Source organism: Saccoglossus kowalevskii, chromosome 8 (assembly GCF_978046115.1).
Source record: "Saccoglossus kowalevskii chromosome 8, keSacKowa6.1, whole genome shotgun sequence".
Taxonomy (NCBI): domain Eukaryota; kingdom Metazoa; phylum Hemichordata; class Enteropneusta; family Harrimaniidae; genus Saccoglossus; species Saccoglossus kowalevskii.
Window position 1 is genome coordinate 27,184,966 of NC_140648.1, and position 53,324 is coordinate 27,238,289.

At 35.7% G+C, this 53,324-nt stretch overlaps 2 protein-coding genes across 2 annotated transcripts in view; both read left to right on the top strand.

Moving 5' to 3' along the window:
- The window catches only part of LOC102807132 (fatty acid synthase-like), a 19,592-nt gene extending 3,575 nt beyond the window's left edge, over positions 1-16,017 (top strand). The window contains exons 5-23 of the mRNA XM_085502823.1: positions 2,168-2,290; positions 2,528-3,230; positions 3,991-4,192; positions 4,565-4,754; positions 4,943-5,172; positions 5,366-5,861; positions 6,570-6,761; positions 7,260-7,520; positions 7,981-8,151; positions 8,736-9,963; positions 10,485-10,849; positions 11,309-11,638; positions 11,721-11,840; positions 12,241-12,363; positions 13,059-13,282; positions 13,888-14,041; positions 14,765-14,961; positions 15,101-15,347; positions 15,572-16,017. Of these exons, the coding sequence (XP_085358949.1) occupies positions 2,168-2,290; positions 2,528-3,230; positions 3,991-4,192; positions 4,565-4,754; positions 4,943-5,172; positions 5,366-5,861; positions 6,570-6,761; positions 7,260-7,520; positions 7,981-8,151; positions 8,736-9,963; positions 10,485-10,849; positions 11,309-11,638; positions 11,721-11,840; positions 12,241-12,363; positions 13,059-13,282; positions 13,888-14,041; positions 14,765-14,961; positions 15,101-15,347; positions 15,572-16,017 (6,002 nt within the window). The remainder of the gene's footprint in view (positions 1-2,167; positions 2,291-2,527; positions 3,231-3,990; positions 4,193-4,564; positions 4,755-4,942; positions 5,173-5,365; positions 5,862-6,569; positions 6,762-7,259; positions 7,521-7,980; positions 8,152-8,735; positions 9,964-10,484; positions 10,850-11,308; positions 11,639-11,720; positions 11,841-12,240; positions 12,364-13,058; positions 13,283-13,887; positions 14,042-14,764; positions 14,962-15,100; positions 15,348-15,571) is intronic.
- A 12,078-nt stretch (positions 16,018-28,095) lies between these two features.
- On the top strand, positions 28,096-52,955 carry LOC146739496 (fatty acid synthase-like). Its single transcript, XM_085502824.1, has 23 exons — positions 28,096-28,234; positions 30,644-30,796; positions 30,897-31,070; positions 31,616-31,816; positions 32,784-32,906; positions 33,163-33,865; positions 34,399-34,600; positions 36,422-36,611; positions 36,781-37,010; positions 37,350-37,845; positions 40,524-40,715; positions 40,861-41,109; positions 41,277-41,456; positions 43,606-44,839; positions 45,609-45,973; positions 46,455-46,784; positions 46,874-46,993; positions 47,275-47,397; positions 48,248-48,471; positions 48,984-49,137; positions 49,837-50,033; positions 50,175-50,421; positions 50,652-52,955. Exons 1-23 carry the CDS (start codon positions 28,096-28,098, stop codon positions 51,095-51,097), a joined length of 6,672 nt encoding a protein of 2,223 aa, XP_085358950.1. The 3' UTR covers positions 51,098-52,955.
- The last annotated feature ends 369 nt before the right edge of the window (positions 52,956-53,324 follow it).

Genomic DNA, 53,324 nt, shown 5'->3' on the forward strand with positions numbered 1-53,324 from the left:
GGCAAAGCGTTATACTCCGCCATCTTAATTTTAATATCAGATGCAACCATTATTTTATAAGGGACAACGGGTCATAACTTGGAGGGAGTTAACACCCATGATTTTAAAAATGCCTTGATCAACAAAAGTCTAAGTTACAGGGAACATTTTTCAGTGGACCAATAAATGCATTTGACAGGAAAATATAAAAACTCTACCACAACAGCAATTAAAACAGCTTGCTGCATTATAAGTATCACTTCCCTGTCAAATTAGTGGTTCATACTTATTTCAATCTGAACATAACAGGCAAATTATATCATACCTTGCTAGGCTCGAATTTCCATCCAATAAGAGCATTCCAATAAACATGATTCCCCACAAATACTTGAGGGCACTCTGACCAACAAATTGCCATTATCTAAATAAAAAAAAAACTGAATGTCCATATTAATGTCTGTAGGTGTACCTTGGCTGCATACACAATTAGTCCAAGTCCAAGATTGGTTGAACGATTACGGAAGAAACCGATGTGAATTCGGACCCATTTTAACATGTAGCCGAGGTGATGAAATTAAATGTTACCCACCCAAAAATGAACAGAGCTCAACCATGTTTTGCATTCACAATTAAAGTCCAAGATTAGTCAAACAATTACGTAAGAAACCAAAGTGAATCCAGACCCATTTTAATACGTAGTCACTGTGATGAACTAATGCATTGCCTGATATTAAAAGTTCAGTAACTAACTTCTTAGAACATAAGTATAAACATTCAGTAATTTTAATATAAAAAAAGTACATTTTTCTTAGTAATAGTGACACCTGTTGTTTAGTTTGATGGATCCCTACAGTTGGGTGCAGGAGCATAGAAGTTTATAATTAAAACCATTTTTCATAAAAAACATGAAACCATCATAAATGGCTTTATAAACAGCCTTTCACTTCATAGTGGGGTGAATGGAGCAAACCTGTGATTATTTTTATTACTTTCTGACCATCTAGTTTGCCGTTCACCATGTCCATTTCCATATAAACAAAAGCTCCAGCCAATATCAGGTTTGACTACTTGTTTGAAACTGTGGCACTTGGAAATGAGTGTTGTGACATGTGGCAAATGTCCAACTATCTTGGTTAATAGGATTGGCCAAATTTCAACTAGAAACAGGTAAACCAATATACCTGTAAGCACGAAGCCAGTGAATGTTATTCAAGCCAAAGAAATTGCATCTATTTATATAAATACACATGGACAGAGAATATTTTCTTGGAGCACTAAATGTGACAAATGCTCTACTGTCCTTGATAAATATACCACACCAGCTACATCGTGCCCGACGAGGAAATGTGTAGGTGGTGAAGAAAAACATTGACTGAAGCCTTGCAAAGGACTGAATTGTTGTCAATAGCAACAAACATACCGGGAAAGTCAAAGACAGTGAACAAACAAAAAAAACAAAAACACACAGGCATATAAATACTAACTTTCTAGAATCTCTATTGACTCCAAGTAATCCAGAGTAGAACGAGATGAATCAACGCTATACTCCACCTTCTTTACTTTAATATTGGATGCAACCATAATTTTATAGGGGACAACAGGTCATAAATTGAGGGAAGTTAAAATCCATGATTTTAAAAATGCCTTGATCAACAAGAGTCTAAGTTACAGGGAACATTATTTTGAATTTTCAGTGGACCAATAAATGCATTTGACACAAAAGTATAAAACCTCTACCACAACAGCAATTAAAACAGCTTGCTGCATTATAAGTGTCACTTCCCTGTCAAATTAGTGGTTCATACTTATTTGAATCTGAACATAACAGGCCAATTCTATCATACCTTGCTAGACTCGAACTTCCATCCAATCAGAGCATTCCAATAAACATGATTCCCCACAAAAAGTTTAGGGCGCTCTGACCAACAAATTACCATTATCTAAATAAAAAGAACTGATATATATATCCAAGAAGACAATGACAAACGACACATGTACTAGTAACTTGATGATAGATACACTGAACTCTTACTAGAAACTTGAGTTACCGGATCAATTTAATTTTAAAATGAGGCTGTGTTTACTGTTATGATCTCTTGTGTAAAGGAGAATCAATATTTTGTCTAGGTTCGTGGTTGGGGTAAAGTTAATTTTGTCGTTTTATGATATGTTTACAATTTTTCTTCAGGTAATGGCTATTGTAGATCTGAAGGCTGTGTTGCAATCCTAATGATGAGGTCCTCTAATGCTAAGAGAGTATATTCCACTGTAATTCATGGTGGAACTAACACTGACGGGTATAAAAAACAAGGTGAGTTTGTATACATTCAATATGTATGTGTTCACCTGTTATGTTTTAAATTGTGACCAAATACAACCCAAATATATAGACTGTAGGTAGCCACTGACATTTGAGCAATAACAATTTAAACATATGACAAATCACTCTTGAATAAAGCAGTTGTACATCACACAAACTGATATGATAATATGCCTGGCATAGCAACATGAACATGACTATTAGAAGAATACATTACATTTTTTTCAGGTATTACGTTTCCGTCTGGAAATGAACAGAAAAAACTCATACACAGAGTTTACAAAGAAGCAGGCATTGATCCCAAAGATGTTGTTTACGTTGAAGCTCATGGAACTGGTACAAAGGTCGGTGACCTACAAGAAATCAATGCTATATTTGAGGCCATTGGTAAAAATAGAAACAAAGACAACCCTTTACTTGTTGGTTCCGTGAAATCAAATATGGGTCACCCGGAACCCGCTGCTGGACTTGCTGCTGTTGCCAAAATAATTCTAGCCATGGAAAAAGGAGTCATTCCAGCAAATCTGCATTTCAATAATGCCAGCCTTGATATTCCAGGACTGCATGATGGTAGACTAAAAGTAGTGGATAAATCTATGGAATTACCAGATGGTTTGGTTGGGATTAATTCATTCGGTTTTGGTGGTTCCAATGTTCATATGATTCTCAAACCACACAGCATAAGATTTGTACACATTCCAAAAAGCGATGTTAGACTCCTCCACTGTTGTGCCCGAACTCAGGAGGGTTTGGATAAATTGCTATCCCAAGTTGAGGAGTATGCGAAAATGCCTGATTTTGTATCATTGATGAATAATGTTTGCAACCAACCAGCAACTGGATTTCCATATAGGGGATACAAGATTGTAAACAGTGAGAATAAAATACAAGAAACCCAGCAGATAATAAACTATGAGACTAGACCGATATGGTAAGATAAATTTAGTGTATTATGAACACGCAACAGGGGATTCAGCTATCGACCCTAAAAGACGATTTTAACTTGTGTGTAATGGACACGAATATATAGTGACTTGAAGTAATATATATTATATATGGACATATAAATACAAAATATACTAAGCCATATATGAATATTCTGTTAGGAGTTATCAAACTTTCGGTTTAGACTTCTAGAAATGGCCGCTAATTCCCATTACGTAAGGGTATGATAGCGACGTTATGCCACAAGTTTGATGAGTTTTAAGTGATTAACTGAAGCCCTGTTGCGGTTATAGAGTTTTTCCAGCAATGTGAATCATGTAAGCTTTTCTGTATAATGAGACAATACACTGATGAAACACTAGTCTAGTGCTAGTTATATTACGTGAGCCTTTTATGACGATGAACATTTGTTTTGTAAAACTAGTCTTCCCATTTTCCCGCACTTCCGGTGGTCAGGTGAGCAATGTAAAATCTCCTTTGTTTTCAGATAGCTGCATTCTGATGTAGGACATGGCTCCCGTGTTACTGTAAGGTTGATTTCTTAATCAAAAAGCAGGATTTAACACATCTCCGATTTCTATTCCCTTTGTACGAATGTGAGAAAAGATGGCCAGAGGGAATTACGGAAATATACTTTTTATTTGTATTCAGTCATATTACTAGTATTGGAAGTGTTATTCTTCTGTGTGTGGCATTTCCATTGGAGTTGAAATATTATTAGTACGTTTTATATATTAATTTATTAGGTACATATTTTCTGGCATGGGTACGCAGTGGCAAGGCATGGGTAAAGACTTGATGAAACTAAACACTTTTAAGAAATCTATCTTGAAATGTACAGAGGCATTAAAAGACACAGACATCAATGTGTACGATATGATAATGAACAGTGATGAAAATACCTATGAAAACGTGATCAAGTCCTTTGTAGGACTTGTATCAATTCAGGTAAGAAATGAATATTTCATCTTTTTCACAATAAAAGTTTCGTACATTTTGTATTATTTTGGTTAATTAAAATAATTAGAAATAGAGTGTTATTTTAATTACTCTTTCAAACAAATGGCATGTACCACTTATATCGTGTTTGGTTATGTAACTAAATTGTATGCGCTGTTTGGTATACTTTTAGTCCCCTAGTGATGAAGCTTAAATTACATCCTCAAATTACATTATAAATGATTTGTTTGAAGTTTTCATAGTTGACAAATTAAACTGAAACTCACAACCGTAATTCGTGCTTGTACTCCATTGAGTAAGTGTGTTGAAGGAAACTTATTTTTCAATCAAAGTGACATGAGCATTTGTTACTTTATTCAGGTTGGTTTAGTAGACCTCTTAAAGTTCATAGGTGTGGAACCTGATGGTATTATTGGACATTCAGTTGGTGAGTTAGGTTGTGGTTATGCTGATGGCTGCCTTACAGCTGAAGAGGCTGTTCTTGCTGCTTACTGGAGAGGCAAGTGTGTGATTGATGCTGAGCTACCAGCTGGTGGCATGGCTGCTGTTGGTAAGTTGTATGTGCGGGCCTTTTGTTCCAGAGTCGGACAAACAACCCATGACCCATGTTTGTTTTTCATTGTTGTTTTGCAAATACCGTTGATAAGCATTACATGCGTTTCTGTTTTTCTGTTTTAGTTATGACTTTTTTAACTTGTCTTGGAACATATAAAACTTGTACCTGTATTTGTTTTTTAGGATTGTCATGGGAAGAAGCTAAATTGATGTGTCCTGATGACGTGGTTGCTGCATGTCATAATGCAGAAGACACTGTCACAATATCAGGACCAAAATCTAAAGTTGCTGACTTTGTTAGTGATCTGAAACAGCAAGGCATATTTGCTAAAGAACTGAACAGTTCAAATGTTGCCTTCCACTCCCACTACATGGCCCAGATTGCACCAAATCTGAGAAATGCTCTAACAAAGGTAATAATAATTCCAGACGTGAATGTGAATCTCAATCAAAGAGCAGTTGTCGTCGCAATCAAGATACAATCCATATCCAACACGGATGGCATGTTATGTCCTAACTATCCTGTAAATGCCATGACAGAATGATTGCCACACAACATTGTTACATTAAGTTCTTCATATTGTGATTTTGTATATTTTATTGCAGGTTATCAAATATTCTCGTCAGAGATCACCACGATGGATCAGTTCCTCCATTCCACAAGACAACTGGAACACCAAACTAGCCAAGTATAGCTCTGCTGACTACCATGTAAATAATCTGGTCAATCCTGTGCTATTTCAAGAAGCCTTGTCTCATGTACCATCTAATGCTATCACAATTGAAGTCTCTCCTCATTGCCTGCTGCAAGCCATTCTGAAACGCTCTCTCAGTTCAAACTGTGCCTTTATTGGACTAATGAAACGCAACTACCCAAACAATCTTGAATTCTTTTTGTCTAACATTGGGAAATGTTATCTCAATGGAATGACATTAAAAATCAACAAACTATTCCCAGAAGTGCAGTATCCAGTAATGAGAAATACACCATCCATCGCTCCATTGATCCATTGGGATCACTCACAGCAATGGCATGTCCCAAAAGCCAGAGATTTCTCCACAGGAAGTGGGCAAAGTAATGCAATGGTCTCGCACATAATTGGTATGTTTCTATATATATCACTATGAAACACAATCATGTAATATATAGTCAATGCCAGAAAGCTTAAAAAGTCATGGAACATCTTTTTCTTTTTACAATCATTCCTATGGTGAAATTATTTCTTATTTTTTCATGACAGTTTGCTCAGTGACACGTGATGGAAAAGTTAAATTATTGTTGATATGACTTTTAAATTGTTAATTTTCTAGCACTACGAGACTTCCGGTATTACGTGAAATGCGTTTCATTTTGAATTAATATATAAAATCAAATTCATATTTCCATTTCATAGTTAAATGTCGAAATGAGGATTTGAAGAGAAGAATATTGCGTTGATACCCTTTCTTTATCTAAATACAAAGCGTGTAAATACTCCATAAAACAAAAAACAGCACAGGGCACATCACTCACTAACCCTTAACCACCAGTTTCATCCTCTCGGGAGTTCGTCGGTGGACGCACATTTGCAATTATGACCGCCAATGTTTTTATAAAAATCGCCAGAAATATTTCTTTTTTGGCGATATATGCTCAAACCAAACTTTCATGATTATGTGATATGCCCCATGCGTGGAACCCGTATCGCAGCTATACAAACAGTACAATCGAACAATTTGGTTTTCCCCAAATACTCGCAGGCAGACAACGTTTAGCGTGCATATCTCCACGTTTAGTGAAATAAACATAATATATTTTCCTTTCCATTAGATGTATCACCATCATCAGAAGACCATTATCTGCGTGATCACTGCATTGATGGCAGAGTGTTATACCCAGCCACAGGACACCTTCTTCTTGCATGGAAAACTCTGGCTAAAATACGTGGGTTACCATACCAAAAGATTCCAGTGGTCTTTGAAGATTTCACAATACATAGAGCTACAGTTTTGCCTAGTCAAGGTAAGTTTATAATTCGTTCAAGTTCAAAGTTCAAAGGTGAGTTTTATGTTGACATCGTTTTATGAATCTCATAGTTATTTAAAATTACCTTGTGGTACCAAATAAATATATATTGGGTAAAATGCTAAGATGTTTGCAATATGCAAATATTGCTTTCAAAAAAAGATGCATGTTTACATGGTGCTTTTCAGTTTAAGGAATGAAACAGTGTTACAGCCTGGTTACATCCATGATAACTGATTTAAACCACATTTGCCCATCTTTATAAATATTCGTGTATTTACTAGATGGATTATATTGTAACTTATAAATTAATGTGTTGCTTGTCATATTGGTAAATCAGCTTAGTATGCCACACTATACTATAAGCTGATATTTTGTTTCCAATCTATGAAAGTAAATAAGGAAGACATAATATCTATATATATTAACGCTCCTTAGCTGATGCTGGTAAGAAAAATTCCCGATCTCAACAGTTACGCATTGTTTAAATTATAGGGGATGTGACTCTAGAAGTGTGTCTAGCACCAACTACAGGAATATTTGAAGTTTCTGAAAGTAATCAGTTATGTGCATCCGGCAAAGTAGAAATCCCTGATGAACCATTGCAACTCCTTGATGTCTTGGAGGACGAGGAAGACACTACAGTAGATACTGAATTATTGGAGTTGTCTGCTAGTGATGTATACAAAGAACTCAGACTTCGAGGATATGATTATGGAGCAACTTTTCAAGGAATAGTCCGGGCGGACAATTCTGGTAAGCACATCTGCTTCACATATTTGCTATTTTTCTGAAAGAAGACCTCAGTACCAAATTAACCAGCTAACTAATTAAGCATTACAATTATTTGTAAGTGTTGTTTTAAGAAACAGTTCTGCAAAGGATAAATACACCACGTGAATTGAACATGCATGCATTTCCAAGCCTTTATAACCATTATCATTATCATTAACCATAACTGTTTTATATGAGTCAATCTGAGAAAAAATACTATGCAGTCTTGTAGTGCAGTTTATAACTGGTGAAGAGAGTCTGCAGAACATTAACCCACTTTATCAAACAAATTTCCATTCATATTATCCTTGTACAGTTTAATCTACAAGGGGGAGTCATTTATAAAGTGTTAAGACAAACTTTACATTATGTTTCCTGGTCACATGTATGTTTCCAATTACCTTGCATTCCCGTATATGCTGATTACTTGTAATGCTTACAGGTAACCATGGATGGCTTACATGGAATGGTAACTGGGTATCTTTTATTGACACAATGATACAAATAAAGATGTTACGACTTAGCCTTAGATTGCCAACAAGAATTAGATCAATCCGAATAGATCCTGTTGAACATCTCAAGAGGGTGATCTGCGAGCAGGGTGGACAGACTGGTAGGTCAATCTAATGTACTGTTCACTAGACAATGTTTTAAAAGGTGCATGCAAGTCCCAGGAACAGTACCGTAGTGCTACAATTGTTTATACAATCAGTGTGTCTCTTCGTAATTTTAATCCAATGAGTACATTGGCTGCAAGGTTGTGCCAGTGATACACTTGACAAGCATGAATCAATTTTTCATTGAACCAGTAATGTACTTGACTAGAATGGCTTTACTCTATTGTAACAGTGATATACTGGACAAGCATGGATTGACTCAATATTGCAGTACGAGCAGTATGGTCGACTATTTTGGATTGACTCCAACTTGTAGATCAGTGATTTGCTGGACTAGCATGAATTCAATATTGCGCCAGTGCTATGCTGGAATAGCTTGGATCGACTCCACATTGTAATAGTGTTATACAGGACTGGACTGGAATAGAATTGAATCTTTGTTGTTCTGTCATATTGTTCTCAGTATTGAACAGGCAGCTAACGTATGAAAAATAGAATCAGATATTACTGTATATGTCAGTTGTCATGCATGTCTTTTTAAAGTTTTCTCATTTGATGGAATATATAATTTCATTTACAGAAGTGAAGGTGACTGTTGGTACATACACTGATAGATGTATTGCTGGTGGCATAGAGATATATGGTCTACATACTACTGTGGCCCCAAGACGTCAATTACAGCAAACTCTGTCAAACTGTGAACGTTATATATTCGTACCATATGATGAAAAACGAATTGTGAGCGATGATCTGCAACTGGTGAATTACCAACAGGTCTGTGAAAAATACGCCCTAGATCTCTTATGTCAGGTCAGGAAAACGCGTCATTATCAAAAGAATATGTTAAACACTGAAAAGTCTAGAATGGTAGTCATTGACGATGTAAAGAAATACATGAATGATCCAGAGTGTGGTCTGATCAAAATCATTCTTACAATCTACAATCTGGAGATAAGTGAATCATTCACTAAAGACGTACAGGATGTATTGAGTCTCAACTCTGATCTGATGCAGAATGATAAGTTACTGAGCATTCTAACTAGTGGGAGATATCTAAAATATTGTCTTGATGTGGTAACGGAGAACATGCCAAGCATGCAGATGAAGATTGTGGAAGTTAGGGGAAGTGGCTTGTACAGCAAAGTGATTCCAATATTAAATTCTTCACAACCAATGCTACAGCTAAAATATATCTTATGTAATCAATCTGAAAAAGTCATGTCGTTGAAAGGGGAGGAGTTTGCTTACACAATGACAAAATGGGATCTTTCCGAATTACCACCTGGTGATGTCAATTCATCAGATCTTGTTATTGCAGAGGGCCTTGCCAGGGTGTCAAACATTCCCTCAGCTCTGAGTAGCATATTATCGGCTTTGATAGAGGGTGGGTTTCTGCTGTTACATGAAAGAACCATAAACTTCACAGCACCTGCAGTATTGGAGTTCATATCACAAGATATGTCTAACGACAATTACTTGGAGCAACAGTATGAAATGTTTCTCAGTGAAGACCAATGGGCGACAGTTTTAGAGTCAGCCAACTTTGAAATTGTTTCTCAAAAGTCTGATGGTTTGCAGTCAACACTGTTTCTGTGTCGAAAACGTGTTTCATTTAATGAGAAGTCCTTCATTTTGTCACTGAATGGTGCTAACTTTGAATGGGTAGATACTTTGAACAAGGCAATCTCAAATTATCAAGGGAAGCCTATGAAAGAGAAAATCTGGTTGCTGGTGAATGGTGCCGTGGATTCTGGCATTGTTGGTTTGTTGAACTGTTTAAAGCAGGAACCAGGTGGAAATAGAATTAGGTAATTCTATTGATTTGATTTGTTTTCCACATTGTATTGCACCACTTGTCTTATTTTGTAAATGTATAACCTTAGCCATCTATGCATTCCGTCATGTAACAGTTCCTGACCTGTTCTAGCGATTGGCTACTACAGTATATTGTATATAGACGACGTACATTTTGTTTGCAAAGAAAAAATCATCAACAAATGAATATTCATGAAGTAGCACTAAATAATACACATTTGTGTATACTATTGATGTTGATTGGTGTTGATTATGAGTTTGAACCAAACGTCTTGTGGTTCCACTCTCGGGCATTGTGTAAATTGCTAAAAAGAAACAAATGTAAATGTTCTAAACAAAGCACATTGTCTATATGGATAACATGCGCCTTTTTTAGTTATTTCAGAACCAGTGTAGCTGTATATTAAATATTAATGTGTTATTTATGCTTTCATCGTTGCTTAACTAATGTTTGCCATGTGTTACTACACAGTTCATGAATTGTAATGTAGTATAATTTATCACATCTTCACAGATGCATATTCAATGCTAGTCTGGAGAATGACGCCAAACTACTAGACCTGGGGGACAAAACATTGAAAAAGATAATGCATCAAGACTTAGTGATGAATATTTACCGTGATGGCGAATGGGGATCATTTCGTCATGTACCATTCAGCACTTCCACTAAATCCAGCACTATCCTGACACCACATGCATATGTTAACGTATTGACACGTGGGGATCTCAGTTCACTGAAATGGATCGAATCACCTATGAAATATGCAACCCCAGAATTCATTGGTCAGAGCAAGGAGATTTGTAATGTTTATTACGCATCTCTTAATTTCCGAGACATCATGTTGGCCACCGGTAAACTACCTCCTGATGCTCTACCAGGTATGGTGAACAACTATAATCAATATGTGCACAATTAATATTATTTGTATGGGTATTTTCTGCTGTGTGATCAACATTCACAGTAATTGTACATTTCTTTATACATGACAGTGCAATTTTCATCCACATCTCGATACAAACACAAACTCACAATATTTAAATAATAACTTAATATTAAGCTTAATGTTGTTTATCTAGTGGACTGAATATAAGTAAAGAAAAATTAAATATATTTGATATGTGTAAATCTTAATTTATAAAAACCACATCATCCATATGCAGAGATTTCAATCAAAGACTAATCAGATCTGCATATTATCTGAGAGCACATAGGCATCCGATTTCATTTACATCTGACATTGTTTCTTTAGCAGTGAAACAGTACATCTCCAAACACAACTACAAATTATCGACTGTGCTTCTATGTTTACGAATGCATATTTTGTTTTGCACTTTTAGCTAATATTGCTTCTTACGATTGTGTATTGGGAATGGAATTCTCTGGTCGTAACACTGCAGGCCAGCGTGTGATGGGACTGGTAACTGCTAAAGGTCTAGCAACCACAGTGAGTGTTGATAAAGACTTCACCTGGGCTATACCGCAGTCATGGACTATGGAGGAGGCTGCCTCAGTTCCTGTTGTCTATGCGACCGTATACTATGCACTGATTGTCCGAGGGCAGCTGAAAAAGGGAGAGAGTGTTCTAATACATTGTGGATCAGGTGGTGTTGGACAGGCTGCCATTTCCGTGGCCCTACATCAGGGGTGTCAAGTATTCACAACAGTTGGTAAGACTCTTTTTCTTACGCAATGACATAACAGGTTGCACAAGATAAAATATGTTTATGTGTTCGAGATTTATTTCCTCAGGTTCCCAGGAAAAGAAGGATTACATAATGAAAAGATTCCCAGAAATGAATGAAGAACATTTCGGTAATTCAAGGGATTCCACTTTTGAGCAGAAGATACTGATAGCCACTAAGGGAAAGGGTAGGTGTATGCCAACTTATGTAACTCTTTTTATTTTATTTATACATTACCATATATATAAATACATAAACCTATCCCATCAAAAGAGTACAATTTCTACACAAAAACCATGGTAACGAGATATTTATAAGAATACGACTTGTGTAACTCTGAAAAAGACATTTGACTCATTGAAGAATGTGCAAAGCATTCAGTATAACACCGAATTTAACACAGATGTTTATTTATTTTGCATAGTATATACTGTGTTTATTCTACTCATATCGCATGACAAAGTCGTGTACTATTTTGAGTGCTATGTGCTATTAGAGATGCGCTTCCAATAGAGCAAATACGTCGATTCACCGTATAACAATCTTGTTTTGTATGCTGTAAACTTGCATGTTCCTTTGTTTTGTAGGTGTTAACGTTGTTTTAAACTCCTTGGCTGGACAGAAGTTACAGGCAAGCACCAGAATACTGGCACGTCATGGTCGATTCCTGGAAATTGGCAAATATGATCTTTCCAATAATTCACCACTGGGTAAAATTAACAATGTATTATGTTTGGATCACTATTATTTACATCAATATTTGAAAATCACTATGAGTGATATGACACAGCCAGTGTTGAATTTCCAAATTGTATGTCTGTGTCAAATTCTCGCCATTGAATACTAGCGTTGTCACTCCTGCCGTGGATACAAGATGACGGTACATGAACAGATCTCGCTGCAAAGACAATCGAGCCCAGGAGTCGATGGTTGCTTTGACCGCCAGATCCAATCTCAATCACACTCTCAATGGTTACAAAAAAACATTTATTCACTCACTGGTTGCAGGTCGAAAGGTTTAGCTCCTGATTGAACTCGGGTGCATCGATCGACGCAATCATGGTCGGTGTAGAACGAATATGATAAACATCTAATATAAACATAATTCGATATCATTCACGATTAAAATTGATATGTTGAAAATATGTGCTATAAACAATAGATCACATTACGGAATATCAATGGAAACAGCGCATATATACAAGGTAGAATTTGGTACATTCAAACAAATGACAAAAAACAGGCCAACTAAAGAGGATTCTGTTTGAGTGTTAGGTGTTATGGTTGGGTAGCCAATCAGGCACAATCTTGTAAGTAGCTTCACATTTGACTCTGATTCAACTGTACGTGTTCGAATGAGTGTCTTAATCACATATACTCTGAATGTATATTCTGTTTACTTTAGGTATGTCTCTGTTTTTGCGTAATGTAACATTCCATGGTATCTTGCTGGATGCCCTGTTCGAAGGTGACAACCCAGACTGGCAGTTGGTTTATGATTTAGTCTCTCAGGGAATTGAATCCGGAGCTGTACAGCCACTGAAAACAACAGTATTTACACATGATAATGTTGAGGGCGCTTTTCGATTTATGGCACAAGGCAAACATATTGGTAAAGTGCTAATCCAGGTTGGTATTCGATTTATGCACGATATGGATTAAACATTTTCAGTAATTCTAAATGAACTACTGCATTATTCCTTCATGTTAGTTGAAATTTGCTATATAGTTTCTTTTGAAAACAGACATTGTTTGTAACAGACTGTTAAACTGTCAGATAATTGTTCTGTACAATATTAATAATAGTAATTTAAATGGAGATTCTGGTATGTTGTATTTGTTCCGACTGTGCATGACACGAACCTGTCATCTCTATAACAACGAACTTAAGAAAAACAAACATTTGTGTCAGTTTAATCTTTTTGTTTTTATTTGTAAGAGTGCACACCAACATAATTAAAAATACAAAAACATGATTTAAGGTAATTCTGAAATAAAAATGCAATACATTGTACATTAAAACAAATATTGCAATAAGAAACACTGTAGACAGATGCGCTACTAACCACACCACAGTCGCCCCACCGAAAAACAAAATTACATCTACACCGCCACACAACTGGATGGTAATTAAATAATCGAATCTTCTTAAGAGGTCAGAACTACATGTAATACTTCACCATTTTCAGTTTTCATAATTATCTTCTTCACCGACATTAAATAATTGTTCACAGGTTTGCAGGGAAGAATCGGGTTGTGTAACTGTGTCCAGCCCTGTACAAATCCCTGCAATATCACGTAGTGTGTGTCATCCCAAGAAAACGTACATTATAACTGGTGGTCTTGGAGGGTTTGGTTTGGAGTTAGCTAACTGGCTAGTTGAGAGAGGTAGGTGATTTTATTTGTTGATAATGTACATCAGGTTACAAATAAGAATATCTTTTCAGATTATAATATTGAAACAAAGAAATGGAAATGGATATCAAGTGTGATAAGTATGAATGGTCAGGGTATGCCAGATATATGGTCAGTCGTTCAGTTTTGATTTGAGAGGTTGCAATTCGGCCATCCCGAATTGGATCATCAATGAAATGTGTGCATATGTGCAACATTATATACGATACATGATCGTTCAAAAGCAACATTCAATGAAACAAAATGACTTAAAGTCAGTCTTATTAAGGGGTCAGTCATTCCTTCCAAAATCTGTATGAATTTATTCTCTTCTAGATATTTCAAACTAATTTTTCTAGCTACCCCATGGAAATAAAATGATGTATATTTAATGTACAATCTATGTAGCAAGTTTTGACAAAATTAGTTTATACAGACGCATAGACATCATTCTCGTTTTCGGATTGCTTCCTAATGGTGACTTGGGCACGCTTGGCTAGAGAAAACCTTCCATCTACAAAAATACAATTCAAATCATAATTTGGTGTTATTCATTTAAGAAAATAAAACTAAATAATTCAAATTACAATTGTTGGGTGGGTAGGTGAAACACTGCCAATTATTTCAGACAGTATTCACAGCATATATTGCTCAGTCAGTATCAAACCCATTAGACTTTTTCTAGTCAATAACAAATATCAACCTATAATTTTGTAGGAGCACTTCACCTTGTTCTGACGTCTAGATCAGGTATTCGCAATGGCTATCAGAGTCGGCGTGTGAAACAATGGCGCGACCTTGGAGTCCAGGTCACCATCTTGTCTGTAGACATAACTGAAAGTGATGGAGCTGAGAAATTAATAAAAGACTCCAGCCGAATTGCACCCGTTGGAGGATTATTTCATCTTGCAATGGTAAATATTGTAAAATTAATGAAATATTTATGCCATTATACAAATTCCATACTGTATTCAGGATATTGGACGCACCTATTTCATTGATATAGTATGTGTATATGTGGAAATTACAACAACACTTTTTTGATTGATTCAGGTTTTGAAAGATGGCTTATTTGAAAACCAGACCCCTCAGACATTCCAATCAGTCTGTGCTGCCAAGTATGTTGGTGCATACAATCTGGACCAAGCTACTCGTAAGCTCTGTGCTGAAAGTATGGACTGGTTTGTTGTGTATTCTTCCATTGTGAGTGGACGTGGCAACGCTGGACAGACTAATTATGGATTTGCAAACTCCGCCATGGAAAGAATATGTGAAAAGAGATATTATGATGGATATCCAGGTTAGTGACAAAAAATCACAAATTTTTACAAATTTTAATTTCTAAAGATCTAATATAATGAAGTAACTATTTTTCATAGACACTACTAATGAATTATCAATTTAGAAAGTACAAACGAATTGGAGGTATAAATTGTCATCGATCATACTCATGAAAAGTGTATAGATCAGATATTAAATAATGCAATATGTAATTTTCATCTTAATCTGTGATTTTCTCATCAGCATTGGCCATACAATGGGGTGCTATCCAAGATGTTGGTATTGTGCCAGAAACAATGGGCTACAATATTTCAGTAGTAGGGGGTACAGTGCCTCAGAAAGTTGCCTCCTATCTGTCTACTTTAGATACTTTCCTTGCTCAACAACACCCAGTGGTGTCTAGCTATGTACTGCCAGATGCATCAAATTATGTCATGTCTGAAGAGGCGCCTACCAAACGCCGCACATTGGTAGATTCTATTGGACATATTTTAGGTGTCGATGATCCATCCACTTTGAATCCTACTACAACTCTGGGTGATCTGGGACTGGATTCGTTGATGGGTGTTGAAATTCGGCAGACTTTGGAACGAGACTACAATATTGTCATGACAATGCATGACATCAGACAACTCACAATGAATAAATTAAAATCGAGCTGCAAAGATAACTGTTTAGATAAAAGATAAATCAGTTTAATCGTGTAAATATGTTATCAGGTACTACTGTTGGGTGTCTAGCATGATTGACTGACTAACTAAAAATTTGATGGGAATGTGTTTCACCACAGACTATTACCTCAATTCTAAAATCTTCGAGATCGTCAAGGTGACCTGTTTAAAAAAAACATACATGAGTAAAAATGCTTCTATTTTAAGTTGTTTCACATGTGGACACAATCAAAATGTTTTACATACCAATTTAATGTGTTCAACCAATAGTACACAGTCACTCTATGTGTTACCAGACAGTAAAGAACACGCACATAATAGCATTATATTATATTCCTATGGTTCCTCTTGTATCTCTGCAGCTATGGTGTATCAGTCGTCTGATATATGTGATCGGATGACCAAGGAGACGGTAATATTTCCTGTATTAAATTGTATGACCAAGCTAATATAATATTTATTGATATAATATGATATCATTTATTCAGATTGTTCACAGGTTAGTTAAATGTGTTTAACGAGAAGTACAGACATGTGATTAATAGTATTACAAGTGTATGTATTTTTTTTAATTAATGTATTTTTATTTCTAGTTTTATTAAATTGACATTTTACTGGAAATTAGATGTGCGCCTAAATAGTGACGTTTATAATCAGCTAACAATTTGTTCAAATCTTTTCATTTTTAAAGACAATTCCAAATTAGTAGTAAATGCATATCTGTAATGTATCTTCCAGAATTATACTTGATGAGGGCATGTATTAAGTATTAATTATTAATATAGCATTATTCATGTACACAATATTCAGGTATTCGCAAATGTGTATGTAAAGTTTTATCTCTGGGAATTATATATTGCCATAACTAATGAAGCAACATGACCAGCTGGAAGAATATTAAAATTGGCGATCCGCTCCGTCAGGATTATGTATATGGGGCCCGGTTTTAGTTGTAAACCTACGTTAGCTTCACGTTCACGTCCTGCCATGCCAACAGCCAAAGACATGTTTCTTTTTTGAGCGCGTGTACTGTTAATGAATCGGATGACCAGCTAATAGATATGTGAAACATTATGTATTTTGCTCTTTTATACGGTTAGATGTAATGTATATGTAAATGCTAGACACTATTTCGATCATAATTCCCAGTGGGTTTGTGCCGAGTAGAACTGCGAGTGCCGCAAATCATGATGGAGCCTCTCTAAGAAGGGAAAAAGCTAAGATAGTGACCTGATTGGATCTCCTTATTGTTGACATCAATGATTTTTGTGACGTCACATTCATGTGTGCGCCGCCATATTGAATTTTCTGTTGACAGTTATTGTGTCCTGGTGAGCTGTTCGAAAGCCGAGAGCAAGACTGATGTAAGACCGTTAGTTAGATGACTTTATATTGCGTAGGCAATATAATATTTTCTTTCCGAAATAAATCCCAGTAATAGCATTCACAACAATTTTAGGATTTGATTTCATTGAACAACAGAGGCATAGATTGGATTATTGTATTTTATCACTTTGTTCACCCTGTTCATAATTCATAACATTATATGACTGTACTTAGTGTTAAATTACTGATGTTTTAAATTCATAGTGAATGAGATACAGCAATTTAGTTGCATATTTATAATTATAGTTACAGTGTTTAGATTACAAGTATCGTTACATAAATGATTATAGCTACTACATAGTTTTATGACGATTACATACATGCGATTACTTTTATGAATATTAGTTAATGAGAATATGTATACAGTTGAGTCATTACACGTGTGATTAGTTACGGGGTTACTAGTTAGCCGGCGATACGAATATGATAGCAACAACAGATAAGTAATTAAGTAGTTAACGTTATCCTGTAGTATATTAACGCATTATTGATGTAACGCATAATTGAGTTCGATCATGAGTATTAAATGTAGTTATATTGAATGATTACTGCTGTGTTGCGTCATAATTATTATTTCCGACGCTCTTCATTGGGAATCCCTAGGAATTACATTTTATAGCAAAGTCTCCTTTTTCGTTACGAATCGCATTTAAGTTTTGACCTCTAAATACTGGATCCGCACGCAACCCAGATCGATCTTTTGTATAACTAAAACTGGCGATATCTTCTGTCGCCATTTATGTGCAAACCATATGCAAACCTGTTCCAAATCTGGGCCATTTATGCCTATAACTTCAACCATCTTTCTGTGAGACTTGTATGAACTGCTCTGCAATCTGCTGCTTTCAGCGGTGCCTACAGTATAAAAGCGTTCCTCTGCAAGCAAGACTCGAGATATTAAAGCCAGGAGCTTTTACTTGATATTTTGATGTATGTTCATTTTATTTCCAGTACTATTGTCTTGTCTACCCCATTCTAGCAGTGAAAGAACCCCCTGCCCTGTGTGAGTTATGTGGTGCCACTCTCAATAGCAATCAGTTGGTCCACTGCTTCTTATCAGGTAGTGTGCAAAGTTGGCAAAAGCCAATTTCATCTAGCTGTTCTTTTCTCTGGAATGATCTCTGCAATTAAAAACAAGTTTTTAAACGTTAATATATCGAAAACATTTAAAGTTACATTCCTACTTTACATTATATGCAGGTGATTATTGGGGTCACTCAATCTAATTAAAATCTGATGTATTGTAAGAAGTGAATTTTACTTTATGTTTTTATTATTTTGTAATTGTTTTTATTATTACTCCTTAATCTTATTTTGTATTGTTTTAACTATCCCCACATACATCTGCGACAACCAACCACAGACCAATATTAGTAGTGACGCTTCTGGTGACGTCACCGGTCAGATATAGGTCAAAACTAAACTCAAATAAAATGACGGATTGTACCGATGTTAGCCATGAAAAGTATTGAGAAAAATACGTTATTTGTTAAGTTTATCATTGTTAAATGCAAAAAACATCAATCTATGATTCTTGTGATTATATTATAGCTTTTAGGGTTTTCGAGTAGTTATTTGTGTGTGGTTATTCAAGGATAGACCAGTTTTATCCACCAGTCGAACCGCATATGGGTAACTTTGTCGTTTGCACTGGAAACGGGTTAATCATCTAACAAAATCATATATGGCTTTAAGTTCCATTCCTTCGTTAAAATTTAACAACATAATATACGGCAACTCTTAATCTTGAAGAGCTGGAATAAAGTGAGGCGATGGCTGAATAAACAAACCTTGGTTGGCGAAGATGCAGCAGAATTTTTGATGATTTTCCAATTAATCATAGTTACTACTGTAACAACCTTTCCATTTACATCATAGCAACATAGTTGTCGTTATAATGATTGGATATATGCCAAACCATTTATGCTCTTTTGTTACAGCATTTTATTTTGTTAATGACAGTTACTACAACATGCGCGGAATGTATCAAAGTTATATACACCACACGTACTGATAAACACGTGAATTACAATATGTTGCAAAAGCGTGAAACAAACGAAATAGAGGATTAATTGAACATTTATTAACTCGTCACTAAACCGCGTAACCAACAAGAAATTAGTAAGACCTTGCAGCTCATTTCCAACAACCAAAAGAGGGGGTAATATTGTGACAAAATCACCTTTACATCAACTCTTTCTTTCTAACTTGAACGCTGGAACGATAACTAAAACAACTATCTGGTTTATGTAAATAATTGACTGTCTAAACAGGTTAAAAAATATGAAAAAAATACTGCCCATACTCCTGGAAGCGTATACTATATATAACGTCCGACTAACCGTTGTCCACAAATAACAGCTGGAAGACAAAAAAACATGGTCACATGGGGCCGAATTCCAAAGATGCGCTTGGGCCCGTTATTTGCAACATGCATAACGTCGGCAATTCACATTTTATTGCCCTCGCTTCTGGGCTATAAATAGTTTTGAAATAAACGGTGACATCACGTACGCAAGTTTAGTGCACACGACGACAACCTGCAATATTATAAACATATACTACAGAAATGTTATAAATACATTGGTTTGCTAATTATGTTCAGTAATGGCAATTTCAAAATCCTTGAACTTTTGTAACACATCCCTGGAAATTACATGATCATGACAATGGCTACAGTTTTATTGGAAAGTAAGAACGAATTTGGGACGGGTGAGCACTGAGCAGCGAGGCGTTATCTCAGATGAACTCATGCCTATTAGTTTGTGTCGAACCTAGTGTCTCTACAGTGTGAGTGTTATCTGCCAAGCGAGTCAAAGTTACCCTCACACTCTGCTCAGTTCATAATATATTCATCAGATCAGATATGTATGTATGCTTATAACAGCTTGTACTCAGTGCATTGGACGAGTGGGTATACGTGTGGAATATTGTTGGTTCTGAATTTGAAGACTGGTTTACAGTAAAGATTTCTTGTGGAATTTCATCTGGGGGCTCCGGTCCTTTCGCCAACAACAATTTGTGAGTAGAATTTAATCTGTATTTTATTTCTGTATGCGAGAATAAGCAGTAGTACGGGCGATTTTGTTTTGGGTCGACATCATTGGTTGGACATCTCGGTTAGTCCTTGTTTTCCAACTACTAGCCTAGCTGAGAGGCTGTCACATAGCAAACAAATTATGTCATATTTATATATATACATATTTATTGTACTGTATCTCACCATACAAATACTCCTGCCACGTGCCGACTAGCAAATACCAAAATCCTCGTCTGCACGCTTTGCCACGATCCGCTAAATTGACCATATAAATGCATATAAACATAACAGAAAATTACCACACTTTTAGAGTTTTATTACAGAATTTATTTTAGCTAGGGCTAAGCACCCTTGACACCATTGTATTTAATATTATATTTAAAACTATTCATTCCGGTACGCCATTTCAAACATAAGAATCAATGAGAACACATCTAGGGACATTGTTCTCCAAAAAACAATGAACTAATTTAAAGATGAGTAATACTTCTTGTTATTCTGCAATCTATATTTTATGATTTTGCTTTGGTATTGTTTTATAACCATAGAACTATTATACATACCTCCCTGGTTACTGTACTGAGTAAACATAGTTGAAAGGACTGAAGATTTCTATATTCTTAACAAGTTTGGTCATTTTTAGCCCGTGATAAGCATTGTTTTCTCCCGTACGCGAATTTAATCTTAAATCTTAGCCCATACTTGGTGCACCCATACCAATGTGTGGATGGCAAGCTGTTGGTTGCGATTAATTTGTGTTGTAAAACAGCTGTTCTGAATCCAACTTTTGTTTATACGGGATAAGATATTATGCCATGTAACGTAATTAAATTGGTGAGGATACTTTACTGATGAAACATTGTATATAAATGTGATGTAATCATTTGAAATTTAACAGCAGAAAAAGCACCCTCATATACATATATGTGTGTTTATGGGTGACAATACAAAAGAGATGAGATACAATACAAAAACTGCATTTCTGCAAAACTGCTTGGGTAAAATCGAAAATCTAGACTAGACCATGGTTTGTATCGATGGAAACTCCATTTTTACCAAACATAAACAAACACCGTACCACCACAAGAGACTTATTGTGCGTTTCAACACAGACAAGCCACAACGAATTCTGTATTGAGGCATTTTTAATACTTAATAATGCTACCCTATACTTTGACAAATACGTGGAAGGAAATGTTACTAATTTATCACCTATAGTTTCTACAAAAAAGAACAACTCATAGCTGATAAACAAAGGACAAACATCACGTCTAAAAACATAACAAAACTAATAATTATCATAATAAAACTTTGACTGAAAAGTTAGGAAAGTAATGTACTTGTTGTGATATTTTGGCATTTAGGGATGAGAAAGATTATGTTTTTGAACTGTTTTTTTGTGTTTAAACAATTATTTTGTTTTTAGTCTAATCGTATTAAATAATAGGCTCTTTTTCAACAGACTATTTGTGTGTGTCTACGTTATGAGCAGTTTAGTGTTTGAGTATTTATAGAAATTAATTAATAAAACTACATAGTCATTAGAAGGAAGAACGAATTTTACGTGGTATATTGCACTTATTACAGAATAAATAAATAAATAAATAAATAAATAAATAAATTAATTAATTAATTAATTAATTAATTAATTAATTAATTAATTAATTAATTAATTAATTAATAAAATACAAATAATAACGAACATCTTATCTACCTAAGATCTGAGAAATGGTGTTGTGATATAGTTTGCTACACATAGAAAGCGTGGAGATGACAATTAGTGCGTCACAAAATATGACAACTCTTTTTAACTTCAAAGGGTTCAACGGATGTAGCCTAATCCAGTTATAAAAAAAATATTATGCAACATTCTGGTTGTCAGGTAATAAAGAATTTACCAAGTAATATTATTATATGTGTTACATTATGCAGATAACATCGATATATCTTCTGGTCATATGCGGCTTGACAAAATTCAAGTTGTCATGAATTCAACACTTGTATTTCATGTTTATGTCTTTGTATTTGTGTTTGAAATTTATAATAATTAAGTACAATTAATATTTGTTGTCAATAAAAACATAACTTGTGTAAAAAGATTTCCATTTATATCCAACATAATATACTTGTCGTTAAAATTATCGCATCGAGGGAGCATTTACTCGCCCATATATTTGTTACAGCGTTTTATTTTGTTAATGGTAGTAACTACAAAGAGCGCCGAATGTTTCAACATTATTTATATCACACGTACTGATAAGCACGTACAATTAGTCTGAAATATGTTTAGAAACCGTGAAACCAACAAAATATCAGATTAATTGAAAAATTATTAACCTGCTGTCACAGAGCCGCCAAACCAGCAAAACAATAAATAAAAACATGCAGCTCAATTCCATCAACCAAAAAAGGGTGTAATAATATGCAATAAGTGATGGAGCACTGAGCGAACAACGGGTGATTGACATTATTGCCCTCATCGTCGGGCTATAAAAATGTATGTACATTTTGAAATAAACGGTGCAACTGTTATAATAAGGACATCACGCATGCATGGTTGGTTTTCACGACATTACAATATTATGGAGGATCAACAACCTGCAATATTATATACATATATTACAGGAATGTTATAAAAACATTGGGTACTTTTAAGACACACCCAGTTGTGAGCCTTTGATCGATCGCATGTTTACTCTGTCACGCTCAGAGTTCTATTGCAGAGTGAGCAGCGATGCGTAATTTCACCTGTCTGTTTCGGGGAATAAAGCTGGACTATCTGTGATGAATTAACGTGAATTCTTTTTAGTCGAACCGGGTATCTCTACAGTGCAAGTGTCATCTGCCAAGTAAGTCGAAAGTCCCTGCACACTATGTTAGATTCATAGCAAAATCATCGGATCGGAAGACGTGTATGTATACTTGTGATACCTTATACTCAGTGTATTGGACGAGTGTGCAGACTGGTTTACAGTGAGCATTTTTTGCGGAACGTTATTTGGTATCTCAGATCATTTTCGAAATGCGAAACTCTTTTAGGGAGTATAAATTGATCTGAATTAGAAGTCCTAGCTGTAGTCACTGTATCACCATCATTAAACATGTGTGCTTGCTTATGTCATGAATTTGTTTTCGCGTATCTGTTAACCGACTTAATTAGTTGATTATTAGCTGAATTGCTGTGTTATGTCTGTCATCGTGTAGGCCTATTTGAAGTTTTGGACGGAACTTGGCTCAGTGGTTTAGAACTAATTACAAGATACCGTCGCTATTCTGACATCCGTAGTTATTAATGTAGTGAACGATTAATCAAAAGATATGACGTATTCAGTACTTAGTGTGATTGGCTTTATGATTGAAGGTTACGCCCTAGAGTCTTTTTACTGCATTGGAATTGGTTAGAGTTTTGAAAATGAATAAAGAGAGTTTGAGTTGGTCTTGACGAACACAGCACGATAGACGCAGTAGAGAGAGAGACGGCAGTCCAGTCGAGTCGAGTCCGAGAGAGTCTTGGGGCGAGCCTTGACGCAGTCCAGTCTTGGGCTAGTCTTGGGTCAGCCTTAAGAGAGTCTTGGGGACTTTTCCCCAGGGCGCTGTGTCTTATAGAGTGCTCCAAAAGATCGACTAAGACGAGAGCTGAAACGTATTTCGTTGTGTGTGTCTTATTTGACTGTAAAGTTAAAGTGACTTTCCCGATCCCGTACCTCAAGGGGACGATATAGAGACGAGACGAGATTCCCCCTGACAGTGTGGAGAACCCCGAGAGAGAGATTTTACCCCGTGATACTTATATGAATCGAATAATGCATTCCGGGTGTCTAAGTATGGAATGCGATAATAAACGTAAGGGACGTCTTTTTGAATACATATTTTAGTGTTTTACTCACGACATGGTATATCTTTAGCACATCCCATGCCACTAATGCTCGTGTAACAATCCGGCAGGCTGATGTGCGATCTGCTCTGCGATCTGCTCTGCTAAAAAATATGGTTGCCATGGTAGGACATGAATGTGAAGCTATCGTCGGTTTATAAATTAAAACATTCAGAAAATTCAGTTTTCTGAAGTCACCCCAATTATTACTAACCTGTATTTTCTGTTATTATTATATTCACTCAAGTTGACTTTTTGACCTAGATTTGGATAAGATGTCAAGAGGTGTCTGGATCGTGTTATAAGAATCGAAATATGTATTGTTTAAAAGAGACATTTAATTATTGTAATGTATTACGCGTTAAACACAAGAGATGTCATTATGTATTCCTTGTCATAGTATTAATTGATAATAGCCCACAGAAGTATACACTGCACGTACAAAAGGTACGTCGTGTTATGTGAGCCAAACGTCACCCCTGGACAAAACTGCACGAGTATCCGTGTAATGAATAAACAGATGTCCTGAGCCAATTTACGAGTGGCACAGTTATCTCGGTGACGTTTGGTATTTAAAAACTGGGACAGCGTGGTCCTGTTGGCTAGATACCAGCATTTCTACACACACACAATAGTTAGTCCTAGGCTTTGAGTTATTATATTATGTTGTTAATTTATAACATTGTTATTTTCATGGCCAGTTTATTTATGTAATAGATTATAGGTGTATATCATTGGTATATGTGACGAGTAGAAAATGTCGTTACTCCCTTTTGATATGGTGCCTGCAGTGCATAATTGTGCAACCAGCGACTCTTATCAACCGGATATTTGCGTTGATGAGTGGTAGGCTACGTTTAATGATGAACCATTGCAGAAGCTGGCGATCATACTGGAGGCGAAATCTATACAAACATATCATTATTATGAACTATACCGTCTATCAATCTAAATTATTCCGGTTAAATACGAATTGTGTATTTTCTTCTTGGTTAAGAATTCGCACAATAACAATATGGTAACAATATTGAATATTATTTTGTGTTTTGGGTTAATATCTGACCCGTCCATATGACCTCGTAACAATGAAATACTTTTTATTTCCGCAATATTCCGAGTTAGCATTGTGGAATATGAAACTATTTCCTTTTTTTACCATGACACGGTTACTAAATTTACCGTGCCGTCCATCTCCGCTATGTTGCGCCTAGTTTTTTCTATTATAATTATCCACGGGTCGCGTCTATTGCATGACATTGATCATCCATCATACACCATGCACTCTGTCGACAGTTCTATTAAGTTCCACGTATTTTTCTTGAAATATTTCTGCCGGAAGCTCGGTATTATCGTTCAAGTTTGAGGCAGCTAAAGCTGTTCTCATCACGTAGTGCCTGGAGTGCTTGTCATGAAAAATGTTGCGAGTGTTTTTGAACTTTCTACTTGACTTGTATCTATAAAATAGAGAACAACGAAATAAATCGAGTAAATTTCCTGACACAGTGCTCGTGACAACTAGTTTGTTTAAGTTTCTGTGCAGATATGACTATTTATATATTTGTCAATTATGTTGTCAGATACATTGACAGATGAAACTTGGCACATGGATGCGATGAACTAATGCGTAGATTTGATTAGTTTTGGTAAAAACCATGAATATTAATTACCTAATTCACATGATAATTAGCTGATTTTAATCTGTTCCATAACTTCCACTGATATCTGAAGAACCACTCATTTGATTTTAATGAAACTTGGCTAGTTTTGGGTAAAAATCTGTTTTTATTAATTACCTAATTTGCATAATTTTTCACAGATATCTCAAGTACTAATCATAACATTTCAATAAAACTTGGTACATAGATGTAATATGATACTGCACAGACCTGATAGTTTTTAGGGTAATATCAGTATATATTAATTACCTAATTTGCATAATTAATTAATTTTCAGTTTTTGATATTTCAAGTAGTAGTGATAACATTTCAATGAAACTTGGTACATAGTTACTTGAGGACTGTGCAGAGACCTAATTAGTTTTTCGGGTAAATATTTGTAAATATTATTCACCTTATCAGCATAATTAGTTAATTTTCACCTGATATCTCAACTACGAATCATCACAGTTCAATAAGACTTGTGACATATATTTTCTAGGACTATGCAGAGACCTGATTAATTTTGTAAATAATTGTGCATATTAGTTACTTAATTTGCATAATTAGTTAATTTTTTTCTGTTCCATGACTGTTCTTCTGATATCTAAAGAACCACTCATTGGATTTTAATGAAACTTTTAAAGAGTACTCATCATCACATTTCAATGAACCTAGGACTATACACCATATTAGTTTGGGTAAAATATTTATTTATTAACATAATTGATTAACACTGATATCTCAAGTACTGATCATCACATTTGAATACAACATGGCACATAAATGCTCTAGGACAATAGACGGCCTGATTAATTTTGTGTTAAATCTGTTCATATTTATTCTCTAATTAGCATAATAATTCATAATTTTAATAACATTTCAATGAAACTTGGTACATAGATATTACATTACGTAGATAATATTACTTTTACATTGTGCAAACCTTATTAGTTTTACACTTAAATCTGTTCATATTAGTTACCTTATTTGCATCATTAGTTTTCAGCTTTTCCCTCAATATCTCAAGCTCAAGTAACTTTGAATTAATTTGTAATGTGTCTCCAATACTCTCAGCACACGGGACTTCTTTCTAAGCTTTCTATGATTGAATAATTTTGTTTCAGTTTCTTGTAAATTATATGCTGATTAGATTGTCGTTACTTATTATTTTCTAAATAGTGCAACATATTTTCATACCAATTAAGTGTCCCTTTACCGACCATCTCCAAGCCGAGTCTGTATGCTTCATTGACCAGTGTTTTCATTCTTTGTTTTTATTTTCTAGCCAACATTTTAAAATCTGTTTCATACTAGTAAGTAAAATAGAGTGTCTACCTAAAATACATGTCAAGTTACTGGCTTTAGAGTTTACTTGTAAAATGTATTTACAAAATGTGTTAGGGAGTATGAAATATCGGGTCTAGTTGCAATCATTAAACTTCCAACAATCACCCTGTAAAATTTATCATTCGATAATAGAGCCGACTACTCATGTATAGCTTTACAAGCTCTCATAGCACATGGTGTGGGCTTGAGATTACAATGACCCATGTCAAATTTGTCTAGCAAATGTTTCACTTATTTTGTTTGTTTCATCTTTATGGTGTCCTCACAGTAATCAAATTAAATACCAAGAAACCGAGACAAAACAACTAAATCCTTTGTTTTAAACTTTTGGAGACAGATTTATATTCACTAGGACAGTCTTACTGTTGACGTACAACAAGTGTACAACAACTCATTAAATATGCATGACTGTCTCAGCCAATCAGAAAACACATCACTTCTGAATGTGATGTTAAACATTGTGTTCGGCCATGGTACTACGAGCCTTAGGTTGATATGTATACGTGACACAATTACAAATAGCATTACAATATGTATGATAAATAAAACGTGTTAGGTAATATAAATTGCATATCTATAGATTATATTTTTTGTTGTCTTAAATAGAATTGCATATATGACCTTGGTCATTCAAACCACCAGATTTTGCTGCTATGGTATAGTAATTATATTTAAAAAACTGTGTTATTGGCAAGTCATCTCAAAATTTATGCAGCTTTTTTTATAATTGTATTCAATTTTGTTTTAGTTTGTCAACCTGACCGATATTTTAACGAAGCTATTTCCCAATAATGGAAACAGTTGTGGACGACGTTGTCATTAGCGGTATAGGATGCAGGTTGCCAGAATCTGATAATTTGGAGGAATTCTGGCAACATCTCATCAACAAAGATGACATGGTAACTGAAGATAACAGAAGATGGGAACCAGGTATTTTATTTATACACATCTCATACGCAAAATAGCAATAGACTTTAAATTTATTTTTTTAATAACAACCTCCAACTCAGGCGATATTTGAAGGGAATGGGCGACATTATAGACCCGCCATACTCTCGGCATAATATCGACTCGACTTCGTTTAGTGTAATTTTCGATATAATGCCTCAAAATTACACTCCGTTGGTACTTTCATGATATCATCCCGTGGCGAAGCCGAGATATGATATCACGACCTACCTCCGAATAAATTACACAAACAGGTTAAAAGTTTGTTGCACATTTATTGTTTTCAATCAAATATTATGTTGACACATTATACTGCTATAATTGGTCAGATATTTCCGGTAATAGTAAACACGCAATTGTTGTAAACAATTCTAGCTCCAGCGTCTTGCTTGTTTATAGTTTATGGATTCCAACATCCGCAGGAGATGACGTGTCGGAAGATTCATCAAGGTCGACGTTTACTTGCTTGGAGGTTGTAGCAGCTGCGGTACCATTCAAAATATCGCTTACCTTCTCCTCCTGGTTCTGTGTTGTGCGTTTATAAATAAGAACACCTGTAGATTAAAAAAACAACATTGTCAAGATAATTTAAACTTAATTAAGTTTTTCATGTGATCATGCATTCATTTAAAATTCTTTGAAAAATCAATCAGTAATAACATGATTTGCTACTTTTTTTAGTTAAGTCAGTTTACAGTGATATCAATATATTAATAATGTTCAAGTTTGATTACCTGCTACTGAGCGGTGTCCTCGGGTGGGCAGAGTGATGTGTACTTCTTGTACATTCTATTATGGCATTGGTGGGGGTTTTCAGCATTTGAATAATGCATTACCTACTTTCATCTTACTCCACCTTAATTGCTTTTCGACACGTCTTCCACATACTTCAAATATGGCGTTTCATCTAATAACTCGTGTAAAGTGATTTGGGGTGGGTCAAAACGTAGAGCTCGATGTTCCATTCCGCTTCTGAGGGCAAAGTGTTTGCCATTTAGAAATACCATAGCGATAACAAGAACCCGGAGAGAATAGTCTCCTAGCAGCTTCATTTTCCACAGTCACGCGGTTTGGTAATCACCTCAGCTTTGTTTTTGATCCCAATCCCAAACTGGACAATATTTTCATTTCTGAATCGACAAAAACCTTGGAATTCTTTATCACTTAGACCATTTAGAGGCGTTTGCAGCTCAGAACAAATGTAGCTTTGCCATGATCAAAAATAACAATGTTTTTGGAGGATAACAATTTCCATCCACTCTGCGCACCCCCAGAACGAATTTACTTAACCAATGAGTCAAGTCCACGACGGGCATTACTTCGATACAGTCACAAATTTTCACCTATTCATCAGTCGTTAATTCCAGTCGGGTGTTATTTCGTATCATGCCCATTCATTAAAAGTACGCATAGCCCACACGTTAAGTCGCCTTGTGTTTTTTGGAATTGAATTCTTAGCGACGGCCCGTACAGCAGAATCCGACACTGGGTCGCGAAAGCATCCACTCTGGATTTCCTGCAATACGATAAAACAAGTTGCATGTAAAGTCAAGTTTGCTTTTTTTAATACAAAGATATGATAAATCAGTAAAGTGTAGTCACTGAAGTGAGAAAATACTTCCTTGTGGACCAGGACCTGGTTCAATATCGACATTATCAAACCCGAGCTGATTCAAATATTCAGCTGCCTGCGTTGCTTCTATTAGTTTACGTAGCCAATCAAAGAACTTCAATATTGTGATTACCAAATGTTCGTGGCTTGATTGGTTGTATAAAACTAAGATGAACCCAGGTGCGGATGACGAATTCCACAAAATCTACGTATCAGTGTGTGTGTGTGTGTGGGGGGGCTATACCATTTTAAAACTCAGTGCTGTTATCGCCCACTTGCTTCATTACACAGGTTTTGGAAGGTTCTATTGTGTTGTAAGAGTTATTTCTCTATAACAGCAGGACACCCTCTCGTTGCGTATGTGTATTCCTACCGCGGTAGTCATGCGATATCTCACACACATTCTTTCTATTGTAAACTTATTTAGTTTTGATTTAGCGAGGAATTAGATCACTTTCTGGCTTAAAGTTTCTATAAAATATGATGCGGTACTTTGTGAAGTGTTTTATTTTTGTGTTTTTTTTTTCAAATACGCTCAAAACTAATTATATATATATGTAATTTATTTTGGCAGACTATTATCCAAGGAAGTGTGTGTGATACTAGTACTGAATTTATGTGTCTGGATTTTTCATCAGTCGTCGATATTCAAAAAGAAAGCTACACCAAGATCCGAAATGAACTGATCATAAAATGTCCATCGCAATGTTCGGGGTTCGCTGTAAACAATATGAAGTATAAGTAAGGTAATGAGTGATGATTTCTGTGTTACATTTCAGGTATCCATGGATTACCAAGGAAAAGTGGCAAAATTAAAGATCTAAGCAGATTTGATGCTTCCTTTTTTGGTGTTCATCCAAAACAAGCAAACACCATGGACCCGCAGCTGAGAATACTCATGGAGTTAACTTACGAAGCAATAGTGGATGCAGGTATGTTTACTACCCTCACAGACAATCAACCATATTCATTTGTCTTTTGGACGTAATACATTTGATTCCTAATGACAAAGTTTTGTTTTATTTGTGTCAGGTATTGATCCCCAGATATTGAGAGGCACCAATACTGGTGTATTTGTTGGTTCTAACGGCTCGGAAACATTTGAAGCACTCACCAGTGACGCCGAGGCATCACTTGGATACAGCATGACTGGTTGTTGTCCCGCTATGTTTGCTAATAGAATATCTTATTTCTTTGACTTCAAGGGTGAATATTAAATCAATACATATTTCTGATAACAAAGATATCTCATTTATATCACAGGATGTAAACGTTTTTCTTTAGAGTAACAAATGTTACTGTCATATGACTTGCATGCAAATTTAATTCAAATGTAGAATATGTCCCTGATCAGATTTCAACAAGCAGCACACAGACGTTGCTTTCAGACGCTAAATACTTTGGTAGTTTACTAGTTAATTTAACATTTTTTGTGAGCATAAGCGGAATAGCTGCAAGAGATTATATATTTCTGAAAATAGATGTATTCTTTGACTCTAGCCTAACATATTTCAAGTTAATTTCTGGAAATTATTGTGTGTTGATTTCTTGCACTCATTCAGTCTTCAGTCATATGAGAGCGGGTGACGCAAGTGTATCCCTTCATATTCCTGCTACCATCAATGTACATTACACGCAATGGCGGTAGAAAATAAATCATTTTGCTGCCTTGCTCATAATATGATAGCGGCGACCATTTGTGAATGAACTCTGTTAGTCAATATTTTGATCTATGCAGTTTTCTTGTACAGGGCCAAGTTATCTGCTAAATACAGCATGCTCATCCAGTTTACTTGCAATGGAACATGCATTGAGAGCTATCCGCAGTGGTCAGTGTGATGCCGCCATTGTAGCTGGTGTTAATATAAATGTCAAACCCAATACATCAGTGCAGTTTATGAAGCTTGGTATGCTGTCCCCCGAGGGACAGTGCAAGTCATTTGACGAACAAGGTGATTGTTATACAATACAATACGATACTAAAATAACAATAAAAACATTTTGGAACTGAACGCACGCACTACTACCTACATGCACCACTCAGCTACTGAAAAAAAGAACTACTTGCACGTCTCGTTAAACACGAACACACTGGTCTTGCCACGTGTGATGTCTCTAACTTTGTTTCAATTAGAGAAAAATAATGGCAATACAAATGCGATATTTTATCTCAGACGTCAAGATAACACTTTTTATGAAAATCAAACTCAAAATTCTACACAATTTTTACATTAACCTGTACACACCTGATGCCATTGGCATTTATGCTCAAAATAATATTATATTTGAATTTCCCACATAACAGCATTGGCTATGCCAATCAGCTGTCTTCTGCTCATTCTTGCCCTAGACCAAGAAAAGGAATTTGATAAAATAAATCATAGATATCTCTAACACGCTTTTTGCATTTAGTTTTTGTGACTGGTTCATTTCCAGCATTCGCCTCATTTATTCTCATGCCCAGTCTCGGGTTCGCGTTACTTGCAGCCTCACTTCCCCAACACAGTGGCTCGGGGTATTTGGAAAGGAAATATCCACTGCCCTCTACGTTATAGGCATTGAATCTCTATTCCATAACATCGGAAAGATGTTGAAGGATTGGTCATACCATACAGTCATAAACAGCACTGTAAACTTACTAATTATGCTGATGACGTCAAATTGTTGTTCGAAAACAGTATTTCAGTTCACTGGTTCAAATTTATAATCGGGCATAAAACTTCAAATCTTCAATAATCAGAAACAAATCTTCAATAATCAGAAGGGTTATGGGCTGCACTTACTCTCCTCTCAACTGGGCGTGGGATTGAACATGTTGGGAAATATATGGTAACTCAATATACGGAAAAAATAAAAAATGATAAAATGGCCCAACTTTAGTCTGTGCATAGGGATAACATGTTTACAATTTAATTTCAGGCAATGGCTATTGTAGATCTGAAGGCTGTGTTTCAATGCTAATGATGAGGTCCTCTAATGCTAAGAGAGTATATTCGACTGTAATCCACGGTGGAACTAACAATGACGGATATAAAGAACAAGGTGAATTTGTATACATTCAATATATATGTGTTCACCTGTTATGTTTTAAATTGTAACCAAATACAACTCAGATAAATAGACTGTAGCCACTGACATCTGAGCAATGACAACTTAACTGACAATTAATCATATAACAAATCACTCTTGAATGACGCAGTTGTGCATAACACTAACTGATATAATACGGTTCTTTTAATTTATGCCAGCCATGATAACATCAACATGAATATATTAGAAAAATTCATTACTTTTTCAGGTGTTACGTTTCCGTCGGGAAATGAACAGAAAAAACTTATACACAGAGTTTACAAAGAAGCAGGCATTGACCCAAAAGATGTTGCATATGTTGAAGCTCATGGAACAGGTACAAAGGTCGGTGACCCACAAGAAATCAATGCTATTGTTGATGTCTTTGGTAAAAATAGAAACAAAGACAACCCTCTACTTGTTGGTTCTGTTAAATCAAACATGGGTCACCCGGAACCCGCTGCTGGACTTGCTGCTGTTACCAAAATAATTCTAGCCATGGAAAAGGGAATCATTCCACCAAATCTACATTTCAATAATGCCAACCTTGATATACCGGGACTACATGATGGTAGAATTAAAGTAGTAGATGAACCTATGGAATTACCAGATGGTTTGGTTGGGATTAATTCATTCGGTTTTGGTGGTTCCAATGTTCATTTGATTCTTAAACCAAATAGCAAAAGATCGTCACACATTCCAAAAAGCGATGTTAGACTGTTACACTGTTGTGCCCGAACTATGGAGGGTTTGGATAATTTACTGTCCCAAGTTGAGGAGTATGCGAAAATGCCAGATTTTGTCTCATTGATGAATAATATTTGCAACCAGCCTGCAACAGGATTTACATACAGGGGATACAAGATTGTAAACAGTGAGAATAAAATACAAGAAACACAGCAGATAATAAACTATGAGACTAGACCAATATGGTAAGATAAATTAGTATATTATGAACATAAAAATGCGGAACACGGAATACGATTAATGGCATTGACCACGCGCCTTAACATTATTCAAACAATTCAAACACTTGTTCGGTGTTACTTATTCAGTTTGACTGTCCCTTGCGACAAGCTCATGTCCACTAGCAATGTCACCTCTATGATCTTAAACCATTTGAACTTGTATATTGTGTTATTTATTACAAACAAAATAATCAGAGGCGATATCAATCGAGTGGGTAGGGAGGTCAGTGTCATGTATGTATGTGCGTGTTCTGGTTTTATTGAACTCACCATGCATGCCAACCAAGTTTCATTGTTCTAATTTTTGACTATTGAGTTTAAAACAATGGACGAGTGCTTCAGTGCTATTTTTAGAACATATGGTTTGTTTCTGTGTTTATTCAGTGAAATTACTGACAGTGTAATGGAGGGGGGAATGCATTAAAAATGTTTTCTTGGTTATGCGTGGAGTTTCAATAGTAACTATCAATATTTAATTTTGTATATTGCTGTATTAGGTATATATTTTCTGGTATGGGTACACAATGGCAAGGCATGGGTCAAGACTTGATGAAACTAAACACATATAAGGAATCTATCTTGAAATGTACAGAGGCATTAAAAGACACAAACATCAATGTGTATGATATGATAATGAACAGTGATGAAAATACGTACAAAGACGTGGTCAAATCATGTGTAGGAATTATAGCAATTCAGGTGAGAAATAGAAATTACATGTTTTTCAATTTCTATATCTGTGATTACACAACAATGTCATACCTATAACACATGAGCTTTCGCAGGAACTGACTTAGAAAATAATATTCACAGTACCCCATCAAAAATAAACATTATTCAACGAATTGTGAAAAGTGAATCTAAAGGGGCTGCAATTAGAGCTAGACACAAGCTGTTTAATGGGAATGATGCGCCTCGTTTTTTGTTTAATGTTGAAAAACATAATGTTTGCAAAAAATGATGTCACCCGAAAGACCCAATCACAGATTCGCCTGCTAGTATAAGGATTTTGCTTGAAAACTGTTATTCTAACGTGATTTCACTAGATCTTGTCTCATATGAGGCACATGATACCATACTATAATATCTCCCTGAACTGTTTGACAATACAAAACAAATGTTGACGCCCTAATAACTGTTGACGAACTATCAAAATACGTCACAATATTATCAACTGGTCGCCTGGTGTCGCAAATCTCCCAGGCGAATTCTATAAACATTTATGGTCTGTTTTATGTCAAAATATGTTTAAATGTATTTTGATGGATTTCTCTCCTTGCCCTGTCGCACTGCTTCGCAAAAATGGGCGGCAAGTCAGGCTTCTATGGTCTATAAAATATTAACTAAAATGATCTCACTCAGACAAAAACATGTACTTTCTGAAATATACTGCTGACACGGTAGAAAAATATTTGACAGTATTAATAATGTGCGTGATGTAATTTTGTATTAAAATATTACCAATAAACACGAAATGGGCTTTGATCGCGTTTATTGGTATATACACGCCTGTGTTACATACTAGGTCAAAGTTCATGTATTACAAATTACCAATCATGCAAGGTTGTTAAATGAACATGGCGTCCGTCTAAGTACATTGTACCTTTATTGTCTAGTCGTCTTTACCAGATTGCTGCATTCACAAGGCATAACGGTGTTCACCAAGATTTTTTATTCAAATCATTACAGTCATTTTGTTTTTGTTGTAATATTATTAAATACATTCAGTTAATCTATTCTGACACAAGTCTGGTATGGGTGAATAGAATGAGAAAGAAGAATGTTCTCTGTCTCGTCAGCTGTACACCATTGTCATAGAACCACTCCTATATAAAATAAAGATCAAATTCAAATACGATTACAACACAAAACTCGGATGGCAACGAATTCATCTTACAACATATGTAAGCTGGTGACATTACTTTCTTCATAATGAGAAATAGTGACTTTCACTAATTGAGTCAATGGTTGGCGTGGCGAGTATATGAAAATGCAAGTAATGCGTGAATGAACCTAAATCTCAAGGATAGTGGATTGGTCACATATACACCACTGAGTATCAGCTGGAATAATGAAGGTCTACATGTTCTAGGTACATATATTGGAAATATCTCTCATTATTGTCTCGAAACTGATAGATAAGGTATCCTTGTGTCCACCTAAAATAGTTATTGATGAGCTTCAAGAACTGTTTTTAAATAGATGTCACCTGATTTGCAAAGGGAATGTTTATTTTCCTGTCGGTGAAGGTTACAAGGCCCATTAACCTTCACACTCACATTTCTAGTTCAAAATATACCCAATGCTGCTTTATTCTATCTTTCAACATCCTTGCCTTACAACTCATCAACTTCTATTGCAACAGGTAAATATATTTGTAATTTCCAGAAATTATCAAAAATAATCCGTCATTTTATCGCCATCTGCTGCGAAGCACTAGGAATAATACAGAAAAGTGAAATAACAGTTTGTTGAAGAAACTTATTTTGTCAAGATGACACAAGCATTTGCCATTTTCAGGTCGGTTTGATAGACCTCCTAAAGTCCATGGGTGTGGAACCTGATGGTATTATTGGACATTCAATTGGCGAGTTAGGTTGCGGTTATGCTGATGGCTGCCTTACTGCTGAAGAGACTGTTCTTGCTGCTTACTGGAGAGGCAAGTGTGTGATTGATGCTGCACTACCTGCTGGTGGCATGGCTGCTGTTGGTAAGTTATCTTTCCAGGCCAGACAAATAACCCATCGTTTTTTTCTTTTGTTTATTGTAAGGCAATTGCTAAACTATACATCTATTTCTATTAACCTATTTTAGTTGTGGCGCTCCCAACATGTCTTGGAATATATAATGCATGTATTTGTTTTTGTTTGTTGTTTTAGGTTTGTCATGGGAAGAAGCTAAATTGATGTGTCCTGATGACGTGGTTGCTGCATGTCATAATGCAGAAGACACTGTCACAATATCAGGACCAAAATCTAAAGTTGCCGACTTTGTTAGTGATCTGAAACAGCGAGGCATATTTGCTAAAGAAATATACAGTTCAAATGTTGCATTCCACTCCAACTACATGACCAAGGTTGCACCAACTTTGAAAAATGCTTTAACGAAAGTAATAAGTTTATTTATACTGTTATATAATTCACATATTCATATGTATGTGTCCCAGTTAATACAAAAAGTGGGTGGCATTTGTTACTAGTTATTCACATGGATTCAGCAAGCACAAAACAAAATATTAAACAGTGTTGCGGCCTATACCATGCATACAACCCATATCAACATTAATGGTATGCCTGTAAGGTCAACAGATGCATGTGTTGGACTGGGCCTGGTAAAATGATATTATTCATTAATCATTAACTTGCCTTGGATTCCATTATAGAATGATTGCAATACAGCTTTGTTACATTCGATTATTCATGTTGTGGTTTTGTATATTTTATTGTAGGTAATCAATAACCCTCGTCAGAGATCATCACGATGGATCTGTTCCTCCATTCCGCAAGACAAATGGAACACCAAACTAGCCAAGTATAGCTCAGCTGACTACCATGTAAATAATCTGGTCAATCCTGTGTTATTTAAAGAAGCCTTGTCCCATATACCATCCAATGCTATCACAATTGAAGTTTCCTCACATTGCCTGCTGCAAGCTGTTCTGAAGCGCTCTCTCAGTCCAAGCAGTGCTATCATAGGTCTCATGAAGCGCAACTATCAAAACAATCTTGAATTTTTCTTGTCTAACATTGGAAAATGTTATCTCAATGGAATGACATTAAACATCAACAAACTATTCCCAGAAGTCCCGTATCCGGTTATAAGAAATACGCCATCCATCGCTCCATTGATTCATTGGGACCACTCACAGCAATGGCATGTCCCGGAAGCCAAAGATTTCTCTACGGGAATTGGGCAGAGTAATGTAGTGGTCTCGTACATAATTGGTAAGATCTTATCCCATACATCATGAAATACAATTAGTGCTAACTAGTCTTTATCTTTAATAATGCATGGCAACATCGTTTCTATTTTGAAATTATTTGACATTTTGCTCTGTGACACGAGATGAAAAAGTTCCATAATTATTCATATTAACTTTTGATTGACATACATTCGTTTACTGTGAGATCAGTTTGATTCATAATTTCAATTTTTTGATTCATAGCTCAATGTCAAAATGTCGATTTGAAAAATGGAATATTGCGTTGATACCCTTCATCAAAATTGACTGTCATCTAATGTGTACAGCACAAGAGTAAGCGTTGGACAAAAAACTTTCTTCTCAGTCTTTGGTAAAATTACAGTGCTAAAAAAGTGTCATAATGTCATTAATTACATATACTGCATCAATGATAGTTACGCCCAAACATATTTCAAAAACGTTCAACATTCAACACATAAAAAGGCAAATAGTAATCAGCAATTTTGAAAACGGGGGATTACAAATGGTGGATGTCGAGGCATTGATAAAAGCACTGCATTGTAATTGAATAGATAGGTTTAGTGGAGGGAGAAACAAAACGTGTGCTACTATTGCTGAGCTGATTTAGATAAGTCGGTTCTGAATTACATAACACAAACTCTACCAGAATTTTTGTTCGGGAAATATTGAACAGTTGGTAAGAATTAAATGAGAAAACTGAACATTTAGAACAAAGCTTTGAAACGATTAGCAAATAAATACTGTGGGGTAATTAATACATAAAAAACATGATTTTATGAAGAGAGGATCAGTTCTGGACTCATTTGTATTAATGAAGTATTTCAAGATACTGACTTTATACACATGTAAACTTACAAATTAAAGGGAATTGATTACACAATACAGTGAATTAAAAAGGGCAATTCCCTTACAAAGGTATGACATTATGAAAACAAATACAAATGCAAGCAACAACAAAAATGCTTCTGTAATCAGTGAGAAACATGTGATATTTAATAAAAACTGGTCAAAAGCAGATGCCATGCAAGGGAATTGCAAACTGTAATTACATGTGGCTGTACAACAAGATTCCACATCCTCATAACTTGTGAAAGTGGAAAATCTCTAGTAAAGCAACGTATGTTTAATGTTGTGAAGCAGACAATTGTAAACATTTTATTTCCGATTGTAACATAGTAACACGTTTTTGGTGTTCAATTGTATAATTGTGGAACCGTATTATAAAAACAAAATATACCATGGAGTTTAGACATATCATTCTTGGATTTGAAAAAGATTGGCTTGAGTCAGATCTATTTAATCTTATTATATCAGTAGCTGATGCAATATACAAGGCAAGAGTAAAGAATATTCAAAGATACTTTGTGGACGAGTTATATCATATTAACTATAAAATACAGAAGTTTTAAAAGAAATTATTAAATGTATTTAAACAAGTAACAATGTAAAAATAGAGTGCACACATGGGTGTATATGTATATATCTCTTGCATTGTGTATAGTATAAAATTCAAATTTTATTGTGTGGTATCAGACTGTTTTCCCGGTGTTATTTCCGAGTCCGCGGTTGGTGGGGCGCTGTCGGGCTCGGGGTGTGACTGACTAAAAACATGAGAGACGTTGTTAACGATGTCTTTGGGAGAAGGGGGAATTGAAATCGCCATGTTTGTGGTCAGCCATGTTCTCGCGCCGGGCATTGGCTTGCTTCCGCAGTAGAGGTACAGGCTAAACATAAGGCATAGATTCATATATTCAGAAAAGAAAGATATGCAATTATGTATCATATGGCATTATATTATATTATGTTATATTACACTTAAAACAATACTAAGCGTGCAAATACAATACCTTCGCGTTTGTCGAATCCCATGCAATGGTTGACTTCATCGCGACACTAATACCTTTCTTTGTCTTACTTTTACGTTTGAATTTATGCAAACATGGGATCTCGCAATGACCGGAAAATTGTCTATTCAGCGAGTTTCAAATGTCCTAATAGCTTTCTATTGTATAAAATGAAAACTCCCATAATACACTTCACATCTGTAAACTATCATAATCAGTTCTGAATTTCACTTGAACTGCCTTAACGTGGTAGCAGTACTTGACATATTTTTTGTCTCCGACACTTTCTTTTTTTTCGATTTACAGAATTTATTTACTTGAAAATATGACATTCATTAATCGCCTAATGTAAGATAGAACATACTAAAAATTATAGCATAAATCAACACTGACAGATTACAATTCAGATATTAACTCAGCTATCATTTGTTTTGTTGCTCCACTAATTAGTTATAGTAGTTTTATTGTCCCACTAGCTAGTGATATTTCCCACTAGTTAGTGACTAAATGTGATATTCTGTAGTATCTGTTATTTTCAACATCTTCTGAAAATTGTTAGCCTTCTGAATGCAATACATTTTGATGATTCTTCATTTTATGTATGTTCATGGGAACATTATTAAAAGTTTTAACAGGATTACATCGTCAACTGTAAAGAACTGGTAGCGTAACTGCTCGGATATTTTATATATCTAGGTTGAAGATCTAGAATATTTGTTGATTTCCTCAATATTCTCAATCCAGTAAGAGTGCCTTCTGACTATGGAACAGTGTAGCTATACCAGCCAGCAAGCTGCTTGATAAGCATCATGATTGTGTCTTTCCTTTTCATTAGATTCATCACCATCATCAGAAGACCATTATCTGCGTGATCACTGCATTGATGGAAGAGTGTTATACCCAGCCACAGGATACATTCTTCTTGTATGGAAAACTTTGGCTAAAATACGTGGGTTACCATATCAACATATTTCAGTGGTCTTTGAAGATGTCACCATACATAGAGCTACAATTTTGCCAAGTCAAGGTAGGTTTATAATTCAAAGTTCAAAGGTGAGTTAGGAATTCTGCTTACCATATTGATCAATCAGCATACGTACCACACTATAAGCTGATATGCCAGAAGTTGGTTAGAAAAATATGTTAACAGTTACTCAATGTTTGTTTTATAGGAGAAGTGACTCTAGAAGTATGTATAGCACCGACTACCGGGATATTTGAAGTTTCTGAAAGTCATCAGTTATGTGTATCTGGCAAAATAGAAATCCCAGATGAGCCATTACAAATCATCGATGCCTTGGAGGACAAAGTAGATACTGGATTATTGGAGTTGTTCGCTAGTGATGTTTACAAAGAACTCAGGCTTCGAGGATATGATTATGGAGCAACTTTCCAAGGAATAGTCCGGGCTGATAATTCTGGTAAGCACATCCGTTTCATTTATGCTATTTTTTTCAAAAAAAGACCTCAGTTTCCGATTAACCAGCTAACAAATTAATACTAACTTTACATTATTTTTTCTGGTTACAAGTATATTTTCAATTACCTTGCATTCTCGTATATGATGAATAATGTTGATGATTAACAGGTAACCAAGGAATGCTTGCATGGAATGGTAACTGGGTATCGTTTACTGACACCATGCTACAAATACAGGTTTTACGACAGCCTGGTAGGTGCCTTAGATTACCAACAAGAATTAGATCAATCCGAATAGATCCTGTTGAACATCTCAAGAGGGTGATCTGCGAGCATGGTGAACAGACTGGTAGGTAAAACTATTGTAATATTCACTAAAAAGTGTTTTAAAAGGTGTATGCAGGTCCCATGAACAGAGCCACATTAGTACAATTGTTTGTATAAATTAACTTCTCATTGAACCGGTAATATACTGGACCAGCGGGGTTTGACACGATTGTATCGGGGCTATGCAGGAATGGCATTGACATTTTGTATTAGTACTTGTACTTGTACTACATTGAACTACACTACCATGGATTGACTGTACATTGTACCAGTGATATAAATTTGATTGACCTCACTTAATTATGTACTAGAATAACGCTATACTAGAATAGCTTGAATTGACTCCACCTTGTAACAGTTCTAAACAGGACTGACATGGACTGTTTGCACATTATACCAGTACTTCACTGGACAAACATGGATTGACTCCATATTATTCATACAATAGTGCATATATGCCTCATTGTCATTGCCAAGTTGTCTTACAGTATGTTGGCTCCGAAGTAAATACATATCACACATCACCACCTTCAATGGGGGACAGAACTGAGCAGGCTCTGGCAGCAAATACACAACCACCTCCCATAATTCATGTAATTATGTGAGCATGCCACTGTAAAAGTACTTAAGGATGAGAAAAACGCTCTTATATTGGTGGATATTGTAGTCAGTTTACTGCAACTGACTTGTTTCTCCCCATTTAATGTAGTCAATGTACCTCAACTGCATTTGAGTCGCGGTTCAAGAGCTATGTACGCCTTAACAACTAGCTTGGCTAGAATGTGCCTGAAGCACAGTTGAAGTGTTTGTTGAAGATAGTGGTGTTCGAACTGGTGACTTTAGTGCTGGCTCTGACGTACACTAGAGTTAAAATGGACAGTCAAATTACTGCAAGGATGCTTGTAATTGTAGTGGAAGGTCGAAAAATGATCACTGGTTTTTCCAGTTTATATGGGACACCCTGACAACAATTTGTATTTGTCTATAATATTTTGGTGGCTATAGCAGTGTTTTGCTTGAAAGCAGTCATGGATTACGATGACCTAATCAACCAGAATATTTTGAGTGCTGCTTAACACATACCTATGTATAATATACAATGTAAGAAACAGTACAAGAGGTGATAACAGAGAAATTGACAAAAACGCTGTCCTCAGTGTTGCAACCTTGGAAGTTTCATAGAGCAAACTGAATATTTTGAATTGTTCGAAGACTAAATTAAGCGTGTTTGGTTAGCCACTTTTGCATGCCATCACAACTATCACCTGGGTATACTATTTACACATCTTGATGATGGCTTTGTTTGGACTTTCCTTGGCAGTGAGGTGCGGCAGCCAAACCTTAATAGCTGATACTGTGCAATGTATAGTAACAACAATTATTTGATCATCCAACCAGAGGCTTTCTATTTCCATGTAACAATATTTTAGAAGGCTCTATACATCTAGGGAACTCAAAAAGATTGCCTCAAGGTACAGCCAACCTCTGAACAAAGACTCAGTATCACTTGTGGCATCTTTCTAAAATAAGCATATATATATAATTGCTATGTTTTAACAGATCCAGGAGTTACTACATGTCCGGTAGTTGTTGGTTTTGTACAAATTAACTCCTTGTCCTTATGAGGCAAAGAGATAGATCAATAACTCGCTATAGATTTCATTATGAGAGTTTTTTTAACTCAGTTCAAGGTTTTCAAAATATGTATAGAAAGCACACTAAATATACTAGTAGACGAGCATGCCTTAACTTATTGTACCCATGTCTTACTGGACTAGCATGGGCTTAATTTGTACCAGTAATCTACTGGACTAACATCGAATTCATACCGTCAAGTGATATATGGGACTAGCTTGAATTGTCCAAACAATATACAAGATATATAGTGGACTAGCTTGGATTGACTACATATTGAACCAGTGATATACTGGACAGAAAGTGGTTGATCTACATTGTACAAGTGTTGTATTAGACTGGACCGATATATAATGAATCCAAGTTCAATCTTTGTTGTTCTAGTCTTTCATAGCATGACTCAGTATTACTGACTCAGCTGTTAATATATCAAAAATGAAGTCACATATTACTGTATACGTCAGTTGTCACACATCATTTTAAAGTTTGTCTCACTTAATGGAATATATAATCAATGTTTGCGATTTCATTCACAGAAGTGAAGGTGACAGTTGGCACACACACTGCTAGATGCATTGCTGGTGGTATAGAGATATATGGTCTACATACTACTGTGGCTCCAAGACGTCAACTACAGCAAACTCCATCAAACTTTGGGCGTTATATATTTGTACCATATGATGAAAAACAAATTGTGGGCGATCATCTGCAACTGGTGAATTACCAACAGGTCTGTGAAAAGTACGCACTGGATCTGTTATGTCAGGTCAAGGAAACGTGTCAATATCAACCGAATATGTTAAACAGTACAAAGCCGAGAATGGTAGTCATTGACGATGTAAAGAAATACATGAATGATCCAGAGTGCGGTCTGATCAAAATCATCCATGCAATCTACAATCTGGAGATAAGTGAATCATTCACTAAAGACGTACAGGATGTATTGCGTCTCAACTCTGATCTGATAGAGAATGATAAGTTACTGAGCATTCTAACTACTGGGAGATATCTAAAATATTGTCTTGATGTGGTGATGGAGAACACACCAAGGATGAAGATGAAGATTGTAGAAGTTGGAGTTAGGGGAAGTGGCTTGTACAGCAAAGTGATTCCAATATTGAATTCTTCACAACCAATGCTACAGCTAAAATATATCTTGAGTAATCAATCTGGAGAGATCATGTCGTTGAAAGGGGAGGAGTTTGATGTCACAATGACAAAATGGGATCTTTCTGAATCACCACCCGGTGATGTCAATTCATTAGATCTTGTTATTGCAGAGGGCCTTGCCAGGGTGTCAAACATTCCCTCAGCTCTGAGTAACATATCATCGGCTTTGATAGAGGGTGGGTTTCTTCTGATACATGAAAGAACCATAACATTCAAAGCACCTGCAGTCTTGGAGTTCATATCACAAGATATGTCTAATGTCTGTTACTTGGAGCAACAGTATGAAATGTTTGTCAGTGAAGACCAATGGGCGACAGTTTTAGAGTCAGCCAACTTTGAAATTGTTTCTCAAAAGTCTAATGGTTTGCATTCAACACTGTTTCTATGTCGAAAACGTGTTTCATTTAATGAGAAGTCCTTCATTTTGTCAGTTAATGGTGCTAACTTTAAATGGGTAGATACTTTGAACAAGGCAATCTCAAATTATCAAGGGAAGCCTATGAAAGAGAAAATCTGGTTGCTGGTGAATGGTGCCGTGGATTCTGGCATTGTTGGTATGTTGAACTGTTTAAAGCAGGAACCAGGTGGAAATAGAATTAGGTAATTCTATTGATTTGATTTGTTTTCCTTAGTAGTGGAACAAAATATTTGTTTTGCACTACTTGTCTTATGTTGTAAATTTATAACCTTAGCTATCTATGCATTCCGTCATGTAACGATGCCCGACCTGTTCTAGCGATTGGCTACTACAGTATATTGTACCTGTAGAAGACGTACAATGTGTTTGCAAAGTAAAATTCATCAACAATTGAATATTCATGACGTGTCACTAAATAATATACATTTGCGTATACTACTGATGTTGATTGGTGTTGATTATGAGTTTGAACCAAACGTCGTGTGGTTCCATTCTCGGGCATTGTGTATTAGCGAATTTGTGCATTTGTGAGTCGGATAGTGTTTTGCAGATAAACGCATAGATGACAGATGTTATGCATTTATGTATAGGTAATGTATTGGTTTACAAATTAACACATATATGGCTAAAGCTGTATATTTACAACATCAGCCAAGTTTTTTATACAATGGAACACATCGATGGTCGTGGCTATTATTGGTAGTATTATAATGGAATTGCTAAAGAGAAACAAATGTAAATGTAAACAAAGCACATTCCCTATATGGGTAACATGCGCCCTTTTTTAGTTATTTTAAAACCAGTGTAGCTGTATATGTCTCATTCATAAATTGTCTCAAATGAAATATTAATGTTTTAGTTATGCTTTAATCGTTGCTTAACTAATGTTTGTCATGTGTCACAACACAGTTTATGAGTTGTAATGTAATATAATTTATCACATCTTCACAGATGTATATTCAATGCTAGTCTGGAGAATGACGCAAAACTACTAGACCTGGGGGACAAAACATTGAAAAAGATAATGCAACAAGACTTAGTGATGAATATTTACCGTGACGGCAAATGGGGATCATTTCACCATGTGCCATTCAGCACTTCTACTCAATCCAGCACCATCCTGACACCACACGCATATGTTAACATATTGACACGTGGTGATCTCAGTTCACTGAAATGGATCGCATCACCTTTGAGATATGCAACGTCAGAATCCCTTGGTCAGAGCAAGGAGATTTGTAATGTTTATTACGCATCTCTTAATTTCCGGGACATCATGTTAGCCACTGGTAAACTACCTCCTGATGCTTTACCAGGTATGGTGAACAACTATAATCAAATTGTGCACAATTATTTATATAGGTATTTGTATTTGGAAAAGTATGTTTTTTCATTTTCTGCGGTGTGATCCAACTGAACATATCTTTTCACATGACAGTGTAATTTTCACCCACGTGTCATCAAAGCAAACCCAACAAACTCGTAATTATTAAACCATATAAGTAATTATTTTAGTAATGGGCTTAATAACATCTAATACAGGAACAATTAAGAATATCTTATACGAGATATATTTATCTGAAGTGTACATTGAGTTGTCAGAAAAGTTCTGAATTTAGAGAAACTACGTCGTTCTTATGCAGCGATTTCAATCAAACACTAATCAGATCTTCATACAATCTGAAAGCACATACGCACCTGATTTCATTTACATCTGAGAATTTTTCATTAGCAGTGAAACAGTCGCATATCTCCAAACGAATGTTCACGAATGCATAACTTGTTTTGAAATTTTAGGTAATGTTGCTTCCCATGATTGTGTATTGGGAATGGAATTCTCTGGTCGTAACAGTACAGGCCAGCGTGTGATGGGACTTGTACCTGCTAAAGCTCTAGCAACCACAGTGAGTGTTGATAAAGACTTCACCTGGGCTATACCGCAGTCATGGACTATGGAGGAAGCTGCCTCAGTTCCTGTTGTCTATGCGACTGTATACTATGCACTGATTGTTCGAGGGCAGCTGAGAAAGGGAGAGAGTGTTCTGATACAATCTGGATCAGGTGGTGTTGGACAAGCTGCCATTTCTGTGGCCCTACATCAGGGGTGTCAAGTATTCACAACAGTTGGTAAGACTCTTTATCTTACACACTGATGTATCAGGATTCACAAGGTGTATATAGATATTTGTTTATGTGTTCATGATTTGTTTCCTCAGGTTCCCAGGAAAAGAAAGATTACCTAATGACAAGGTTTCCAGAAATGAATGAAAAACATTTTGGTAATTCCAGAGATTCCTCATTTGAGCAGAAGATACTGATAGCCACTAAAGGAAAGGGTAGGTTTATGCCCACTTAGGTAACTTTCAAAAAGACATCTGACTCATTGAATAATGTGCTGAATGCAAGTACTAGTTTTATTCTGACTCAACACAAATGTCCACTTATTTTGGATGATATATTGTGTTTATTCTTCTCATGTCGCGTGTGAACGAAGGACAATGTCATGCCGATGGTATTATATGTTGAATATGTGCTATGACAGTTGAGCTTCTAGTAGAGCAAATACAGTGATTGTAACAGAATCTTGTTTTGAATCCTGTAATCCGTTGTCTTGTAGGTGTTAACGTTGTTTTGAACTCTCTGGCTGAAGAGAAATTACAGGCGAGCACTAGACTACTGGCACGTCACGGTCGATTCTTGGAAATTGGCAAATATGATCTTTCCAATAATTCACCATTGGGTATGTTCGACAATTGTCTGCAGTTTATAAAATATCATTACTATTAAATTCATATTAACTGAACTCATTGAAATCTCACTACAATGTGTCATTTATGGCTCATTATTATTTTCACGAATAATTTAAAACTACAGTGAGTGACATGACACAACCAGTTTGGAATTTTCTGTTCATATCAATACGATTTAACAAATTGTATGTCTGTCTCAAGTTATCGCCATATCTGAATAATAACATTGTCGCTTCTGTCGTGTAAGTTGTGGATACAAGTGCAGATACAAGATGAAGGTACATAAACAGATCTCGCTGAAACGACAATAAGGCCCTTTGCTTATACAGTGAATCGAGCCAAGGACTCGACAGTTGCTTTGATCGCCAGATTCAATCTTAATCGTACTCTCAACAATTACAAAAAAAAAACCAATTGTTTACTCACCCACTGGATGCAGGTCGAAATGTTTAACTGCTGCTTGAACTCGGGCGCACCAATCGACGCAATCTTGGTCGGTGTAGACCGTATATTATAATCAGCTAATATAGCCATATTTAGATATCTTGTACGGTTGCACTTTGAATGTTGAAAATATGTGCTGGAAACAATGAAATGGTGAATGTTTGTAATCAAACGGCGCATATATACAAGGTAGAATTTGATAAGTCATAAAAACAAAACAAAAATGCCAACAAACAATCTGCTCTCTGATTGGTCTGACTGTTAGGTGTTATGGTTGTGTAGCCAACCAGGCAGAATCTTGTAAGTAGCTTCACATTGACCCCGATTCAAATGTGTGTGTCCGATTGAAAGTGTCTTCGTCACATATACACTGAATGCATATTCTGTTTACTTTAGGTATGTCTCTGTTTTTGCGTAATGTAACATTCCATGGTATCTTGCTGGATGCCCTGTTTGAAGGTGACAACCCAGACTGGCAGTTGGTCTATCACTTAGTCTCTCAAGGAATAGTATCCGGAGCTGTACAGCCACTAAAAACAACAGTATTTGCACATGATAATGTTGAGGGTGCTTTTCGATTCATGGCACAAGGCAAACATATTGGTAAAGTGCTAATCCAGGTTGGTATTCGATTTATGCACGATGTAGATTATATAAAATTTACTACCTGTTACTGAACAACTGAGATTTGCTATATAGAGCCTTATTTCAAAAACAGTAAATGTTGACCACAGACTGCAAAAATGTCTGATAATTGTTTTCTACAATGTTATTAATAGTAATCTAAATGGTGGCATCTTTCACATTCAGCATTCAGTTGTTTTAATATGTTCTATTTGTTCAGGCTGTACAAGCCGCAAACCTACAAAAAAAATCGTGTTTCTGATCCATGTGTCAGTTTAATGTTTTTGTTTACAGGTTATGTTGGAGTTTCAGAATACTAAAATATATAAAAATAGAAAAACGTGTTTTATGGTAACTTTAAAATAAAAATGCAATACAACAAGATGGTAATTCACAAATCGAATCTCGTACGTATGATAAGAGGCCAATGATGCATGAAATACTTCACTATTTTCAGTTTTCATATTATCTTCTTCACTGACATTGAATATTAAATAACTTTTCACAGGTTTGCAGTGAAGAATCGGGTTGTGTAACTGTGCCCAGCCCTGTACAAATCCCTGCAATATCACGTAGTGTGTGTCATCCCAAGAAAACATACATTATAACTGGTGGTCTTGGAGGGTTTGGTTTAGAGTTAGCTAACTGGCTAGTTGAAAGAGGTAGGTGATTTTATTTGTTGAGAATGTACACCTGGTTACAAATAAGAATATCTGTTCACATTATATAATTGAATAATAAATTAATAAAGTAAATAAAAAACGGAAGATATCAAGTATGATAAATGTGAATTGTCAGGATATGTCAGATTTATTGCCCGGAAAATTATTGTTTCAAACAAAATGGCCGCCAGTCGGTCAGTTTTGATTTTAAAAGGTTGCCGTTCGTTGTCATCTAAAATTGGATCATTAATCAAATGTGTGCATATGTGCCACATGATATACGAAACATGATCGCTCAAGAACAACATTCAATGAAACAAACTAACCTAAAGTAAGTCTTTATTAAGGAGTAAGTCATTCCCTGCCACACCTGCATGCATGCATGCTCTTTGTGTCTGGACATTTTGAACAAATTTTCTAGACACCCCATGAAAATAAAATGACGTACATTATATCATATAATGTACAATGTATGTTCCATGTTTTGACAAAATCCTACAACCGAGTTAGTGATAATACAATTAGTGATAATATAATTTTGGAGTCATTAATAGACGAAAATAAAAATAATTCAATTTTCAATTCTTACAATTGGTGGGTAGGTGTCACCGTCAACACCAGTCGGTATTTACAGTATAAAACTCATTAGACTTCTAGTCATTCAAAAATATCAACTTATAATTTCTGAATTGTTTGTAGGAGCACTTCACCTTGTGCTGACATCTAGATCAGGTATTCGCAATGGCTATCAGAGTCGGTGTGTGACACAATGGCGTGACGTTGGAGTTGATGTCGTCATCTCGACTATAGATATAACTGAAAGTGATGGAGCTGAGAAATTAATAAAAGACTCCAGCCAAATGGCACCGATCGGAGGACTATTTCATCTTGCAATGGTAAATATTTTGTAAAATTAATGAAATATTCAATGCCATTACAAAATTTCTGTTCTGTATTCACTTTTGTTAGACGCACCTCATTTTGTAGATACATAATGTGTACGTATAGAAATGGCAATTCATATTTGTCTTCTTAAGGTTATGAAGGATGGCTTATTTGAAAATCAGACTTCTGAGTCTTTCCAATCAGTATGTGCTGCCACGTATATTGGTACATGCAATCTGGACCAAGCCACTCGTAAGCTCTGTGCTGACAGTATGGACTGGTTTGTTGTGTACTCATCTGTTGTGAGTGGACGTGGCAACGCTGGACAGACTAATTATGGATTTGCAAACTCGGCCATGGAAAGAATCTGTGAAAAGAGATATTATGATGGATATCCAGGTTAGTGACAAATAAATCAAAAATTTTATTTTTTAAAGATCTAATATATTGAAGTATTATTTTTCATAGACATTACCAACGAATTGTTAATTTACAAAATGCAAACGAATTGAAAGTGTTAATTGTCATCGATCATAGTAATGAAAAGTGCTGAACAGACAATATATATATATCAGATATTGAATACTCAAATAAGCAATTTTTATCTTAATTTGTGTTTTTCTCATCAGCATTGGCCATACAATGGGGTGCTATCGAAGATGTTGGTATTGTGCCAGAAACTATGGGCTACAATAATGCAGTGGTAGGGGGTACAGTGCCTCAGAAAGTTGCCTTTTATTTGTCCACTCTCGATACTTTCCTTGCTCAACAACATCCAGTGGTGTCTAGCTATGTACTGCCAGATGCATCAAATTATGTCATGTCTGAAGAGGCGCCTACCAAACGTCGCACCTTGGTGGATTCCATTGCACATATTTTAGGCGTCGAGGATCCATCCACTTTGAATCCTACTACCACTCTTGGTGATCTGGGACTGGACTCGTTGATGGGTGTTGAAATTCGGCAGACTTTGGAACGAGATTACAATATTGTCATGACAATGCATGACATCCGACAACTCACAATGAATAAATTAAAATCTAGCTGCAAAGATAACTGTTTAGATAAAAGATAAATCCGTTTAATCGTGTAACTATGAATATGTTATCAGTTATTAGTGTTGGGTGTATAACATGATTAACTGACTAACTAAAAAGTTTGATGGGTATGTGTTTCACCTCAATTCTAAAATCTTGGAGATGGTTGTTAAGTTGAGCTGTTTAAAAAAAAATAAGAATGCTTCTATTTCAAGTAGTTTCACTTTTGCACGCAATTTATTTTACATACTAATTTAATCTGTTCAACCAGTAGTAGTTTAACGAAAAACATAGACATTAGTAGCATTAAAAGTGTATGTTATTTTTTTAATTTATGTATTTTAATTTCTAGTCTTAGTAAATTGACATTTTCCTGAAAATTAGATGTGCACCTAAATAGTGACGTTTATAATCAGCTAATTTATTCAAATCTATTCATTCTTACAGACAATACCAAATTAGTAGTAAATGGGTATTCTGTAATGTATCTCCCAGAATTAGATATGCGCATAGTTGATGAGGGCATGTGCCCAGCTAATAAAATATTAAAATAGCATTATTCATGTACATAATATCCAGGTATTCGCAAACATCTATGTAAAGTTTTTTTCTCTGGGAATTACATATGGCCATAACCAATGGGGCAACATGACCAGCGCCAGTATGGACACAGACCTGTTGTATACAGAGCTTGGACTACAACCAGACACTTCAGTTGGAGCGCTAACGGGCGAGTAACTCGGTTTATTTCTCAACGGGAAAACAGAACCAACATGGCGGGGGAAACACAACGAGAGAACAGAGCATGCGTAGCGAAATGTAAAGCGAACACAAGAGGGCGTTAACATGATTGTAAATACAATAAACACACATAGTGGCGCAGCTGATAGAATATTTAATTTGGCGATCCTCTCCGCTAGAAATACGTATATGAGAATAGGTTTTAGTTATAAACCCTTAGCTTCACGTGCACGTCCTACCATGCCAACAGCCAAAAACATGTTTTTTTTAGCGTGTGTACTGTTAATGTTAATAAATCAGATGACCAGCTAATAGATATGTGAAACATTATGTATTTTGTTCTTTTATATGGTTAGATGTAATGTATATGTAAATGCTAGACACTATTTCGATCATAGTTCCCAGTGGGTTTGTGCCGAGTAGAACTGCGAGTGCCGCAAATCATGATGGAGCCTCTCTAAGAAGGTAAAATGCTAAGATAGCGACGTGATTGGATCTCCTTATTGTTGACATCAATACTTTTTGTGACGTCACACCCATGTTGGCGCCGCCATATTGAATTTTCTGTTGACAGTTATTGGAGTTCTGGCGAGCCGTTCGAAAGCCAGAGCAATACTGATGTTAGTGAGATGACTTTATATTGCGTAGACATGAAATAAATTCCAATAATAGCACTCATAACAATTTTAGACTTTGACTTCATTGAATAATAGAGGCATAGATTGGATTATTGTATTTTATCACTTTTTTCACCCTGTTCATAATTCATAACATTTTATGACTGTACTTAGTGTTAAATTACTGGTGTTTTTAATTCATAGTGAATGAGATACAGCAATTTAGTTACACTGTTTAGATTACAAGTATCGTTACATAAATGATTATAGCTACTACATAGTTACATACATGCGATTACTTTTACCTGATTGTTATGAGTATTAGTTCGAATACGATATCAATACGAGTGAGAATATGTATACATTTCGTTACGTGGTTACTAGTACGACGGTGATACGAATATGATATCAACTACAGTTAGAGTACCCTAGGGTACAGTTAAGTAGTTAACGTTATTCTGTAGTATATTAACGCATTATTGATGTAACGCCTTTGCGCTCGATCACGAGTATTAAATGTAGTTATATTGAATGATTACTGCTGTGTTGCGTCATAATTATTAGATCCGACGCTCTTCATGGGGAAAACCCAGGAATTAATTTTTATAGCAAAATCTCCCGACTGGGATATACATTTCTCGTTACGAATCGCAATTAAGTTTTGACCTCTAGATATTGGATCTATAAGCAACCAAGTTGATTGTTTTCGTAACTAAAACTGGCGACCTTTTCTGTCGGCATTTATGTGCAAACCATGTTTAAACCTATTTGTTATGCCTTTCAATGTGCTGATCATATCTCTTATTCAATGCATTCAATACATCAATAGTTTCATGTCCTTATATTTACTATAGTGTTCGAGATATAATAGCTATACATACCTAATAAAGCAGATGAACATATGCAG

What these genes read in the sequence shown, in the direction of transcription:
- LOC146739496 (XM_085502824.1), top strand. Translation starts at nt 28,096, where the DNA reads ATGGAAACAGTTGTGGACGACGTTGTCATTAGCGGTATAGGATGCAGG. An exon ending in TGAAAAATGCTTTAACGAAA is followed by an intron (nt 37,011 to 37,349) that starts GTAATAAGTTTA and finishes ATTTTATTGTAG; the next exon opens with GTAATCAATAACCCTCGTCA. An exon ending in AGTCCGGGCTGATAATTCTG is followed by an intron (nt 41,110 to 41,276) that starts GTAAGCACATCC and finishes GATGATTAACAG; the next exon opens with GTAACCAAGGAATGCTTGCA.